The sequence below is a fragment of the Helianthus annuus genome, chromosome 16 (genome assembly GCF_002127325.2).
Source record: "Helianthus annuus cultivar XRQ/B chromosome 16, HanXRQr2.0-SUNRISE, whole genome shotgun sequence".
NCBI classification, from domain to species: domain Eukaryota; kingdom Viridiplantae; phylum Streptophyta; class Magnoliopsida; order Asterales; family Asteraceae; genus Helianthus; species Helianthus annuus.
In genome coordinates, this window is record NC_035448.2 from 46,812,792 (window position 1) to 46,884,880 (window position 72,089).

Consider the following 72,089-nt stretch of genomic DNA (forward strand, 5'->3'; position numbering starts at 1 on the left):
TAGTGGTAGGTTGATTTTGAGAATGTTGCATCATCTGCCTCATCATATCATTCATTTCAGCCATGGATGATTCCATTGAAGTCATTCTCTCTGCCAATTCTTTGTATCTTAATTATCACCTAACTTAATAGGATCATCTGAATTCCTACCAGAGGTAGTTATATTTGGTTCCTTAACTGGAGAATTCTCCAAACTAGTCGAACCAAATTCCCCTCTGTCTTGGTACTGGGGACTTTCAACTGGAACAGAGGTTACAATTGTACCATTAACAGTTGTTGCTTTCAAGGAAGACTTATAGATGTAACTACTGTCCAACTGATAAACAATATTATTATATATTTTTTTAAATTTAAAAATTGACATGTTACATGATTAATAATGTCTATGAGTGAACAGTAACTTAATCGTTAACCGAAACCGAACAAAAAACAGACGAAAACAAACCGAAATCAACAAAAACTAAATTAACTAGAAACCTATTAACCGGAACCTATATTAACCAAAACCAGTTATCGGTTTTACCTGTAGCCTCGTTTAATCAACATTAACTGGGCCTAACCAAACTAAACTATTCATATCTTTCATATATTTCTAGCTTTTATACCTTTAGTTCATGTATTTCATATTGTATACCTCCATTTTATGTATTTATACTTCATTTCATATATTTATACATCCATTTCATGGATTTATATCTCAATTTCGTGTATTTCTAAGCAAAACTTTTAGCCCAAGTTTGGTTTCGGGTATTAACCGGAACTAAACGAATCAAACAAAAAACCGTCAATCTAACCGAATAAACCAAACTGCTTGACTGAAAACCGATTGGTTAATAAAATAGAATAATCGATGACTTTGATTTCAGTTGAGGATAATAACCGAACTAACCACACACTACACACTTTGGTAGTATCTATGTTTCTGGCCGCATCGCATCGTGCGGCCACCTAACTAGTATCACATAGTGTCTAAAGAGTTAAGGTTTCACATTACACCATTCCGTAATGAAGGGGTGGCACCCTTTTAGTATAAAATAAAAGAGAGGGTGTCTAGTGAGTTGATGGTTCCACATTACACCATTCCATAGTGAAGGGGAAGAAGTGAAAATTGGATGAGTATATTTTAGTTGGTTCTAAAAGACAGACAGCAAGTAGGTTTATCCAAAAACAAATTGGGGGGCAATGATTCCATGATTGCGGGGACACGCAGCCGCCCTACCCCCAACACCTTTGGAAGAATCACCACCCTTCTAGACCTAACCATGGTCAGCACTTAACACATCACACATTTTTGTAACAGTAACTTTTATAAATAAAATGGAAAGAAACGGGGCCAGAAAAAAAAAACTGGGGGAGCGGGTGGGGTGGTTTAAAGCCTCTAGAGGCTTTATAATGCTACTTCAGAGCCACATCAACGTCATCTTATATAGGGGCTTTAAAGATCTCACATTAACCTGCATGCAATGGTTTAAAGCCCCTTTAAAGCATCCCTATTAAATAAAATACAAAAAACAAAAATATAGAAAAAAATTGATTGGCTGAAAACAACGGGTCCCACCAGCCCCTCCCTTTAGCGCTCGTTACTGGGCTGGCGGAGGATCCATTTGGCGAGCAGGGAATGGGTGGGGGGCGCTAAAGGGCGCTAACGACGCTAAGGTGGCCAGGGACGGTATATCACAACCCCTAGCCTCAGAGTTACATCAAAACATCATGAATATTGAAATCACACCATCTTTTAGGTTCAATACATTACAAGTAAATCTATTTTTAAACCAAACGGACAATCCTCCTCAATCAGAGACACCACTTTATCAGTAAGAATATCCTTGTTGTTAAACTCCATGTTGTTCTCACTTTCCCTATCCACCACCTTAATAGCTTTTTTCCATTCCTTTGATCCTTAACATATAACACATTCCTTTACCTCTACACGAGATCATCAAAAAATTTACCTGTATGTATACAAATTGACCACAATTTACATTTATTGTAAAAAAAAAAAAAAAGGTTGGAAACAGAATAAAAAACAATGAAACACCTAAACTAGCAAAAATCAAAACAAGTGTTTTTTTTTTTTTTTTTCTTCAGGAAATCTAAAATTTTTAGAATCGTTATAACTTTTTAAGAAATCAGCAAAAATAAATGTGAAATAAAAAAGTAGTAAATGTACGTTAGATTCAATCAATTAAAGGGGTAGAATAAAAGTCTTGAGTACATGTTTTGTATATTTTTAAGTAGACATATGGTTTTGTGTATTTTTGAGTAAAGATATAATAATAATTACTTAAAGTATTAATATATTATTTATAGTTTCAAATGTTGACATACGTCACTTTTCTCCTGTTTAATTAAAATATTAAAGATTTAAGAGCATCTATTAGAGGTGTGGTTAAGAATAGTTTAATACTAAAATGATGATAATCATCTTCCACCAAATTACGGAATGTGTTAAGGAGGAATATATTCTCATATTTTATACTCAATTAATATTAAATACATGTGATTCTCTAATCAATTAAAATTAAACTTGTAATGAAGTCATCTTTGTGAACAGAAGAATGAAGGTTTCAAGACTAATGAAGGGCACCGAGACCACCGGCTTCCTTTGGGTCAATAACCGAGCAAAGTTACAGCATCGAGTGGTCCAATTGATGTAATTTTGATTTCATAATTTCCTTGTTTGTTTGTATCTAGCACCTTGCTAGTTTTTCTTTCTAATAAAATCCGTCATTCAAAAGAATATATATACATAAACTAGTAATATAGCTATACACTTTTACAAATGGCAACCATCGTATCTTTAAAAGTATAATATACAATAGTATACTTTTAGTTTTTACAAATCATATCAATTTTTTTTGTATAGATTCTGAAAACCTTAATTCATTTTTTATATAACGCTAGATTCAGTGATTTGGAATGGTGACATTTCCTTTAATCTTGGTGATGATCATTCTATAGTTTGGTCTTCTTATTAATAAATTTTCTTTGCATTTGAAAAAAAAAAGAATGTAATCAATCGCTTATATTGTTTAAAGTAACCTAGATGCAATCATAGTATCATAGATTAAAAAACATATATAAAAGAATATTGTTTTTGACTTTATTCTTACCAAAAAGTAGCCTAAATAATATGTATTTATAATGAAATGAGAAAAATGCTTGGATAGTTATTGTGGTTTTGTCCATTTTTCATCTTTAGTCTATAACTTTTTAAAATTATAGTTATAGTTTTCAACTTTTGCAATTTCATTTTCGGATAGTCCCTGGCACGGATGGGGGTTAACATTTGGTGTTAAGTGAGTGTGAAATGATCAAAATGCCCTTACTAATAAATAAAACATAAAAAAAAGACAAACCCACCCCCACCCCCACCCCCTTCTCTCTTTCTTTCTCTCAGCTTCTTGCCCACTGGAACACCATGAACGGCCACCAGTAAATCGCCATAACCACCACCTGCAAACCTCGAAACACACACACGCAAGAAATAAGGGGTCACCGGAAAATCACCATTACAAGAACCTGTGTTTATAATATTTTGTTTGATTCTGGGTTTGATAGCCAACAGAAACAACAGCAAATCAGGAAATTCTTTTACCTACATCACATTGGAGAAACCCAATCAAAGAGGTAACCATTAATTTATTTTTATGTTTTATTTATTAGTAAGGATGTTTTAGTCATTTCATACCCACTTAACACCAAAAGTTAACCCCCATCCGTGTCAAGGATTATCCGAGAACGAAATTGTAAAAGTTAGGGAGTATAGCTATAATTTTAGAAAGTTATGAACTAAAGGTGAAAAATTAGCAAACTACAGGGACTATCCGAACATTTTTCTCTGATGAAATGCTCTAGTAACTCTATATATACCCCTCCAAAAACATCACACAACATTTCAATTTCCCCAAATCCCATCCTCATCTCCCAACAACTACCACACAAACCAGTTGTTACTTGAACTATATAGATCAAACTCAAACTAAGAAATAAATACATCATGAGTTGTAACGGGTGTCGCGTTCTTCGAAAGGGCTGCAGCGAGAACTGCATTCTCCGGCAAAGCCTCACTTCCTTCGAAACTGCTCAAGCTCAAGCCAACGCCACCGTCTTCGTCGCCAAATTCTTCGGCCGAGCCGGCCTTCTGTCCTTCCTCTCTGCCGTCCCAGAGTACCAAAGGCCTGGTAATACTAATAGTAATCATTTTGACCATAATTAAGATTCAAATATAATTTTACGTTACTATTAATTAATAAAATTTGAATTTGTGGCGCAGCTTGTTTTGGCTAATAAATCTTACACTATTTTTTTTAAATGGTTGTTTTGGCTAATAAATAAATTACTTTGTGTTGTTTCAGCTTTATTTCAATCTCTATTGCTGGAAGCCTGTGGGCGGACAGTGAATCCAGTGAACGGAGCAGTGGGACTGCTGTGGACCGGAAACTGGCACTTGTGCCAGTCAGCGGTTGCGACGGTTCTCCGAGGCGGAACCATAAAAGCCATGCCTGAACTCTTATCAGCTGTCCCTCCTACAACGGACAGTGACGATGCATCAGAAGCTGTGAACTGCAGTTTTGATGACAAAGCCATACGGATTCAAGAGAGTGATCTACAACTCGGACTTACTAGATCCGGTTTGAAAGAAGAGGTTAGAAGAAGCTCATGTGGCGATGGAAGATGGACAAAGAAGCTGAGAACGACGCCGTCTTTGGAAGTGTCGGAAACCACGACGATGGAAAGCGGTACCGATTCGGCTTCTAGTCAAACGAAGCTTCTGCAGCTTTTTTTGTGAAGAAGCAGATGAGAACAGTTAGTTATATATGGCCTGTAATTTTTAGGTTTTTCATGTAGAAGAAGAGTTTTATAACTAAACAGTTTAATTAATTGATCACAAATAATATGTGAAAAATATGTTTTTAACGTCTTTTTAGTTACCATGCTAACCACCAGAACATCAACTCTTTTTGTTTGGATTACGAGTAGGTCGAAGTATTGTAAAATCAATTGGCCTATGGTTGCATTTTAATATTTATGATATTATCTTGTAATCTTTCGGGTTTCAGTTTCTTGGTATCCTGGTTTCTATAGTAATATATAGAAGTTTGGCTGTTAAAAAAAATTGTCACAAAATGTAATAGTTTTGTGTGGGAGGGAATATTTACCATTCGAATTCTCAAGGGGCAAAAAGGAGATTTCCCCCTCAGCCAATGAAAAGAAGCCTTATCCATGCAGTTTTTGTGTTGGCTCATGAAATCTAAATGACCTTTGCATCCTTCCAGGGGGCAATGGGTCAATTTGACCAACTTGGTGGGCCCTTCTTAAAATCCGGATAGTGGACCAACACTTTTGGGCCAAGAAAACCGTACCACATGAATTTTAGTGTGACTCTAAAGCCCAGACATTACCCTACACTACACACAAGTCTACATCCGATACTTTATTAAAATGGGTTGTACCTAGTGGTGCACAAAAAATCCGAACCCGGACCCGGAAAAAAAACCCGTAACCGGGTATTATAAAAACCGGGTTTTCTATACCCGAACCCGCCCCTATCCGTAGGGTAGGGACCGGGTATTCATATTTGATCTAAAACCCGAACCCGGAACCGGGTTTTTTTATACCCGGTTTATACCCGAAACCCCGTTTTTATAAATACCCCGAACCGGTTTTTATAAATACCCGAAACCGGGTTTTATAAATACCCGGAACCGGGTTTTTTATACCCGATTATATAGCTACCTCTAGTTCTTATGATTTAACAAAATTATGTATGCACTTTGATGTAATCTTGTTTAATTATTAGGTTTCTAATGATATTTGAAGTACCCATCTGCCACCGCTACTTAGAAGTTAGAACTCATGATCGCTTTAAGATTCGATTTGAAGTACCCTTATGACGTTCCAGAAATACTACCAGATTGGGAGATCGAATTCCAAGTTGAGGTGTTGTTTGGAGCCCAGCCCATCCCCAAAAAACTATAAAGAAAAAAAAAGTACAGACACCTTTCGAAAATAGGACAAAAATGTATGACATATAGTTGATAAAAATATAACTACAGAAAAAAGTAAGTATAAATTAGGAGTCCACTAAACCCCATATAATACATACAAATCTATAAACGCTTTCATGTACTAATCTAGAGACAACTAAACTCCTTAAAATTATACAAATATATAAATGCTTCCAAGTTTTTTTAATACCCGGTGCGGGTTTTTTCCCAACCCGATGCATACCCGAACCCTACCCGATGAATACCCGAACCGGACCCGAACCCGAACCCGGAAATAGGGTATTATAATACCCGGGTTTTATAAAACCTGACTCGAACCCTACCCGAACCTGGGTATATAGAGTATACATTTTTGGTAGAAAACCCGGACCCGACCCGGTTTTTAAAAAAAAACCCGATTTTGTAAAACCCGATCCTACCCGAACCCGGTTCCATACCCGGAACCAGTTTTTAAAAAAACCTCGATTTGTGCACCACTAGTTGTACCTAGAGATGGGCATAATAATCGATTCCAAACCCGATCCGGTAAACCCGACCTGGAACCGATTCTATTTCCTTCCCGCTTTATTGAAGAACCAGTTTTGGGTTCAAAAAACCCGTAGGTTCTTACCCGATTCCACTTTTTATTAAAAAAAAAAAAAAAAAAAATCGGTCCGTTGCAACCAAGCATTTAATGATTTTGTTACCGTTGGAATCTATTATTATTCTTTGTTTTTATTTAATAAATTATTTGTTATTGAAAAAGTGGTCTGTTAAAATCTTAAAGAGATTCAAATGTTTTATCACTTCATCACCCCTTGAAAGTTTGTTTATTCCTCCTATTCATGCTTGGATAATCACAAAAGGATCTTTTTCGATTAATTTATATTGCCCATTACTTGAAACATTCCACTTGTTTATGTCACAAAACAAAGTGCAAGACAGTTAGTTACAAGATGATCTAAAAAATATTAATATGCTTATTATATACATTACATTCACATCACTACAAAACACAATAAACAACTCCTCCTATATATCTTCCCCCGGCTGCCAAAACCCACAAAAGGGAAAAAAAACTGGAAAAATCAGCTACTTACTTACTCCATATATTATTATCAGTTGATGATGATGATGATGTAAGGTTAGTGACTTCTACACACAGAGAGCGCGTAATTAACATCAGTTCACACGTCTCGTTTGTATCATATGAGTTCTCAGACTACAATCCTTCACCTGAAAAGGGTATGATTCAAAATATCCAGGTCAAGAAAGAATGTTCATAGTTTCGGCTTAAGATCCCAAAAGAACCTAATGCATGAATTAGACTGTATATGTATATGTATAATTGTACCTTGAGGGCTGATAAAACGGATAAGAAATCTTTGCAAATCCTAAGCAAAGCTCTCTCTTTTGCAGACACTTTGGCGATTTCGGTCACCATTAAATTCACTTCTTCAACCTGAAAATCCACATCATGGGTCGCTGATAATTTGTTTTTATATGAACCTCCTCAAATAACAGTTTACTTTTTATTTGTCTAAATCTCAAACAACAGTATAAAAAATTACAAGTACCTGTAAGCAAAGTGTGTTCATTGATGAAACCATTGCCTGCATCACATCGAGTGCAGAATTTATGGCATCTTTCATGCTTTGGAGGTCAGCCTAAATGAATCAATCATAAAGTATTGATCTTGTGAGTTCTTGAAAGACACTGATGTTATTAGTTCTTGATAAACACATAATGATAAAGTAGAATAATACAAAAGGCACGTACAGTTGCTCCTGCACCAACAGGAAGACGGAGAGTGCTCGCCTTCAAAGCTTCAATGGCTCCAAGCAATGATATTGAATGGTCCTTATCTAAATAAGCCCAGTCTTCAAGAAAAACCATCTAAACACATTCAAGAAAACGGGAATTAGGTTTTGCAAAGAGTGTTGTAAGTATTTACTAGAAGAGGCCGAGGATAATCCAGCTCAGTTAAGAAAGTTCACCCTCAACGACAATTTTTTATATTATTGAACTAGAGACAAGGCGAAAAACAGCAATGCAACTAAACACTAAAGGTTAGATAAAACTATTAGTATTACAAGTCACACAGTATGTATCTAAGGCGTGAAAAACACTAAAGGTTTGGTTACCTATGACTTGTCTAATTTACAAAAATTAAAAGAAAAGAAAACGGTCAAACAAGTCGAAAGTCACACAATATGTATGATAGGACTCTCTACCTTGCCAGCGGGTTGACCCATCTGGGTCCAATGGGTCCCGGTTCAATTACCTTGACCCAGTCAATGAAGAGCAAATATTTAGGGCTGAATTAATGGGGGGTGACTGCTATTGGAGTGAAAGTCAAGAACAGAGTCAAAGGGCTGAATTTAGGGGCTAAACTTTAGGATCAGTAACCTCTATTTCTTATTTAAGTATTTCATTTCTACCCTAGTTTTCTATGTCTTGTTTAGTTTGATTATCTAAGTGTTTTTGTATTGGAGATTAGCCATCTCGAATCAAGCCAACTATCTTATTATTTCAATAAATCAGCCCTTTATTTTCTGGTGTCTATCAGTGTATCTAACTAGTGGGTTGCCACTCACGCTCCGCGGCGGGTTCAGAACGCAGATAAAAATAAACAAATCCCAAACGTGCCGATATATAGGAAAGTCACAGAAAACTTACGATGTTGTATAAGAAAGCCAAGTTATTTGAACAAAATTTACACCAAAACATATATGAAGATAAACACAACGACTGGGCACTACTGCGGGTTGGTTTAAACGTAGATAATAACCACATCACAGTGGTGTATTTAGAGATGAGCGTTGGACAGTTTAAAAACCAAACGGTTTAAAAAAAGTTAAACAACATTATGAAAATTTATGTCGAAATGTAGATAAAAATTACTAGCGTGGAGCACTGGCATATAAACGAAAGCCATAAAAAATCACGTAACGAAAAATTCGTTAAAAACTTATTAAACCGGTTAAAGAAAAAGGTAAAAATATCAACTAACTAAATTGCAGGGGGTTTAAACAAAAATTAAACTAAAGTGTAGAGGAAAAATAAATTTATTAAACTTGAGGCATCGTATGAAATATATATTAAAGATTAGGGTGTATAATAGAAAAAGACACAAAAACTTAAAAGAAAGAAAAGAAAAAAAAATACACAAAATGACAAAAAAGCACTGTAGCTAAGCTTCAAAATTGTTATATTAATAAAATAATAATAATAATGGGTGCAAAACACTAAAGGTTTATTTTCCTATGACTTGTGTAATTTATATAAATTAAAAGAAAAGAAAAGGGTCAAACAAGTCGAAAGTCACACAACATGCATCTAATGTGTGCAAAGCCTCAAATTTGGTTATATGAATTATTGGATATTTAGATTGCTATTATAATAATGAAATTTTGTGATCAAAATTAATGCATTGGTTATCAATAAAGTTCAAAAAATTGGACTAGATATCGGTGGATCAAACCAACCTGACCCATTACTCTCCCCACCCATTATTGCAACCCTAATTAGGATTTGTCACCACAAAACAATAACTTTCGAAAACAAGATACCAAACACAAACATTTATGTGGTCAAGAGTTTCAAGTACTACATAAAAGAATTAGTGGTTCCATTCCATTTAAATGAAAAATGCCAACCAAAAGTGGCTGTGAGAAAGAAGTTGTGATCCTTGTTGTCAACTTGTCATAACTAAAGTCGCACAAAGTGTGACTATTAATACATACAATATTCTAAATAGATTTATTCAAATGTTTTAGATTATTACAGTAATAATTTAGTTTCATAATTGTGTTTGATTCTTTGATATTTCACCTCAAATTATAACCATTCTTTCAAAACCAGTTGGATGAGCAAAGTCTAAAGAACAACATTTTTGGGATGTCGAGATTTCCAATTATAGAAAAACTTTTGTATAAAATTACATGAAATTTGTCCAAAACATTTTCTTTAATTCGAAAGCACAAGGTTATTTACTATTTAGATATTTGGTTAATACTCGGCATGATTAACGTGCGTTTAGGATTTAATATTTAAACTTAAAAAGCTTCATTTCAACGCATAAAAGACATTAATAAACTTACTTGTGTCTTAAGAATCGATGCTAACTTCAGCTTTTGCCTCAACAATTGCAACCTGTGTCTCTTTTTGGTCACAGAATCACGCAGATCTGACATTGTAATCCATGCGTTCCACAGATTTTCCTAAACACAGTTAAAAAAAAAAAAACTCAAAATGATTTTTAAATACAACAAAGTAAGTCGATTTTCCAGACTTTTAACTCTTTAGGTTCAAAATACTCCATATGGGAAATGCAGACAACGAGTAGCTACAAGAACATTGATTATCGAGGTGATTATTTAATTCTGACTCAGGAAGTCACAATAATCACTTTGAATATGCACATACAAACACCCTTGAATTAATAACGGTAGATTTCAAGGTATTTTTATATGCTTGAAACATCTTTAAAAAAAAGGTTACATAAATATTTTCTAGTATCCCTCATCTTATGTAATTCAATTACCAGAAGTTTCATGTTTTTCGGACACCTCAGGCATAGTTGTCAATAGCGATCGCTATAGCGCGCTACGTAGCGTATAGGTCCAGTGTCGCTATTTGGGTTGTAGCGATGGATAGAGAGAATAGCGACACTTTATTTTTTTATTTATTTATTTTTTAAATATAAATAGCAATTAAATATAGCTGGATTTTAGGTTTTTGGTAAATATACATATAAAATAGCATATATACCAGGGTATTTTGATATAAAATTTTTTAATTTTTTTTTCTAGTGTATCGCTATTAATAAAATAGACGCCCGCTATTTATCGCTATTCGCTATGTAGCATATAGGTACCTTATCGCTATTTGTCGCTATTCGCCATTAACAACTATGACCTCAGGGTGTTTGGTGTCAGCTTGTTTGATTATTTGTCAGTAAAAATGCTGATTTGAACAGGCAGTTTGAGTTGATTATTACAAAAGGCAATAAACAGATCCACATGTTTCATAAAGAAACATCCAAACACCTCTTAGCATTATTAAAAACAACATATCGAAATATATAGTTTTAACCTAATAAATCATACCTCAACACTATGATTCTGCTTCAATACTATATCTTCAGTTCTAGCATTTACAAACCGCCACTGCAATTGCCTATTATATAAAAGCCTCAAAACATGTGCATCAAAAAACCGATTTTCACCAACTTTTCCTCTTCTAACGTCAACAGCAAAACTAAGTACCGATGGTGTGTCACTAACATTATTACTAATTCCACAAACCGAATTCCTCCGCGGACTAATCATTCCCCTCGATTGTGATGATAGTGGTGATGTCATCATAACCTTACTCGGTGATGATGGTCTCATTCTATTAGGGGAAGCCATCGTTTTCGGAGATGATGAAGAAAAATTATCACTCGAGAATCGCTTTGAATTAAAATTCTTTTGTGGGGTATACGATTTTGACCCCGGGCTAGTTGAAAGTGGTGAGCTTGGATCTTGCAGCCTCCTCATTCTACTATTAGTTTCTTGCCAAAATTTTGGAGACACAATAATCCCACTACGCCCGATTCGTGAACGGTTCAACCCATGTTCTTGAATCCCCGACGTGCTACCAGAAGAGACGCTATCCGTATCCGAATACGAATCTTTAGCCAAATTCCTATCTGGGTTATGCTGATCAAGGTTTATAAGGTCAATCGAACCACTCGAGTTACCCAAATCAAGATTTGACCTACAGCCATCAAATGAAGCCCTTCTGCTATCCAAAGATTGGAGTAACTTAAAATCCCTAACTACACCCTTCTCAACCTGACAGTCCAAACCGGAACCTTTCGATAAAACGGTAGCGTTCGGTTGTCGGATCCTACCGGGCCACCGGTGGTGATCCATGGGTTTAGTGTTCTCAATATGATCTCCTACTTGACTACCAATTTTCAAGGTGGGGATTCTTTTTCTTTCAGGGGTACCCTTCCTAATTAAGTTAGGTGATTGTTGGGTTATTTTGGTCTTACTAATTGGTAGAGAAAAGGCTTCACCTTGAAAAGAAACAGACAAACTTCTTGTAGATGTAACCAGCAGTTTATCAGCCGCCGACAACTCTTCACCACCACCACCACCGGCATTGTTAGGTTTTAAGGTAAGATCCGGTCTTGTGGGTCGCCTCCGGTCAACAGAAAGCGACCGTTTTGCTACCGGAGTTGTCGAATTTCTTGAAATTAGAGGAGAAGGGGCTCTTCTAGAAGGTGTCACTGTGCGTAATGAATTCGAATTCGAATTCGAATTTGAAGTTGAAGGAGATAGGTATCTTGAAGAAACTTGTCTTGATTTGGGTCTAACTGGAGTGATGACGTCATCATCTTTTTCAGTCGGCAACAATGAAGGTCGAATTGTATGGTTTCTGGTGGTTGTTTCAGAAACGGCTGCAACCATCATCAAAGAAAATACCTATAAATGATACCCAGATGAAAATTTCAAGAACCCACCTCACATTGTCGATCTAAGCCATTTAAAGATCAAGAAAAACCTATCTTTCTCCGAAAAGAACGTAATTTCCTGCAAGAAAAAGATCATGAACTACCATAATTATCTAAATCCGTAAATGGGTAGGCGAAATTTCCTATCTTTCTTCAGAAATATAGGTAAATTTAAGTGCACAGCCAGTCTTAGTGACGACCGTACAGCGTTAAGAGGTTGAAGATTTAAGAGAAAGTATGATCTTTTAATTTAGAGAGAGAGAATGAGAGTGTGGGGTTTTGTGAATCTTTGGAGAAGCGTTACGCTAAACAATTCATAATTTCTTGTTTTTAAGGATCATACGATTCCAAAAGCATGTTTTTTCGTATTTTAAAGATTATTTAGACAAAGAATCAACTTAAATCCTACCAAAATATACTTGCGGAATATTGGTGTTGATAGCGAAATTTAACTATTAAATATGAGGCCTTGTAATATAAGGTTATATTATTTATTTATGTGTATAAAGAATAAGTGAGTGGATTAAAAAATAAATTAAGCAGATGGTTTAAAGAACAAAGACGTGTTGCTTTTTACCTTTCGGTTGCATGTGACATGTCCAAAAAAGGGTTTAGTATATAGATTTTAGATGATACTTTCATATATCTGCTCCGTTAATTGTTGAGCAAGTTTTATCGAATTCATTTTTAGCTACAAAGGGGAAGGAGTGTTTAATCAGAGTACTTTGCTCCCCTTCAATCCTCTGGTGTCATTTCACTCGCTTCATTCACTAACGTAAAACACACCTTATTAGATGATAACACTACCTTAAATTATAGGTCTAACTGTTTTACATCACTAGCTCTCTCTCTTTCTCTTTCTCTCTCTCTCTCTCTCTCTCTCTCTCTCTCTCTCATCATTAACACATTACCTAAATCAGTAGCAACCACCCGAGAAGCATACCCGAAGCCCCCAACCCGAACCGCCGGTTGTGGCGTTCCCGATGGATAGGCGGTACCTGATCCAACTACCTGATAACCCCCCTAGGGGCCTAAAGTTTTACTTAAAACTACAACTAGTATTTTGAGTTTTTACAATTTGTCTTAAAAAGTATCATATTTTGGTTAAAAAACCCCATTTTAATGGTATATATTATAATGTTCGTAAAACTAGAGAAGCAATAGAGCTTTAGCCAATGGTTCATCGGTTCAACTGGTTGGTTAGGTCTTATGAATCAGTTAGCTAGTTGGTAAAGGAGATGGAAAAGATTGTCATTTTCTCATCGGTTTTGTTAACTAGCCGTGATTATCTTATTAAGTGAACCAATCTAAAAAAAATAGACCTTCTTATTACTGACTATTTTGTTTATTATTTTTTTATATAAAGAATGATTTGACAAAATAACTAACTCTTCTACTTCTAAAGACTTTTATTATATACTTTCACATTTACAAGACTTAAACTCTTCTAAGGGGGGACGGGGTGCCCCGTGATGGCACCCCCGTCACGCATGGAATGCAAGGGTACGCCGCTGCCACCCATATTGATCATGCGTGGATCCTAAAACGCGTTGTAGCCATGACGCGTGAAGAAGTTGATTGAATTCAGTTTTTTTTTTTTTTTCTGAATGATTTTGATAGTGTGTGATGAGTGATGGACATTCCACTAAAATCCATCACTACACTACTGATGGAATAATGCTCGATATAAAATACGCGTCGATCTTTTTTGGGCATATCACGAAATAATTTTATTGCTTTTTTTCTTTGGGTTGCTATACTAGGTGACCGTCCCGTAACAATGGAAGTGATACCAAATTCCGACAACCTTATGCAAGGGAATCGTATTATTATGTGCTACAAATTAAGACGAGGTTGCCTAGCTTTCAATGGTTTAGTTTCAATGTCTTTTCGTTGTAATTCGAGTTGGTTTCGTTTGACTTCTAGCTTCTTGATAGAGTCGTTCTTCTTTTATTATATATTTCGCTATCGGGCAAAAAAGAAAAAAAGAAGGTTGAGTTGGGTCTATATCTAGCGTGAGAAAAGTGGAAAGAGGTTGAGACTTGAAAGCTTTATAGATTCCTTTTTAGCCATGGGATCTTTTCTTTTCTTAATCATGATTTAATCATAAATATTAGATAATTAATCACTTTTTTTTTAATTTCAGTACTTTATTAGAAAAGTAACATCCTCATGTTTAAAGGAAATAAACAAATATGAAATGCAGTTTGCACAGCAATCGTCAAGAATTTGGTGTGAAGCAAACCACTTTATCAAAGCATCACAACCTCACCTTTTTATTATTTTAATATATATAAACAAAGCCAAAATTTACGACAAAACTAGATAATGGGGTGTGTACGACTAACGACATATAGAAGCCGGCATACAAACAAATAATATATTTTATAATATTTTTTCTATTTATTTTTAACAGCCATCGGGTAACTCGGTATTAGGTTGGGACCATTGGGTGGTGTGGTATAAAGCCCCTAGGAGCTTTATCATGCTACAGCAATGTCATGTAAGCGCCATGTAAGCGAGTAACTTTATCGTTAATTTACACGGTGTGGGATAATACCCTCTTTAAAACCCCTTTATGTATTAAAAAAAATAGAAATAAAAATTTTTTTACAAAGAAAATGGATCTGATTGGTTAAATAAATGTGGGCCCCCATCACCTTCTTAGCGCTCGCCACGAAGTTAACGAAATTGCCCATACCCCCCACCCGCTAGCGCCCAAGAAATGGGAAAGGGGCGCCAAAGATGGTGAGGTGGCAGGGGGTACTGAGCCACACTGTCTGGTTTTATTATTTTACACGAGATTTTTTAGAATGGTTAACTCACACAGCTTCTGAATTTAATCCTATACTAAATCTACAATTTTCTTTGCACCACAGACCCTCACCACTTGAGGATGGACACATAATGGTAGCACTGACAGAGGTTATATAATGAACAACATCCAATTCACTATTTTTTGCATAATATTACTACTGTAGGGTACGTGTCTATAAATAGAAATAAAATGTGTAATACGCATGTAAAAGAAAGAAAGAAGATTAAAGAAGGAAAATTAGCTGAGTTGAGTGGGACATGGGAGCTTACAAAGTTAAATAATTCCCAAAGTGTTATGTATTTCAATATACTTGTAAAGGTCACATTTTATGGGATGGCCCGTCGTTGTTTGTTGGGTCATTCAATTGTTTGTTGGGTCATTCAATACCTTGCTTCTAACGTCTTCTTTTTTTCTTTCTTTGTTGCTCCCGCCATCTTCTCCAAAATCATTGACAAATCCGCCTCCTAGCCAAGTCGTGTTAACTGTTACCAAGTCCATGTTGATAGCGATTGCTCATCGACTGTTCTGTGCTGCGGGTGATAATCACAATTCAATACCCGCATCAAACACAATTGCTTGCTTTGCAGGTCCGTCAAATCATCGCTAGGGGGTTCGAAGAGTGAAGATATGTCAAGGGTGTTGCTTCTTAATAATTAGAGTTAATTATTGTTTTCGTCCCTGTGGTTTGTCAAAAATCACTATTTCAGTCTATTAGTTTAAAAATTGCGACTTCAGTCCCTATGGCCTGAAATGGTTACGAAAGTGCAACCACAGTGACTAAAATGGTTACGAAAGTGAAACCACAGGGACTGAAATCACAATTTTTAAACTAATAGACTGAAATGGTAATTTTTAACAAACCACAGGGACGAAAACAGTAATTAACTCTTTTAATTATATGTTGATAATGAAGACCAGCAAGCAGATACTAAATGGCGTTTTGAGTGTTTGACCATTGCGTAGCATAGAGAAACCTTTAACCTGGGTTTTAAAAAAGGCACAGTAAGGCGCGGGGCCTCAACACCCCAAGCTAAATTTTTGGAAAACAAAACCCCTCTGAGTCTGAGGTGCCCTGGGGTGTGCTACTCACATATAAACGTTGTTTATGGGATATATATAAATATAAACCTTATTTTGGATAAAAAATGCTAAAATCTATGGGATAGATCAAAAATTATAAAATCATCTTGTGCCTCGAGTACGAAAAGCCCACTGCTTAGGTGCTTCATGCCTCATTTCTAGACTTCGTCGCTTTTGTGTGTGTCTCGCTTTTTGAAACCAAGCCTTTAACATCACAATTGGTCTTTGATTTTCTTAAAAAGATTAAACTTAACACCAAAGATGCAACAAGAAACCAAGTTCACTCAATTCATTGTTATCCCAAGAAAAATAAACTAAAGGTACAATTAGATACTATAATTAAAAAAACACCAAAACAAGCTTTCCATTGGCCATTGGTACACACCCTTCCAAACTCCTTAGCGGTACTGTAAACAAGAAAAAAAAAACATAAAATTAATTTCAGAAGTTAAAAACTAACACTGCAGCCTAGACCTATTAATGCGCTGCGTGAAATAAGCGGTTTTGGAATAAACAGATAAGCGTTGAAAAATCCTCATGTCAAAAATATAAGCAGCAGTTTGAAAAAAAATCCCAAGAACATTCAAAACAGTGCCTTGTTATCAAAATGGACAAGTAGACATATGGTTTTAAGCGGAGTTGGTTGGAACTTAAATGCGACTATTAAGATTTTGGATAACATGATAGGATGTCAAATTTAAACAGAACAATCTAGGTGTGTGTAGCAGGCTCATTTAATCAAACCCATACCCTTATAAAAACTCATACCCACAAATCCAAACCCTTAAGTCAAAACGCTCGCTTAAACTGTTCACATACCTTAATGAAACCGATTTCTTTGGCATTGCTGTGGAAGCACTGTCTGCAGCACATAAGACCGTATTTCCTGATCAAGCCATGGGAATTCCCGCACACACGACTGCCAACAAAAAAGTGAAAAAACTCAGTAAGACGTACTACAATAAGGTCTTGTGTAATGGGGCGGCATATCAGGGAGATTCCAGCATAGCGCCCCATAGCGCCGCCCACGGCGCTATGGGGGTGAAAAAGGGTGGAGCCACGATGACAATAGCGGCGTGACCATTCTTCCCAACTCACACACACACATTTATATACATACATATGTATGTATAATTGACGGGGTTATATAACCCCCTTACCACTACACCCTCTTGTGATATAAAGCCCATAAAGCCCCTCTCTTACGCGTTTCGCCACTTGTTGCATAACGCCCCACAAGGGGCTTTTTGAAGGATAGTTTGCAACAAAAATTCTAAAAACATAAACACAGCTTCTGAAGAATGGATTACCTTTTAAAAAAACTTCAAATTTGCAACAAAAATTCTAATTTAAGAAAATGAGCTTTTGAAGGATAGTTAAATACTGATTCAGCAAAAGAAACAATGCATAATGCCAAATGTTACAAAGAACATAAATCAAAGTATAAATGTTGTAGTTTGACAAATAGATAACTATGCAACATGCTATCTACTTGCTGGTTATACGATTTTTTAAAAGATAACTAAGCAATAAACAGTTTGGGAACACAACACACAAAATGATTAAAATTCTACTTTTTAAAAACGCAAATATATAATATGCAACATCAAATATGTTAACTACTGCTGCAAATTATTTGATGTAATGACCATCAAGGTGGGAATAAATCAAAGATCTAAAAAACATTTATACATTTTTATCTTAGAAGTACACTAAAATCCCCTGTTATTTTGTTTTTTCTAAAACCTTATGAAACAAAAAATAAACCATTACACATTCAATGTCTAAATAAAGTTTTATCTTCAAATCGAATGTCACGTGAATCATATCCTATGTTTCAAGGTTGCTAATCCGATAGCTAACCAGTTTCATAAATTAAAACGCTTACTGAACCAAACCGTAATAATCGAATCTAACAATCCATCACGAGTATAAATCAATAGACATCGATAAAGGGTTTACCAGGTGCGGGATCCAGGGCCGTAGGTCTTAGGATGAGAGTTCCACACATTTGAATGCCCCATTTCCTATCAACGCCGCAGCCAATGTGTTGAACGTTTGTTAGGGTTTGTAAAATGCAACAAAATTTTGTATTTATATAGCTATGTCACGGTCCAAACCCTAATTCATTCCCTTAATTTAATATTTAAATATTACCACTAATTAAATAAAATCACTTTATATTATTTTAACTAAATTTTGGGAAAATGTCACGGAAACATAACAAGTTTGTCTTTTGTTTCAATTAAGTTATCCGAACTTTTTTGTTGTTTCTTTAAAGTAACCAAACTTCAATTTAGGGTTTTAATAGTGTATAATTATCAGGCTATCAGGTTAATGCGTTTTTCTTCTATTTTCATTTTTTAATGCTTATGTGGGGTTAGGATATAATAGAAAGTTTATTTTGCTAAGAAGGCTAGTAAAAGGGTGGTTGGGGTTGAGTTTTGAATGAGATTTTTAGATTATTGAGTTTTGAAATCGTAAATAATCAGTTTTGAGTGTTTGGGTAAAAAAAATTAAAAAATTGATTATTTGCGTTTAGAAAGTTACAAAACGCAATTTTCCAAAAGCAGCTCCCCTCCTACTGCAATAAAACGCAGTTTTCCAAAGCTTGATTATTTGCGTTTAGAAAAGGATTTTCACTTGTTTATTTTTTTAAATATATATTTGCCAAACACTCAAATAGTTGATTATCTGATTATTGTGATATCAAGCAACATAATCAAATCCAAACACTATCTTTCAACATCACGTTTTGTTACAGTTAATTATCTGATTATGATTATTTAAAACGCATAATCTATTTTCAAAACTCAACCCCAAACACCCTCTAAGTAATCTTGACCATCTTCTATTTTTATTTTTTTAATGCTTATGTGGGGTTAGGATATAATAGGAAGTTTATTTTGCTAAGAAGGCTAGTAAGTAATCTTGACCATCCATTTAGTTAATTAAGGGCTAAGATTAAATGAGGGAAATTGAAGGGAAAAAAAGAGGCGCGTGACTTTGTTTAAGGGGTATTCTAGTCAATCCAAGACAATAGTTTCTCTCTCCTCCAATTCCCTCCCCCCCCCCCATTTTTAAACGTTAATAACTCTTTCATACGACATTATTTTTTTATAAAAATTACACCAAAAAACGAGCGTTTTTATCTTTAAAACGAGTATACTATTGCTATATTTTCGGAAAAAAAAATAAAACCCAGTTGCGTAAAACGCAATGGAAAAAACCCAGTTGCGTAAAACGCAATGAAAAAAAAACCTAAAAAATGACATTTTTCTAAAACGCAATGCACCAAAAACACAAAGAAATGTCTTATTTGTAAAACGCAATGGCCAGAAAACACAAAGAAATGTCTTGTTTGTAAAACGCAATAGCCTAAAAACACAAAAGATAGTGTACTTTCTAACAATGGACTGAAAACACATAAAAATGTGTTTTACCTAAAACGCAATGCACCAAAAACACAAAGAAATGTCTTATTTCTAAAACGCAATGGCCAGAAAACACTTAAAATGTCTGTTTTCTAAAACGCAATGGACTGAAAAAGCATAAAATGTGTTTTACCTAAAACGCAATAACTAAAAACACTTCAAAAATGTGTTTTTACCTAAAACGCAATAACTAAAAACACTTCAAAAATGTGTTTATCTAAAACGCAATAGCCAAAAAACACATAAAAATGTCTTATTTCTAAAACGCAATGGCCTAAAAACACAAAAGAAAGTGTATTTTCTAAAACGCAATGGACTGAAAACAAATAAAAATGTGTTTACCTAAAACGCAATGAACTAAAAACACTTCAAAAATGTGTTTTTTTCTAAAACGCAATGGCCAGAAAACACATAAAACTCTCTCATTTCTAAAATGCAATGGACACAACCTGACCTGTCTGTGAATTTGTCTGAACCAGAGAGTAGTAAATTGAAGGGGTAAGGTCCCAAAAACCTCATATCAAGTACTTGGGACCATACCACAACCTCGTCCTCCAAACCTCTTTAGGCCTTGCGCGGCCGCGCACTGGTCCTACAAAGAGAAAGGCAGCAGACAACACCTGCGCGCCTAAAGGAAGTAAAGGGTCCTTGCGCCATTTCCCTATAACAAAGGGATAGAAATCCCAGCAAATACTTCCGCTCAAATAATACCCACACTTGGATATTATTTGCTGAGCTGATACCACACGGTAAGGAGTCACACTGGATTATGGCAATAATCTTCTAGAAGACCCAGTCATGCACCATCAGACGGCTATAACCGTCTGGACACGTGTCATCACCCCAGGCCATCCTGGAATCACGATGATGGCATGGAATTGGAGAGAAACTTCCAACTTGCCCACTTTCCACGTGGCAATCTCCCAACCTTCGATTAAGATCGCGATCCGTGTGATAACACAATCTGATCAAGGGAGATAAGGGAAGGAAAATAACCGTTTACGGGGTTAGCATCTTCCGTTAATATTTCAGCAACAATGTGACAACCCGTAACTTCGAGGTAAAAACCCATCTATTTCGTCTTTATAAATCAAATCTCATGCTTATTTTATTTGGGGAATTAACAAAATCCTTACCGTGTTGTACCGACCCGAAGCGTTTGAACCAAAGTACATGCCTCGCTTGTCGATCTAACCCACTCGCGTAACTCGAAACTTTTGAGGCCCGAACCCTTAGCGTGAATATTATACATCCATGTTAGTTGATTTATTATAAATCTTTATTAGTTATTTATATGTAAAAAATAATAATAATAAAAAAAATAAATAACAACAATAGCAATATCATGCACATCGTTGGATAGCTGCCATCTCTTTTTGCAGCCCACAATTCACCTCACGGCCCATAACCTCCACCCCTTATATTCGTTTCTTTGTGTGTTTATCGGCCCGAAAACTCAAACCGCCCAACATGAGATCTAATATAATACGCATTGTTTCAATAACCTACTTCGTACACGACAAATCCAAAACCCTAACCCCCAGCCCACCTTAACACTGGCCCACACAAGCATTCCACCGCCAATATTCAGCCAAAAGTATATATATACATATACATGTACGTACGCCCTCACGCATGTCACCGAACCCTACGGCGATCAACAGTAGCTTCCTTCACCTTCACGAACATCACCTCTCGTCTCTCTATCTCCCTCGGCAACCGGAGATCATCACCACTCCTCCGCCACACTTCTCCGTCACCGATCGCCGGTAAGTCCCACAAATTCCGTTACTTCGTTTTCGAATGCGTTGTCTCGGTTCCGGTCCAACCTTGGCTTTGTTTGATGCCCGTGATTGATCACACGAAATATGTGAGAATATATGTATACTTGCTTGATGATCTGCATATGTATTATTCATTCTTGATGAAAATTATAGGAAAATACATGCTGACATATATATGAACTGTTTATGCTTTCGATGCTATACATATGTATGTATTATGGTTTTGTGATTCATATATGTGTGGTATTTATATACATGTAAACGTGGGGACTAACTGTTACCATGATCTCGAAGGGATCATGGTGGTGGAATCCATAAATTAGAATTGCAAGTACACTATTATATATTTATGAATCGGCTGTGACTGTTACTATCTTGTGTGAGGGATTGTTCGCATATGTGTGGTTAATAGATGACCTTGACCTGCATGCACTCTATTTCTTGGTATTTTTGCATGAAATAAATGGTGTGATAAAGTACACATGAGTTCATCGGTTTGCATGTGATCCATTATTCAACTTAACATTGGTCAACCCACCCACACTAATCGGCCCAATAACCTCTTGAGGTGATAAACAGTTGTCGGCCATGATTGAATATTTGGAATATGGAGTATGTGGGTGATGTATAATTGTTGCGGTTGAGTGTATGATATTTGAGAGGTAGGGTTAGCATGTTTAAATCTGATTCGGTTGTTTAGATAATGATAAGGATAACATAGCTATTAGGTGATTAGGTGGACCGAATATTTTGAAATAAGGGATGGATGGTGTGATGCTATTAATGATGTCTATTTTTTTTATGATAAGGTAAATGGGTAGGATATTTGGGTCTAGACTCAATGTAATGGACCGATCTATAAGGTGCCCATCAAAAGGCTTTGCTTGTGTATTCATGAAACGTGTTGATTAAATATGTGTCACTGATTTGTATGTTGTACAATTTAAGCATCAAAGGATTTACTGATATTTGATTTATATAGATGCATGAATAAGGTGTATTGGCTCATGAACAAATTACATACTAAGAAACTGAGTGTTGATGTCGTCAAGATCTATATGGGTTCTATTTATACAATAAATCATGTAATATGTGATATATATGCGACTCGAATGTTCCTTATGTGACTACATGATAATTGATGCAAATTGTTACATGCATGGTTTGATACGTGAGTTGATGGAATGAGATTCTAACTGTTAGTGGTAACCACAATAGGAACTAATTGACCAACTTGGAATACGTGCTTTAATCTTGCCGAGCAAACCAAAGGTGAGTTCACACTTTCCACAAGGCATGGGATTCCCAAGGGTTGGGAATGGGTAAAGGATTTAAACTGAAACTGCGTGATCTCCTGGTTTGGGACACGTACACACCCTCTTAATTGAAGGGTGACAACACGTGATAAGAATACAAACGGAACCTGCGTAATCTCCTGGTTTGGGGATTGCGTACACACCCTCTTTATTGAAGGGTGACAACACGGATACTAGACCAAAACTTTCTATCATGAAGTCCCTCCTTTTGTATCGACTTAATCGCCGGGCCAATGGCGAGCGGGTCATTAGTTAGATAGCGCTATTTAGGTTTGACAAGCCTCACACCGTGCCGCAGAGGACGGGCGTGAACTAATGGATCTGGGCACTAGTCAATGATGATAGACATTGACGTCAGGGCACCAACTTACTTTAGTCAGTGGTCGATATGGTAAACGGGTCTAGTGGTTAACATGGGGAAGCCCCCACCAACTATGGATATGTTTGGGAAACAGGGTAAACGGATTAACTTACAACTTACAAATGAACTCCTGGTTTTGAAACAACTTAATAATGAACACCAACTGTGAACTCGCTCAACTTTGTTGTTGACTCGTTGTTACATGCCTTGCAGGTCGTTAGGTATTTCAGGAGCTTGCACGAGGAGGCGTGGACGTTGTGGGACATGGACTGTTGAGTTCCATGTTAAACTTATGAACTTTTAACTTATGTTTTGGGTTTTGAACTTTATGCTTCCGCTGATAACTTTAACTTGGTTGAATTGTTTTGACACCAATTATATTGATTGGATTGGACTTTTATTTACTTAATTTATATTGTTCAATATGATTGGTGGCTGGATACTGGTTAGTCACGCCTCCATGCGGTGATACTCCGCCTGTGGATTTTGGGGGAGTGACAAACAGGTTTTCCCGCCCAAAAACTCCCGGCTATAAATAAGAGAATAATTCAGGTATGAACCTCAAGTTACACACACTTCATCAATACTTCTTCTTCTTCATACACACATACTTATTCTCACACCGGAGTCGGGTCACAGAGAAAACCTCCATTTTCCCCGTGACGAGGCTAACGTTGTCTTGTTTTGCAGCGTTCGCCGGAGAAGAAGATCAAACCCTTCGAGTCAAACGAGAGAGAACTACCCCTTTTTATGTAGAAGCTAACCCCTAGATAATTTGATTCCGGTCATTTATCTAGTGTTTCTTCATTGGCGCCCGCCGATTTCTCTGTTTCATCCGTTTTTCTTTCGTTTTTTGACCTATCCTGTTGATTCCATTTGAGCATGGAAGAAACTTCATCTCGTCGGCAAACCGGCCCTCGGCCGAATGTCGGTAACAATTCCAGGTTGAAGGTATTCCAGAGGAAGCCTCGGATGACAATGAGGTGCAATCCAATCGTGTAAACGAACCTATCACTACAGGGATACAGCCAGAGATCCATGTACACTCAATTCTGCCCCCAGGAGAAACCCCAATCTCCTGGTATGTCAGATCTCAGGGGGGCACTAAATGCAGTATACACACAGCTGTGTGCACAAACTGCTCCCTAAACTCAATCACGGAGGCCAAGATCCCGTGCTCATGCTTCCCAACGTGAGGGCCTATCTCACAAAAACACAGAGGTTTACTCTTGATCTACATCGAAATATGAGTATACCCAGTCGGAAAGATATCAAAGAGAGCATCGAGATGAGTCACACCCTCACCGAAGACAATCAGTTCACACCAGGTTAGGTTCTCAGCGAAACACCCACACCAATGAATCTGATCCAACTTACCGTATAGGCGAAAGTGCCAGTGTGTTTAGTCGGTTACAACCGAATTACAACAAGTGTAGACCCCGTGCGGTTTACAATCCCGAAACTGAGCCCAATTATGATTTGATTTACCGTCCTGCGGAGGCGGCGGAGAATTCAAAGTTTATTACTGAAATAGCTCTGGCCTCGCTAGAGAAAGCAAAGTTGTCGTCTAACGTAGGCAAGTTCAATGGATTAACAGACCCTGACGATCATCTGAGAATTTTTACAAGCGCATGGCTAGTAGGAGGCTGGACCCTACCATTATGGTGCCACCTTTTCGTACAAACCCTTACTGGCGCTGCAAGAATCTGGTTTGATAACTTGCCCATTGGAAAAATCACGTCGTGGAAAGATCTGCGCGAAAAATTTCTGACTCATTTCAGCCAGCAACGACGATCTATCCGCGACACAGCGGATGTGATGAACATTTGGCGTCACGATGATGAAAGTCTGGAAGACTTTATCACCCGATATAACAAAGAGGTACTTGAGATTGGGGGTGTCCATGAGCAGCTGATTCGCGCCCAGTTCAAATATGCAGTCAGGTGCGACGATATGATAAAGGTCCTGTCCGGGACAGAAGGACTCCCAAAGAGCTGGGAGAAGGTAATGGCAGCGGCTAAGGTTTACGCCTAAACGGAGAAGAATCTTACCACTAATAGGCCGCCACCACCACATAATCGACCCTCAGATTTAGGCTCAAGTGGCGGGAGGAAATTTAAGAAAGGATGGCGCGATTCTGGCTCATGAAACTATTCATCCGAGGATGCTCGAGCAACAATCAATAAACTTGACGCGCAGAGAGAAGACAAACAAGAGAACAGGGAGAGACAATGGACTCCCTTAACCAAAACTCCTGCGGAAGTTTTAAGCACCGAGGATTATCAGTTTAAGCCTCCAATTCCCATGAAGAACAAACGTGGTCAAGACCCAGCTCAGTATTGTGATTACCACAAGTGGTCATACCACCAACAATTGCATTTCCTTGCGCACCGAGATAGAAAAGGCCCTTAAAAGTGGTGAGCTTACTCACCTACTACAAAACGTGCGCAAGGAAATAAAACAGATAACTCGAGGCGAAGAAGGCCCGAGCAAGAAAGCGAAAAATTAAACTCTATGATCTCCTCGCGGAATGACACAGACTTTACAGTTTATCAAGTTAAGGCGGGAAATAGAGTGTAAGTTAAGTCTCGTATGTTTATATTAATAGACTTTGTAACGGTCTCTGTATCCCGAAATAAACAGCAAAGTTTCTATTATTCTTGTGTTTTTCTTACAAAGTGCATGCAACTTCTTTTGGTAAGCGCAAAAACATTATGGTAAATATAAAACAAAGCCTCATGAACGGTCAGTGATTACATCACGCAAGACCATACGTTCACACATGAGCTTCATACAACCTTCATTCGCCTTTCCTGATCAAAGTAATTGTACACATGCAAAATATTGTAAACTAAAACACACATCATACTATTCCTGGCGCACCAATACGCCTTAAAAAATAATCAAACACGGCAGTGTTTCAGCATACGTTACTTGCGCGGCTGCGCATTAACAGAAAAAAGGGATACACACCCTAAAATACTACAAAAATTGTTCAATACAATTACAAACAACAACCTACACTAAATCTTCGCCTTCATCTGGAAAGATTTCCTTTAGTTGCGCCACGTGATCGTTAGATTGCAATGCAACGTTTATAAGGTCCATGACAGGAAGCTGCAAACTGCTGAATTCTGCCTTCAAAGCTGTAAGCGCAGCACCAGTATTAACGCCATAAGTAGCGGATCTGCTAGTATCCCAATCAACCTTCAAAGCGTTACTCACATGCTGAGAACACTCAGCATAACCTTGGGTATCCCATCATTTCGCGCATCAACCACTAAACACGCAACGGTTTTATCCAACTCCTCAGAATTCAACACTGATTCAGCAACCTACAAGAACAAGAGGGGATAAAATAACAAAAAAAAACGCAAAGCATTCCCGCAAAGAAAACAAACAAGAAGAAACTTACACCGGCAATCCCACACTCCTTCAACCATAACATTATCACTTTTCAAAGGTTCCAGCTCGCTTTCTGCTGTGGCTCGCGCCGTTTCAAAATTTTCTAGTTTCTCCTCAGCTTCAGTTAAGCGGCGGGAGGTTTCAGTTTTCTCAGAAAGCGCAAGCTCCAGGTCTTTCTTAAGTTGTTCCTGGTCAGAAAGCAAAGCGGTAAGTTCTTCTAACTCTTTATCTCTAAGAGCAAGGGTGGCACAAGCTTGTACCTCTCGTTGTTCACTTCGCTCCCTATGAGAACGCGCCTCATCCCGCGCAGCTTCAGCGTCAGCTCTCTCTTTATTTAACCTTTCAATCTCCGCATCCTGTTTTTTCAATTTCTCAACCTCAGCTTTGAGATTATTGATAACATTGCGGAGATGCATCTTTTCAGAATTATCTTTTTCACATATTTTCTTCCAGTTCTTGCGCTCCTCGGAAAGAAGAGCAGCTTTGGCTTCCGCTTTTCTCTTCCAACCCGAAACAGACCATTCTTCAGTTTTACGATCAGCTTCAAACATGGCCTGATCAACTTCCAGCTTAGCCTTTAACTAGGCAATTCGGTTTTCATCATCAATAAATTTCTTCTTAGACACCTTGAAAGCATCCCACTCTTTGTGCATACTATGCCACTCACGCACTATGCGATGAGTGGTTGATGCATAAGAAGCAGCTTCCTCAAGGTAAGCATGATAGGTTTGCTCATGAGGCCGGTTTTCTTGAAACTTAATCTCCCCCGACGGAAATATCCCCTGCAACCAGTCCTGGCACACGCGCCAATCTGAGAAAGTATCACCCTTCTTCAGATTCCAAACAGGGACATGGATGTCAGAAGCATCCTTTTCTGAATAAGTTCTGTAGTAATAATCCCCAGAGTCTCATCTGGGCGGATGGGGGAATTCTTGCCAACATTAGAGAATGATCCTTGGTTTTCAGCAGAAACCTTAACATTTGCAGGTATAAAACCAGAAGCCTTAGAAGGAGACGCTGTAACAGGAGTTTTCTTCAGTAACTTTCTCTTTCTCCAAATCGTGAGAAGCAAGTTCAGAGGCCTGTGGGTTGCCAGCATCATCCACAACCTCTGGGCTCACAACTTTTTCGGCTTCCACAGTAACATCAACAGGCTTGTCAGCCTCAGCAACTTTCTCCACACCACCCTCGGGGACCTCAGCAGTCTTTAACTGATCAGCAATATTGGCACGCGGGGGAGAGGGTGGGAGTTCTTCATTAACCACAGGACGTGGTTCTGTGGGAACAGAAGAAGTTGGGATTTCTGAAAAAACAAAGTCTATAAATACTCAATGCGCATAAGAAGAAGAAAGCAAAGATGACACTTACTAGGAGCGGACTCCAAAATAAAGGCGTCCAAATTGCCTTTCCTGGTAATCTTCTTCCTCTGAATCTTCTTTGAAGGCTGACCTTCAGCCTCGACACCAGCCTGTTTTCTTTTCCCTGCTTTAGTCCGCACCAAGTGCTCAGGGCTTGATTCCAAATCAATAGGATCCTCTGGGTTGGACGGAGGGATATCAGCAGTATCTTTCGGTTCCAGTTTAGGCCTTCTAATGATAACTGCAGGCGCAAGACCCTCCAAAGAGTCAGAATGTTAGTGCACTATGTCTATTGACTTCGTCTTGTATCATGTAATCAGATAGGATAGGATATTTAGTGCCCGAGGTTCGAGAAATAGATTTTCAGGATTTAGGAGGTGATTCCGCTTGAAACTGCACAAGACCATTTCAAGCGAAATCAGAACTATCTGATTCCGCTTGAAATCGCCTTGACCATTTCGAGCGGAATACCAACACTATATATCGGGCACTTGTCATTTTCATTTGGTACGACTTCAGAATTTGTAACGAGGTGCTGCCAAAATTTGTCCAGGTTGTAATTGTTGTTATAATCAATAATAGAGAAAAATTAAAGAGTATTAAGCTGTTTTCACGTCCATTTCACTGATTCCGCCTTTGAATTGGATATAAAGCTCTTCTGAACGACTCGTTCGGGTCCTTACAACGATCCTACAAGTGGTATCAGAGCTCCGGAAGAAGAGTTTAGCTTGATATCATCTTTTTTCTGACTTCTACACCTTCCTTTTCAAACTGGACAAGATTTCATGGTCAAAATGGAATGAATTTTTCACCGAATATGCAAAATAGTATAATAACAAAGCCTTGAGAGTTTGAGACCAAAATACTGATTAAAAGTGACAAAATTGGACAGAAAACCTGATTCCGCTTGAACGAACAGATTATAATTTCGCTTGAAAAGTCAGGTTATTCCGCTCAAAACAGTTATTCCGCTTGAGATTATCTTGTGTTTCCGCTTGAATCTGCTATCCCGCTTGAAAAATTCAATCAGATTCCGCTTCAAAATGTATTCCGCTTGAAAGATAGATCTGATTCCGCTCGAAATATTATTTAAGAGATTCCGCTTGAAAGTTGGATTCTGTTTGAGTTTGTGATTTCATTTGAAGAGTTATCTAGCGATTTCGCTTGAACTGTGAAAGTTGCTATTCCGCTTCAACTTGTGATTTCGCTTGAAATCACTATTTCGCTTGAAAAGAGAATTTTCGTGTCGAGATCATTTCACGTCAATCGAGTGTCAGTCTATTTCAGATTACTTGATATTGTTTGTACTGATTGTGTTTACTTGATTATTTGTCCAGGATCAAACCATGGCTGAAGAATTCTACAACACGTTTTTCAACGCGTTCACATCCGAATCTTCTGAGATTACAACTGTAACCCCAAAAACCATCACAAAAGCGATCAATGAGAACATCAAGCATGATAATTTCTATGGAACACATTCAAAACCACCAACTCTGGAAAGCATTGAGGATTATACGTGGTGGAAAGAACGGTTTCTTAACTGGGCGAAAGCATATGCGCATGAAAGCTGGTTTTGTTTAGAGTTTGGATACGAACGACCAAAAGATGATAAAGGCGATGAACTTCCATTCAAGAAACTAACCAGAGAAGATAAATCTGAATTTGCCGCCGAACAAAGAATGATTGCATTGATCCAGTCAGCAATCAGAAATGGTATTTTTGCATTGCTTAATCATGATGGGTCGTCAAAATCAGTTTGGGAAGCTTTACGTGTTAAAGCTGAGGGGGTAAACAGATTAAAATGAACAAAATTGCGTTGCTTAAAAAAGAATTCGATCTATTTGATAGTTTAAAAGGAGAGACAGTGAGGCAAATGATTGAGAGATTTTGCCATTTAAAAATTGAACTTGAGAGATTTGAGATAGTAAAAACAAGAGAGGAAATTATAGACAAAGTGATTGAAGCGTTACCACGAGCTGATCAGTGGCAAAAGTTTGTTTTTATTTTGAAAAATGATGCTTTGTATGAAACAATCTCTCTTGATAAATTGTTTGAAAAGATTGAAACTCGTGAGCTTGAATTGCAGAAACAAAACAAGATGAGCAGTTCTTCTCATCAACAGAATGTTGGATTGTACTACAAAGGAAGTTTACCTTCAAAGAAAGTAGTCAGTTCACCAAAGACAGCATTCAGTGGTGAGAGAACAAAAGAACCCGAGAAAAGTTCATCAAGTTATGATCCGGGTTATCATTCATCGGCTTCAAAAGCTAGTTCTGAAGAAGCAGAGGAGATACTGTGCAACATTGCTCTCAAGTTGAAGAATTCTCCTGCAATGAGCATCAATGCAGCTAAGCCGCAAATGAGTTTTCTTGCATCTGTTCTGGAATCGTATGAAGGTCTTGTAGCTGGAAAAATTGGAAACTCAGAGTTAACCAAAGAAGACTACGACCAGATTGATCTGGAAGAGATGGAACTCATTGACATCCGTTGGTGTTTAGCTAGTTGCATCCCCAGAGCTCAGAGATATATGGAAATTACGGGAAAACAATCTCTTGGAGGTGCATCAACAAAGCTTGGATTCGACAAGTCCAAAGTGACCTGCTTCAAATGCAAGCAGAAAGGTCATTTCAAGAGAGAATGCACTAATTCTGCAGTAGGTGGAAATGAACATCCGTTCAATGATGATTACCACCGAAAGGCAATCTACCACCGAAGCAGAGAAGATCCGAAAATGATGATAAACCCAAGTCAAGGGCTTGTGCAGTCTTTCATGATGATGAAGGTTTTGATTGGAGCCAGATTTGTCCAGAAGAAGATCGGCTTGATTATCGATTCAAGATTAGAACAATGGAAGATTCAGAAATTTCTTTAAAGAAACATGATCATTATGCCTTTGTTGCTGAAATTAAAGAGGAAAACAAAGACAAAGACACAACTGAAAACAAAGAAGAAAATGTTGTTGCTGAGGTCAAGAAGAAAACTAGAGAAGAGATTTTGAGTGAGAAAACTTATCGCGAAAGAAACATTGTTTTGAACAGAATGGATAACATGCAAGAAGAATATGAGAGTGCTGTCAGCAACAGGAGATGGGATAAAAAGAGAGAGTGTTATTTCAACAGAGAAGGTGAACCAGTTGTTCCGAAGAAAGATATAATCTTTGAAGATGTTCTTCTCGTAATTCCTTCAAGAGCTGAATATTATAGGAATGTGTTGAAAGATGACAGATATGCAAAAAGGCATGAAAAGGAAATTAGATATGCCATGTTATCGTGTCTAAGAAAAAGGGATGAAGAGAGAATGAAGAAGAATGTTGAAGAAATGGTGAACAATCTGAAGAAAGTTGCTGAAGAGGAACGACGCATACCTTTCTTCTCTCCTCCAACATTTTTGACCTTAGAAGATTGAGCTTTCTCAGCATCATTCTTCTTCGGCGCAGAAGTGGAAGTCGCCGCGCGTCTCTTCTTCTCAGGGCCTATGCCCAAATTAGACAAGTCACCTACTAAAGCGCAGAATAAAGCTTGTTCAGACGCGCAAGAGAAAGCAAACAATAAATAATATGCGCAAAGCTTACCAGCACCAGCAGCAGGTTGTGCAAACAGATCAGCATCTCGTGGAAGAACAAAATTCTTCACAATACGGTGATACCACAGCCCCTCATCTGGTTTCTTCACAATAGTAGACATCTTTCCACCTTCTCTTACAAACGCAACAACGTACAACGAGACAACTGCAAAGAAGGAGAAGTACAGATAAATTTCAAAAAAAAAGAAGAGAGAGGAGAAAGAAAGAAACAAGGCAAAATTCTTACTCTTGCCATCCTCCATGTACACCGGTTTCTCTTCTAGTTCCATCCTCCAGTTCAGACTCATACCGGCTCCAACAAGGGCTTTCTCCGGTAAAGCAATGTTTGGAACGTCTTTCAGATCTTGATACCAATTTTCGTCAACAGGGGTCTGAATAGTTTCGGTGGGGACATCCTCTTTTCCCCTAAAAATCATCTTCATTGGGAAGACCCCTTCTTTAATAAAAAAGAATTTCTGTTTCCAGTCGTGGAATGATTTGGGGGGATGAAGCAAAATCTTCTTCGCGATGCCCTTTGAACAAATGAATAGAACCCTTGGGTACAGTGCATTTGATGAAAAACTCAAAAACGAAGAATTGTCGGCTCAATACGCATCATACGACACACAAATTCAAAATGCCGAACCCTAACCATACCAATTAGATGCATCTGGGAGACATGGAATTTGTAGTACTCAAGAATTTCAAGGAAGAATTTTGTTACAGGCAAACGAAAGTTGCCTGCACTAAAAAAATCCCAAAACAAGGTCACATACCCAGCCGGAGCATCCGCCGCCGTCTGACCTTCTTCAGGATAAATAGCACCCCAGTTCTCTAGGAACCTGAGATTCAGAATCAAACCATTGAAGGTCACCCTAGGCCACTTTAACGATGGAAGTTCGACAGACATTTCTTCTGAGTCTTCGTGATGATCACCGGTTGACATAGGAATACAAAATTGCAATTCTTTCTAAAGAACAGAGAAGAAGACGAAAAGACGAGGATTTTTCAACAAAAGTAATGATTATTAGAAATGGGAAATCCAAAAACACTTATATACCCATCGCCATAAATAGCCTCGGTAACTTCTCAACACCTTTTTCGGGATAGCACGGTTACCCAAGCGACAAGGGCGAGTGAGAAACAACACAAACGCGAGTCTACGCACGCGTGTAAAGCACGGCCAGTAATGTGCACCTGACAGTGATAGCCTGTCATACAGTCCTCACTGTACCTTTCTCACCAAAAGTCAAAGATTTTCAAAATCACCATAAAAAAGCAAAGTAAATCTTCTCATAGAAGACTCCCTACTTTCGCGCTGAAAAAAGCCTATAAGCACCACTCCCGCATAGTCCAGTGCTCCACTTATTTGCATAAGAGCAACACTAGACTGGGGAGACTTGAAGGGGTAAGGTCCCAAAAACCTCATATCAAGTACTTGGGACCATACCACAACCTCGTCCTCCAAACCTCTTTAGGCCTTGCGCGGCCGCGCACTGGTCCTACAAAGAGAAAGGCATCAGACAACACCTGCGCGCCTAAAGGAAGAAAAGGGTCCTTGCGCCGTTTCCCTATAACAAAGGGATAGAAATCCCAGGAGTTAAATGCTTGGTTGGTCCCTGTGGTTTTCAAAAATTGCAGACTTGGTCCTAGTGGTTTACTAATTACATGCTTGGTCCCAAAAGTTGTCAAAAATGCACTCGGTTGGTCCCCAGCCCTAACATCAATTAAATTTCTCAGTTAACTATGTGTGAAATGACTATATTACCCTTGAACAATTAAAAACCTAAAATTAAGAATTAAAAAACCCACTGCATCATCTTCACCACCATCATCATCTTCATCGAACATTCATCATAAATCAACATCATGTTTTTGAACAACCAATCTGACTTGAACCTAAACTCAATCGAACAAAACCCATCTGTTTTTGAATAAACCTAACCCGAGATAAACTCCATTGTTGTCGTCGCCGCCGGCGTGGCTCCGACGGCCAGCCGTCACACCGTCATCTTCCGCCATCATCTTCATCGGACATTCATCATAAATCAACATCATCTTCATGATATCGTCATCATTTCAGCTGGAAAACAAACCTGGAAAGAAAGAAGGCGCTGAGGGTGTTTATCGGAGACACCCAAACCACTGCCGATGGTTGACCGGTTGGTCCGCCGGAAGTGAAATCGAGAGGGGGAGGGGCTGCAAGGTTGATTTTTGATGAAGATAGGAAGTTAGGGGGTGTTTGCAGGTGGGCATTCGTCGTGCACAAGACCACCGTCGTGCGTCGGCTAAGCTTGCCGCCGGAAGTGGTGGCCTACACAACACCATCTTGTCTCTCTATCTCTGCATTGCTCAAATCTGTGTATTATGTGGTTAGTTAGGGTTATGGTGAAGAAGAAAGGGGGTAATCAGTTGAGGATGAGCAAGTGTTTAGGGTTTTCTTTAATTTGAGGAAGATGATGAAGTTTTGGGTTTTTGTTTGTGTGTATATGTTGAAGATAATGTTCAAAGAGAATAATATAGGAAGGGATAAAGAGGTGTAAGTGGCTGATGAAAAAGTGAAGGGTATTTTGGTCATTTAATATGGACTTAACTGAGAAATTTAACTGATGTTAGGGCTAGGGACCAACCGATTGCATTTTTGACAACTTTTGGGACCAAACGTGTAATTAATAAACCACTAGGACCAAGTCTGCAATTTTTGAAAACCACAGGGACCAACCAAGCATTTAACTCAAATCCCAGCAAATACTTCTGCTCAAATAATACCCACACTTGGATATTATTTGCTGAGCTGATACCACACGGTAAGGAGTCACACTGGATTATGGCAATAATCTTCTAGAAGACCCAGTCATGCACCATCAGACGGTTATAACCGTCTTGACACGTGTCATCACCCCAGGCCATCCTGGAATCACGATGATGGCATGAAATTGGAGAGAAACTTCCAACTTGCCCACTTTCCACGTGGCAATCTCCCAGCCTTCGATTAAGATCGCGATCCGTGTGATAACACAATCCGATCAAGGGAGATAACGGAAGGAAAATAACCGTTTACAGGGTTAGCATCTTCCGTTAATATTTCAGCAATAGGTTTTCCCGCCCAAAAACTCCTGGCTATAAATAAGAGAATAATTCAGGTATGAACCTTAAGTTACACACACTTCATCAACACTTCTTCTTCTTCATAAAAACATACTTATTCTCACGCCGAAGTCGGGTCACGGAGAAAACCTCCATTTTCTCCGTGACGAGGCTAACGGTGTCTTGTTTTGCAGTGTTCACCGGAGAAGAAGATCAAACCCTTCGAATCAAATGAGAGAGACTACCCCTTTTTATGCAGAACCTAACCCCCTAGATAATTTGATTCCGGTCATTTATCTAGTGTTTCTTCACAAATCAAAAACTGTCTAAGAATTACTGTCTTCGAAATGAGGCAATTTCTGCAAAATTAAATTTTCTGATGCATTTTTATTAAAGCAATTTAACCAAAAAAAAAAATTCGAGCTGACCTGGTAGCTCAACCCCAGCCAGGGGCTCTGCCCCCGGACCCCCGCCAAGATCGTAAAACGCAATGACTAAATCAAAAACCCAGATAATAAAAATGAAATTAAAGAATTTCTTACATGGATCGAAGTCGGTTTCTTCAACGATTGACGAAATTTGAATGATTGAAACACTTATCAGAGACCGAGTCGAACGGATCGAGTGATTATCTTCAAAATCACTGGAAAAAACGAGATTTTGTATCAAATTAAACTTGGTTTTCTTCAAAAATGCTGAAGAACACGTTGACATTGATTGGTGACGAAAATCGCACTATAATGTAGTGATTATTGAGATAGAAAGTGAAGAAATGGTTGAAGATGGTGGGTTTTGAAAATGGTGGGTTTTGATGTTACTGGGAAGAAGAAGGAAGAAGAAAAGGATAAGATTGACTAAAATACCCTTCCTCTTTATTTTAAATTTTGCCACATGTCCTAATCCTATTGCTTCCTATACTTCCTAGCCAAAATAAACTTCCTATTTGATCCTCACCCTGCTTATGTGAACATAATTTATATTGAGTGGGTTTTATAAAATCAAAACATTATTCAACGGGTAAATTACACTTTTCGTCCTTTATGTTTGTAGCGGGTTGCAATGGAAGACCTTTAACTTCAATAATTACAGTCACAATCCTTTATTTGGAAAACGCATTACACCTTTCGTCCTTTAGCACTAACCAAGTTAAAATTTTCAGATATGTCTATCCACTTAAGGGTATTCTAGTCATTTCATGTTTTTATATAAAATGTTCATTAATAAATAAAACCAAAAATATTACATATATACATATATCATCTTCCCCAATTCCCCCAACCCTAACCTTAGAATCTCTCAACCATCTTCTCTCTCTCCAACCAGCCTCTACCACCACCACTCCCCAGTACCACCACTCATTATCGTCGGACGCGACCCACCACTAACAACAAGTGTCACCAGCATCTCTGAAAATATTACATATATCAACCCCGCTGTTAACTTCAACATTGACCAATTGTTCCTTCCTGTTCCAGGTGCTAAAGCAGGGATATCAAGGCGTGTAGTTCATGAACTCAGAGTTTAAAAGCAACGGCTTGTGATGATCATGTAGTTCATAAACTCAAAGTTTACATGGCAAGCTACAGGTTGAATATATTAATATAACTAAAAGCAAAATATATATGAGATGAATCACCCTCTCTCTCCTTTCATTCTCTGCAATTCCCCGTATCTCACTATACCTTTTCTCAACCACCATTTGACCAAATTCACCAACCAAACCACCATAATCACGGCTAACCTAACTTTCCTATTATTCATTGTCCCCAAACTTAATCTTTTTTTCAAAGCCCAGACAATAATACCCTCATGTTGCTACTGTAACCATCTTCCAAACAAAAACAGAGACACCCATATCCTGCATACATAAACCATAACAGTAAACATGAATTTGAAGCAGTAATTCACAACAAGATGTGAACTTTTTCACAAACCCGTATGGAATTCAAGATTTTCTTATGTGGGGCGATTGAATCTTGACTGAAATTGAAGCGAAAATTCACAACAAGATTTGGTGGTGGCTGGATTTAATGGTGGTGGTGGGTAGGCTTGGTGGACCGATTTGGTTATGGTGGTGGTGGTTGTTGGATACGATGGTGGTGGTGGAGGAGGTTAGATGGAGAGAGATGGCCGAGAGAAGTGAAAAGGATTTTAACTTTTATGTGTATTTATTATATATATATATATATATATTTTATAAACAAATGAGTAAAATTACCAATCTAGCCTCATGTGCAGGGCACATGCCTGAGTTAACTAAAAATTTTAACCAGGTTAGGGTCAAAGGACGTAGGGTGTAATGAGTTTTACGAAAAAAAAGGACTATGACTGTAATTATTGAAGTTAAAGGTCATCCATTGCAATCTGATACAAACATAAAGGACGAAAAGTGTAATTTACCCTTATTCAACCCTTAAAACCTTTCATCCTTCTTGTTCAACTTGTTAATGTCTTTCCAACTGACAACTGCAATTTCCGCTGACCTGTAATAACCGCCTAACCGGTGATGACAACATTTTTCGATTTATTCAATTGGGTTATTGCTCACCAATATACACTATTAATAGTGTAACATGTCAATTTTTGTTACGTTAAAAAAAACTATAGGAATACTATAGTCAAGTTAAAGAGAATAAAATGCTCATTTTTATGGTATAATTGACATAAGAAAAAGTTATAGATGTTTAAAAATTGTGGTGGAAATTAGTTTAAAATAAGGGGCAAAAATGTAATTATTGTTTAAATGATCAAAAGTTGTAACATCCCATTTCGGGATTTACATTAGACCGGAAAATGAGAGTTGTAGTTTGGGTTTGGGATGTCAAGGGCCAAACTACAAAGATTAAATTGTGTAATTTGACCCCTTTGGTTATATGCTTACATAAATACAAAGGTAAACTTGTAATACAGTTAGTGGAAACTAACAACACTAATCAAATTGAAAGGAAGTGAAAGTTTTTCTTAAAAGTGGACAATACTACGAGGACTAAAGTTGTAATTATGCCTAATTTAGTTAAATTCTTGCAAGTTTATGTTGAAGTGATTAGCCTTGAAACCAAATTCAAAATGTGAAGGTGTTTGCAAGAGCTATAGATGTATTGTATGTTATGTTGATGACTGAAACTTGGTGGTTGATGTTATGAGCTAGGAAAGTAGGCATGTAGTAGTTGTACATTGTGCTTTAAATGGTGTGCGCACACCAAGTGTTTGATGAAATGCCTAGGTGATGTTTAGAATGCGATTTTGTATGTAAGATGTCATACCTCGATATTGTGACAACCCTCACAATTACAGGTATCCGTACACTTAATTAATATTTAATTGGTGCTTAATGACTGTGCTTGATTACAACTGCTGATTAAACTGCTTTATGATTTTTGCATCATACATACATATGCATCACATTTCATACTGGCACTCCATTTATTTCACACAAACTTTAGTGACAACTTGATGCACAAAGCACAGATAGCACAGTGAGTGGATACCCCAGAAAACATGCTGACAATGCCAGCACCTAGACAGACAATACTTTTGAGGCCAGTATGAGCCAGAGACATGGTACTACACTAGTAGGGAGTGTAGGGAAGTGAGGACCATAAAACTGCATCACTAGGTGATAGTTATAGTGCCGGGAAGTGCCTAAAACACACTCTAAATGCAAAATTCTGCACTAAATAACAAAATTCAGCATTTAATCATGCTAGTAATGTGCAAAAACTTGACAAAATGGTCCTGTATACTTTCTAAAGTGTCGGGAATTAAAAGTGTCACTAAAAGTTATATAAAAGACACATTACGGATTAATTAAGCACTTTAACGGGACAATATCAAACCGAACAACCGGACATTACCTGGGACACCAAAATAATGCTAGAAGCATTGTTTTTATTTTTCTTTTTCTAAGCTAGCTAGGGTCCCCGAACACCCTAACACACAATATATTGCATAACATGCTTAAACCACTAACTATTTCACTTAATCTCCTAACTAGATAAGCTAACCACCCTTGCATCTCAACCAACCCCCCCCCCCATCTTACGGTTACAAGGGGTGGACCCACCCCTTGATTTCTTTGAATTGTTTATGTGATTATGTTGGGTACTATAGAAACATAATAACCATTAGACAAACAAGTGTTGGAGAATTATATATTTAACCACTAGATCATCCTCCATTCTTATCTTCACTAAACTCAAACACACAAAGCTCTCTCCCTCCTCCTCTATCTCGGCCGTGAGCCACCCCATCACCACCACCATCTTTTGCTCATCTCCAACCAATCTCTAGTGATCCAAAGGTGTTAAAGTGCAAACAACGAAGCTTGGTGTTCTCGGAAGCTCAAGGACCACCTCTATTTGCTATTATCCACTCAATTTCTACTCTTGAACTCCCATAGCCTTGAGCTAGTGGTAAGCCTCTTGAATCTTCATCTACTTCATGTTTTCGATGGTTAATAGTTAATGTATGATGAAATCTCAAGAAACACTAAAGGCCATAACTGTGACACCTGTGTCACTTCAACCATCAAACAAACGCCAAACCAATGAAATATTGTATTTCATACTTTGGACTTGTATAAATATGTGTATCATTTGCACATATCAACTCTTGTTCGATTTCAAGCTCTACATCGCTTTCTGGGGAGTTATACGCAAACTGGTGCGTAAACGTACTCAGTTTAATGAGACAAATACTCCGGAACAGCAACATATACTTAACATACCTTAAATAACCTTTACATAACTTAGAAATAAGCTTTGAGGGGTTTGGTATGCTAAAACAAACTTTTGGATCATTCGGGACTAAAAGTGTCAAAAAGTGCATAAGTTTGCACTTTCGCGCATAACTTACGTTCTGAATACATCCGGACATCCAAAAATTTATGTAAGCATTATAATATTATTCCTTAGTGTTTGGCATGAGAAAAATCCATTCGTCGCGTCATTTGGATCGTCTTTCGCGCTTATGCGCATTCCGTCGTAATTAAGCGAACATCGCGATCGTACGGCCAAACGAACCAACATCCGACACATTTTTGAGCATGTTTCATGTCCACAATGTTTAGGCATCATTTTAGGGCCTTAAAGTTGGCTTTACGGGCCTTAGAAGTGTCGGAAATGGCTTAAACACGCAACATGGACCAAAACTGTAATTTCTGAAACTTGGTGCAGATCAGAAGGGGCCAGGCGGCCCGCGTAAAGGTGGCCTGCATATTGAGGCGGGCCGCGTGGGACTGTCAGACAGATTCAATGTATGCATTTAATGCAGTTGGCCTTTCGTTCGATCAAGGGGCAATGCCCTTTCACCCAATCAAGAGCCAAGGGCCATTTTCTGACTTACCACAACATTGTGACACATGTACGCACAAGATCGTGGCACGTTATTCGAGAAACGATCCTAACGGTTCCACTTTTCCTATAAATACCCCCCCCCCTTTGTTCCAAAAACCCACAAGAATCTGATCTAAGCTCTAAGTTGGAACCTTTGTTTCATACCTGAGCTATTTTGATCTAGATTAGCATTCGAGGACCCTCCGTAAGTCTTCTTTCGCTCTTTTATTCGCTTTTCGAGTCCGAAAGTCAACGTTTTGTTGACTTTCTGCATTGACCAGCCTATGGTCAACACGAAGTTCTTGGAACTTCATAACGTGAGCGTGATCACGATGGTTATAGTCCGTAGTGACTATACCTACTGATTACCACGTTATCTAGGCTCAGTGACGAGTCGTAGTTTCGGCCAAAATGTGCATTCTTGCATATTTTGTAACCAAACTACTCGTGGGCATCAAAACCGTTTGTTTTGATGCCAAACCTGTTTTCTAAACTTAGTTAAGCATGTTCTAACATGCTTAGCTCGTCACTTTTAGTATAGTGTTTATATAGGGTCGTAAGGTAAGCGATCTAAACCATCGCTTATACTTTCGAACCCGACCCATTTGGTCGATCATTAGGATCCGACCAAACACATTAGGTGACCATAGCTATAGCCTTCCGAGGTTATACCTTGTGGTCACGATGTTAGGCGTTCCAAACGCGTTCTATGCGAACGACGCGTTAAGGTGGCATAAGCTACCTAAACGGGTCGTAATGGGTCGCAAGCACTTAGGTTAGGTTTCATTTTAGTATGTAGGCTTTGTTAAACCATATTACACGAGTCTCCATACTCGTTTGGTTTACGAACCCGCATACTATCCGATCCTTCCGATTTGGTCCGGTATATTAACATAGCTACCTATTAGGTGTCGTTTGATATCCCGTGATCTTTAGCATTATCTGGTTATGATACAAGAACTCAAAGCAATCTCAGGTGAGTACATAGAACCCCATCTTTTACTGTTTTCCAAACTGTTTTGGGGTGAAACACATGTGCCTATCTGTTACTTTCATGCTTTCCATGTTTTCACATCATATGCCTGCTATGTTGTTAGTACATTATAGTACACGATTTCATTACATTTCATGCTATGTATGCCCTTTGTATGCGTACTTAGCACATTGATTTACATTACATTTCTGTTGCATATGTTTACTCAGCATATGGACACATTGATTTACATTACATTTTTGTTGCATATGTTTACTCAGCATATGGACACATTGATTTACATTACATTTCTGTTGCATATGTTAACTCAGCATATGGATGCATTGATTTTACATGAACATTTCTGCTTCGTATGTTTACTTAGCATACTTAGTACAATTGTTTACATCACATGCCTTCATTTTGTTATGACATTTGGTTTGTTTAACATGGGACAATACATTCATTAACATTAGCTACGCCGTTCGTTAGTAGGTAGCGGTACCATAGGAATTGACAACTCCCGTTTTTGAAATCCTGGGTTTGATAGGATTGGAAGGAATGACCGAATTCGATATACATAACTTAGATAAACCTTTAATTTGTTTGAGGGTTTATCGCCGCAGTCTCAAGGCTTGGATGTATGCATATTTCACAATACCGCATAAATGTTAATATCAATAGAGCATGCATTTTTCCACAGAACATAACGTTGATTTAAACCACGTTTTACTTCAACAACTTGTTTTGTGCATTTTACATATGGTTTAAGCTGATACATTTCGCTTACCGTACATGATACATTTTGGGATACACATTACATGATTTACATTGAACATAGACATTTCGACATGGTTTACACAATAACACTTGACATTTGGTTTATACATGAACAATCTACATGGTGGTTGGTTTGGGTAAATGGTTGGTGTAACGTGGCGTATGTAATATGATACAAACATGGTGGATACGCCGCTGGTACTTCCTATGTATAAATGCTTGTATAGTATTACATATCGTAGCGTTATCCAAGTCATTTAAGTTTAGATACATTAATTTTACACAAATAACATATTCTTCTCAAGACATCGTTTTACAAACAAATTATCTTATACAAACTCATTTTACTTGGTTATTCATTTAACCATACAGTGTTCTCTTATTTATACATATCATCTGATCATATCGTTTTTCAAATGATTTACAAGACAAAGCAAATTACAAGGTTCATGACTAAACATTTTCTCAAACATAAGTCATGAATTCCGTTTTCACAAAACCAATGTATCTCACAGGCATTTTTATGCTGACGTACCTATTTTCACATGTGTTTTCAGGAGATGATGCATAGGACTTATCAAGATATACTTAGGCGGACCTGTGCCTTAGGGACTTAAAACGAGACAAGAACTAGTTAATTTATGTTATGTACTATTTGGTTCTTGTCTAAACAATGTAAACTTTCATGTTTGATCAATAAAATGGAACTTCAATTGCCATGGATTTGAAACAATTAATTCTATTACAACACTCCCCGACGTTTCCGCCACGTTTTGTATGTCGTACGTGGTCGGGGTGTGACAATAAACAAAGTCTTGAACATAAACTAACTTGGTGATGAAGTATTGTTAAAATGATTAAGAAATCATGATATTCATGTGTTGTGATGCTTGTTGGTTATTGTTTACTCATGTAGTTGATATGGATCATCATATGGTCTTGCTAGATCATGATTAAAAACATGATCTAGCAAGATAAGAAAGTAAGAAAGTTGTAGGATGATGGAATCATCCACACATAAACCATGAACTTGTATGAATGAATGTTTTCTTGAAAAATAAGGATCAAAGTAGGTGATAATCATGTAGATCTAAAGATCCATGAGTGGTTTTTTGAAAGAACCGAGTAAAAAATATAAGTTTCATTAAAACTTGGATCTTACATAAACTAATCACATTTTTTGTGGATAAACAAGTGTAGAAACACTTGTATGATAAGAAAATTTCATGAAGAAATATTTTTAGAAAATAAGATTGGAAGTTGTAAACACTTAAACTCTTTAAAAATAAAGTTTTTAAAGAACTAATCACAATTTAAAAGGTAACAAGACTTACTAAGGACACTAGTAAGTTACTACACAATTTTATAAATTTTCAAGTTCATGAGTTTATAGTTTATGCTTGTTTTTGGCAAGATTGGTAAGTAGAGGTTATATATTGTTGATTGAGAATTGTTTGAATGAATTTTTGAAAAAGAAAATGATATGCTAGAAAACATGGACACCTCCATTTACAAAGAAAACTCTGGCGAAATTTTTTTAAAATCCAACACTTAGAAAATATTTTTCTAACAAGTGTTACAAATATGTTTTAACTTAGTTTTCAAAATAAACTTCGCCATAGTTGTTGTTACAAAAATACAAGGTATCGGAGGTTGACTTTCATAAATAAAATTTGATAAATATATATTTAGAATATATACTTCATACTAAAACTCTTGTGTGATTATTTGTTTATTTTGTGAACTAGCTATATTATTTTTAGGATAAAATAATGTAACTTATGAATGCCATGAAATTACGACTCCAAAATAATACCAAAACTCTCACGAAACAAATATTTAAGTTACGCATTTGTTATTGCAATACGAAACGCTAAAACGTAACTTATGTGATATTTCAGAAAATACTCTTACACGTACATTTTTGGTAAAATATTATTTTGGAAAATTTATGAAGTAAAATATAATATTTTTGGGGAAAAATATATATATATTGAATTAAGATGTTTTAGACGAATAATTTAAATATATTTTTTTAAATGGGACTAAAAATATATTTTCGGAATTACAAATGTACATGTACAAATACCCTCATCCTTAGGAAGGAAATACACATATAAAATACTTGAGAAGTGTGGATACAAAATAGTTGCCTAAATATTGTTCCCAAAAACAAAATTTAAGTTAAAATAATTATTATTATTTTAACAAGTAGTCACAAACTTGGGATAATATCAAAGTAACGCAACTCAAAACATTAAACCCTAAACCAAGGCACGACCCGTTCGTCTAATAGACATTAGTACGTTGTAGGTCACCGGGTAACTAATCGAGTTTGAGATTGACGTTACGATATAGGAGACGCACTTCAGTGAGTTCATGTCCCCCGTTTCTCTTAACTGTTTTCAGTTTTATACTTCGGGGGTGAAATACATGCTACAATTATTACAGACAATTATTTACATGGTATGGTTAGCTTAGGGAGGGTTTTTACTACGCGATCATGTGAGTGGTGGGCATGACACTTAAGGCCATTAATCCTCAATGTAGGACCAAGGGACATGAGTGATAGATCTATTTGGGTGTAGCGAGCCCACACCCGTGAGGCCGGGGCGGCCCATAGTGGTGACTATGTCTTCATACCGGAGACAAATTTGCTAGGTTTGAGTCTTCCTGCACCATTTTCACACATACCATTGGCTTTGCAACCCATTGGTGATCAGTTTTTTTCCCTTAATTGCTACATACCATGGATTTTCATACTTACAGACATATTTTCAAAGGTTTTACACACTTACATACACATGAACTCGCTCAACTTTTGTTGACTTTTCAAATTACATGTATTTCAGGAAATTAGTGGATCTCGCGAAGTATGCGTTGTGTCAAGGCTGCGTAGTGAATAAAGATGTCATCCGAGTTGTCGAGTTTAGGAGGTGGATCCCTTTCTGGACGGGATACACAATTCTAAACTTGGGTTTTTATTTACGTGCTTTTGATGAGTCATTGTGAACTCCGTTAATCATGTCATGGTTGTAACTTACTTTATGTGTCATCATTTTCAAACAATGTCATTGTGGTATTTTTAACTTAATGAACGGATGAACATCTTGTGCTTTATCATATAGCATTGTTATGATTGTTGCTATGGTATTAAGAAGTCACACCAAAATAATCCACGCTTCCGCAAAAGCCAGGGTGTGACAACTTGGTATCAGAGACTCGATCATAGCGAACTTGGATTCCTTCTCGAGTCTAGACTATGATCACTAGGGCTCTCACGAAACCATTTTTACATTGCATACACTAAACGTCCAGATCCAGGGTACAAACATTTTTTTTACAAACAAAAAGGCACTAATACGCTTTTCAAAAATTCATGGTTCAGTCTTAGAGACAGAGGGAGTTCAGTCTTAGAGACTGAGGGAGTTTAGCCTTAGAGGCTAGGGAGGTTCAGTCTTAGAGACTGAGGGAGGTTCAGTCTTAGAGGCTGAGGGGTTTAATCTTAGAGATTGGGGAGGTTTAGTCTTAGAGACTGGGAGGTTGGTCTTAGAGACCAGGGAGTTAGTCTGAGAGGCTAGGGTGTTCAGTCTGAGAGGCTGGGAGGGGTAGTCTGGGGAGACTAGGAGGATTACTTGCTTGCATTAGTGTGACTTACATGTTTATTTGATTTCATGTTGATATATGTGCATGTGTGTGGTTGTGTTACAGACACAATGGTTTCTTCTTCCGATACGGGAGTATCAGACACGTTGGACCCCATGCTAGTCGTATCAGACGATGAGATACCATCCGAGGGAGAGGTTTACACGTCAGACACTACTAGCACGGATGAGGATGATTTTCAGCCGTTTGCTCTTCCTGATTTTGGGGATGATATCCCTCTTGCTGATGGCCCTTTCGGCGGGGACCTACCTCTTATTCAGGTCCCTGCTCCCCTCCCACTTGCTGCAGTTCCTCTCGAGGATCTGCCACATGATGAGTTCGCTGTTGATGACATCGATTTGTTCCTAGAGGGTCCCCCGGAGGGTGACCAGGATGGTGTGGCCCTCATGGATGCCGATGTCCCTCTTGCTGATGATCCCGTTGTCGACCCTGTTGTTCCCCTGGCTGAGATTCCTGCTGATGTGCATATTGCTGATCCTGTTGTTCCAGTCGAGGCTCTCGTTGAGGAGGCTCCTTTTGATCTATTTGGTCCTTACTCTTTCGAGTCTGTAGCGTCTGCTTCACTGCACGCCCAGGGCGTACAGCTCTATTCCTCTGACTCCGACTCAGATATGGCGATGTCTGTTGCGCCCCTTGTTCCCCACGACGTTGACCCAGATCCAGAGGTCGAGTTTTTACCTGATGAGCCTGCTCCAGTTGGTCCGGAGCCGGTCGTTGCTCATGACCCCATTGATGCCCCAGCTGTTGCATATTTGCCAGACCCTTTACTTGAGCCTGATCATGTCGATATACCAGACGTAGTACCACCTGTCATTGTTGCGCCCGTCGTTTTACCACCGGTTTCTGATGTTCCTGCTATTGATGCACCCATTATTGCACCTATAGTACCTGTTTCGGCCCCTGTGCATCCTGACCATGCACCGTTTGCCGCTCACATTGATCCTCGTTATGCTGACACCCGTAACGGGTGGATTGAGGACGATGATGACTACCCACCGTTTGTGCTGCCTGTCACTCCTCCTGTAGCACCTGTTTCCGCACCTATTGAGATTCCATTGTTCCACCCACACATCTCTGATATCTATTGCACCGACCTTCCCATCACATTCCTCCAAGACATTCCGCCACCTCGTCCTGGGGAGGGTTCATCGAGGCAGCCGCCTGTTTTTGTTCCACCTGTATCGCCATCTTTTCCGTTCATGTCCCAGACCTTCTATACCTTCGGGCGAGCCGTTTCTGTGGGCTTTGCCCAATGTTATGCCGTTATCGGACCCGTATCACCCTTTTCATGTGGGGTACACGACAGAGGACATACTCATCTCCCTTCAGCTACAGCAGGACGCACTGAGTCGTCGCATTCAGGAGTTAGAGAGGACACCACGTCCTCCATGTCACTGTCAGACTCCTTTTTCCGCACCACACACTCCTCTTCCGCTTCCCCCTGATTCGGATGTTCGTTTCCTTACATCTGAGCAGCAGATTGCCTATTTGCTGCGCGTCATTCATGCCCTAGAGGAGGATTGGGTGCACATGCGTCGGTTGCTTTTCTCTCATCTTCCTCCTCCTCCTCCTCCGCCATCAGCATAGATATTTTTGGTTTGATGCAGGTAGATCATTTTGGTGAGGAAGTCGCAATTGGGCTAGCATACGAAGACTTTTGGAAGACCACACTTTTGTATATGATATGTGTAGATTGACTTGTATTTTGAGGGTGATGTAACCCTATGATCTTGTTTTGAATGTACGATGTACTGTAAAACAATATTGCGGTCGTGATTAATGAAAGCTCAATGGCAACGTTCTCACTACATGCTTTATTGATTATTTGTTTTATATTATAACATGGGATGTTATGTGGTTGATGGATATTACTATATATGCATATTTATTATACTTACTATGACCTGACCAATATGATCATCTTTTAGAAGATGCCTCCATGACGAGACACACGCATGCCTACTACTGAGGCGGAACTCCAGGGGATAATTGCCGCAGCTATAGCACAGTATGCGGCCTCCCAAGCAGAAACAAGCAGGAATAATTCAAACAACAACAACAATCCACCCAATGGTAATGTCCAATTCGCTTGAGACATATTACGATACATTTGGATATTTCTAGCACATCCGCTAATACCATCTGTAAATTCCAACGTATGTGCAGGGTGCACCTACAAACAATTTCTTGACTGTAAGCCCGTAAATTTCAACGGCACGGGAGGCGCTGTTGCATTCGTCAGGTGGGCAGAAAAGACCGATTCTGTCCTAAGGATGATCAAGTGTGCTCCTGAGCAACAAGTTACATATATCTCAGGGCTGTTTCTTGATGGTGCCCTATTGTGGTGGAATGCAAGTGCAAACCTTGGGAGAAGCGGCGGCATATGCGCTAACATGGAATGAGCTGAAGGAGCTAATGAGGAAGAAGTATTGTTCGCGGGCTGAAATATAGAAGCTAGAAACTGAGTTCTGGCACCTAAAAATGGAGGGTCCTAAGATTGCAGAATATGTTCAGAGGTTTCATGATTTGTCCCATGTGGTGCCGTACATGGTCATGCCCGAATTTAAACGCGTTGAGCGCTTCATCTGGGGAATGGCACCCCAGATCATGAGCATGGTAACCACGTCCAAGCCCTCAACGATTACTGAAGCCATTGATCTCAGCGTGGCACTTACTGAGGAAGCCATTAGATTGAACAAGTTTTCAATTTCTGCACCAAAGAAGAAGGAGACTCATGTGGAGTCGTCTGGTGACAATAAACCGAAATTTTCCAACTTCAAGCAAGGTACCAGTAGTGTGAGTAAGAAGGGTGAGTCGAGCACACCGGCCAGGGCCACAACCGGTGTCGAAAACAAAGGGAAGGGTTACATGGGCACTCTGCCCAAGTGTGATACATGCCAGTGCCATCATCCCGGCCCATGCAGACTCAGGAAATGCGAGTCTTGCGGGAAGACTGGCCATTCAAAGGAAACATGCTGGGTTGGTGCCGGTGTTGGTCGTGGGAATCAGCGAGGTCAAGGAAATGGGAACGGGAACCGCCAACAGGGAGGAAATGGCGGGAATGGAAACCGTGAAAATGTTGGGAATCGAGCTGGTAACCGGGGAGCAAATGCCAATCGAGGTGGAAATGGAAGTGGGAATGGTCGAGGACTAGGATGTTTCAACTGTGGAGACGTCGGACACTTTAAGAGGGAATGCCCAAAACTGAATCAAGCTCGTGGGAGGGTGTTCAACATTGGAGCAAGGGAAGCGCGCCAGGATCCAAACGTTGTCACTGGTACGTTTCCTATAAACCAACGCTTTGCATCTGTACTATTTGACACTGGTGCCGACTATAGCTTTGTATCATTAGAATTTAAGAAAATGCTTGGGTTAACTGCTAGTAAGTTAGACATTCCGTACTCGATTGAACTGGCTAATGGAAAGCTAGTTGAAACAAGTGAAGTTGTCAGAGGTTGCGTAATTGAGCTGGGAGAACACGAGTTTACACTAGATCTACTGCCAGTCAAGTTGGGAAGCTTCGACGTGGTAGTAGGGATGGATTGGCTATCTAGCAACAAAGCCGAGATTGTTTGCCACGAGAAGACCATCCGCATCCCAATGGAAGATGGCGAGACGATTGTGGTTCATGGAGAAAAGCGCGATACGCCTTTGAGGATCATTAGCTGCTTAAAAACTCGAAAGTATTTGAGGAAGGGATGTGTTGCCTTCTTGGCACATATCGTAGATAAAGAAGCCGCTGAACCAAAGATAGAAGACATTCCAATCGTAAAGGAATATCCTGAAGTCTTTCCAGAAGACTTACCAGGATTGCTGCCGCGAAGACAAGTCGAGTTCCACATTGACTTAGTTCCAGGCGCCGCGCCTGTGGCTAAGGCACCCTACCGACTTGCGCCTTCGGAGATGCAGGAGTTGTCAACACAACTCCAGGAGCTGTTAGACAAAGGATTTATCAGGCCAAGCTTCTCGCCTTGGGGAGCTCCAGTTTTGTTTGTTAAGAAGAAATATGGTAGTTTCCGCATGTGTATCGACTACCGGGAACTGAACAAGTTGACTATCAAGAATAGATATCCTTTGCCAAGAATTGATGACCTATTTGATCAGTTGCAAGGTTCAAGTTTCTATTCAAAGATCGATCTACGATCAGGTTACCACCAGTTAAGGATACAAGAGGAAAGTATTCCCAACACTGCTTTTAGAACTCGATATGGACATTACGAGTTTCTGGTGATGCCGTTTGGATTGACAAACACGCCAGCTGTTTTTATGGATTTGATGAACATAGTTTGTAAGCCATACCTCGACAAGTTTGTGATTGTGTTCATCGATGACATTTTGATCTGCTCGAAGACGAAGGATGAGCATGAACAACATTTAAGAGCCATTTTAGAACTACTCAAAAAGGAGAAGCTGTACGCAAAATTCTCGAAGTGCGAGTTCTGGTTACGCGAAGTCCAGTTTCTTGGTCATGTAGTTAATGGAAATGGAATCCATGTGGATCCCACAAAGATCGAAGCAATAAAGAACTAGTAGACTCCAAAGACGCCAACCGAGATTCGACAGTTCTTAGGATTGGCTGGTTATTATCAAAGGTTCATTGAGGATTTCTCAAAAATCGCTCAACCTTTGACCTCCCTCACGCAGAAAGACAAGAAGTTTGATTGGGGAGACAAACAAGAAGAAGCGTTTCAGTTGTTGAAAAACAAACTTTGTGACGCACCGATTTTATCGCTACCCAAAGGCACAGACGACTTCGTGGTATATTGCGATGCTTCACGTCAGGGTTTGGGCTGCGTGTTGATGCAGCGACAGAAAGTTATAGCATATGCTTCTCGCCAGTTGAAGGTCCACGAGAGAAATTATACCACGCACGACTTGGAGTTAGGCGCGGTGGTATTTGCATTAAAGATCTGGCGACATTACTTATATGGCATGCGATGCACCATCTACACTGATCACAAGAGCTTACATCACATATTCAATCAAAAAGAGCTTAACATGAGGCAAAGACGTTGGGTTGAACTATTGAACGACTACCATTGTGAGATCAAGTATCATCCAGGGAAGGCGAATGTGGTCGCCGATGCCCTAAATCGAAAGGAAAGGATCAAGCCCATAATTAGGGCTTTGGAAATGATCATACAAACGGACCTCTCATTGCGCATTTGTGCCGCGCAGAGAGAAGCACTGAAAGAAAGGAATATTGAGGATGAGTATCTCTGTGGGATGGAGAAGAAGTTGGTACCAAACGGGGAAGGAACTTTGTGCTTCATGGAACGAATTTGGGTACCTTTGTTTGGTGGATTGAGAAAGGTTATTTTCGATGAGGCTCACAAGTCACGGTACTCGATTCATCCAGGAGCGGATAAGATGTACCAAGATCTTAAGGATCTCTATTGGTGGCCGAGAATGAAAGGCGATGTTGTGATATATGTGGGCAAATGTTTAACTTACGCCAAAGTGAAAGCCGAATACCAGAAGCCTTCAGGTCTTCTGCAGCAACCTGAAATACCCAAATGGAAATGGGAACATATTTCAATGGATTTCATAACGAAACTGCCAAGGACGCCCAAAGGTCACGATACAATTTGGGTAATAGTAGACCGTTTAACAAAATCTGCTCACTTTTTACCAATTAGGGAGAAAGACAACACGAGTAAACTTGTCGAGATATACCTGAGAGAGATTGTTGCACGTCATGGAGTGCCTCTCTCAATCATCTCTGATAGAGACGGAAGATTCGTGTCAAGGATTTGGCAATCCTTTCAAGAAGCATTTGGTTCTCAGTTAAATTTGAGTACTGCCTTTCACACGAAAACAGATGGACAGAGCGAACGAACAATTCAAACATTAGAAGACATGTTGCGAGCTTGCGTAATGGATTTAGGTGGAAGTTGGGACACTCACCTACCGCTGGTTGAATTTTCATACAATAACAGCTATCATGCAAGTATACAAGCCGCACCGTTCGAAGCTCTCTATGGACGCAAATGTCGATCACCGGTTTGTTGGGCTGACGCGGGAGATAGACAGTTAGTTGGTCCGGATGTGGTTCAAGAAACAACAGACAAGATTTTCCAGATCCGGGAACGCATCAAAGTGGCTCGTGATCGTTGAAATATATTAATATAACTAAAAGCAAAATATATATGAGATGAATCACCCTCTCTCTCCTTTCATTCTCTGCAATTCCCCGTATCTCACTATACCTTTTCTCAACCACCATTTGACCAAATTCACCAACCAAACCACCGTAATCACAGCTAACCTAACTTTCCTATTATTCATTGTCCCCAAATTTAATCTTTTTTTCAAAACCCAGACAATAATACCCTCATGTTGCTACTGTAACCGTCTTCCAAACAAAAACAGAGACACCCATATCCTGCATACATAAACCATAACAGTAAACATGAAATTGAAGCAGTAATTCACAACAAGATGTGAACTTTTTCACAAACCCGTATGGAATTCAAGATTTTCTTATGTGGGTCAATTGAATCTTGACTGAAATTGAAGCGAAAATTCACAACAAGATTTGGTGGTGGCTGGATTCAATGGTGGTGGTGGGTAGGCTTGGTGGACCGATTTGGTTGTGGTGGTGGTGGTTATTGGATACGATGGTGGTGGTGGAGGAGGTTAGATGGAGAGAGATGGCCGAGAGAAGTGAATAGGATTTTAACTTTTATGTGTATTTATTATATATATATATATATATATATATTTTATAAACAAATGAGTAAAATTACCAATCTACCCTCATGTGCAGGGCACATGCCTGAGTTAACTAAAAATTTTAACCAGGTTAGGGTCAAAGGACGTAGGGTGTAATGAGTTTTATAAAAAAAAGGACTATGACTGTAATTATTGAAGTTAAAGGTCATCCATTGCAATCTGATACAAACATAAAGGACGAAAAGTGTAATTTACCCTTATTCAACCCTTAAAACCTTTCATCCTTCTTGTTCAACTCGTTAATGTCTTTCCAACTGACAACTGCAATTTCCGCTGACCTGTAATAACCACCTAACCGGTGATGGCAACATTTTTCGATTTACTCAGTTGGGTTATTGCTCACCAATATACACTATTAATAGTGTAACATGTCAATTTTTGTTACGTTAAAAAAATCTATAGGAATACTATAGTCAAGTTAAAGAGAATAAAATGCTCATTTTTACGGTATAATTGACATAAGAAAAAGTTATAGATGTTTAAAAATTGTGGTGGAAATTAGTTTAAAATAAGGGGCAAAAATGTAATTATTGTTTAAATGATCAAAAGTTGTAACATCCCATTTCGGGATTTACATTAGACCGGAAAATGAGAGTTGTAGTTTGGGTTTGGGATGTCAAGGGCCAAACTACAAAGATTAATTGTGTAATTTGACCCCTTTGGTTATATGCTTACATAAATACAAAGGTAAACTTGTAATACGGTTAGTGGAAACTAACAACACTAATCAAATTGAAAGGAAGTGAAAGTTTTTCTTAAAAGTGGACAATACTACGAGGACTAAAGTTGTAATTATGCCTAATTTAGTTAAATTCTTGCAAGTTTATGTTGAAGGGAGTTAGATTGTCATATGGTGAGATTTTATGGGTTAAATATGGGCGAAAAATGGAAGTATGGTTGCAATTAACCAAAAGGCCAAACTAGAGGGACCAAAGGTGATAACTGGAGAAACTTGATAAAAAAGTTGCATTTGTAGAATTTGGGGCTTGACATTTTGAGAGATTCAACCTTAGGAAAACTTTTTGGTCAAAATTCAACGCACACACAAACCTAAGTCAAGAGGAATGCTTGAATTTATGAAGTGCATATATAGATTGAAACCAAAACTGAATGATTTATGAAGGTCGCAACCTAAGGTATGAATTATTCAAGTCTAGATGATGGATGTAAACCATGGAGGTTTCTTAGTGATTAGCCTTGAAACCAAATTCAAAATGTGAAGGTGTTTGCATGAGCTATAGATGTATTGTATGTTATGTTGATGACTGAAACTTGGTGGTTGATGTTATGAGCTAGGAAAGTAGGCATGTAGTGTCACACCCCGAAATATCAGAGCTGGCGTGACTGGACCGGTATCTTCATTGCACAGCGGAAGCAAAAGGCTAAGACTTCAAAACAGTGAACGCCTGCTAGGTACTCGAATTTCCATGGGTTCTCCTATTCCAACCGTTCCTTAGTTTTAAAAATGCAACCTGAGAAAGAACATGCGAAAAAGTCAACATAAAGTTGAGCGAGTTCATAGTTTGTTTTGAAAAGATTTAAAATAAATCTTTTTGATAACCGGTTTTAAAGTTGTTGGGAAAATGTAGTAAAATCATTGTCTTGGCATGATATATGAAAACTGTGAGTCTAGCCCACGAGAGTCTTTGTGCATTGCACGAGAGAGAATGGGCCGAGCCCAAACGCACCTTTGTAAGCAGGATTAGCGCGTCCTCTTACTTAGGTATAATTTGAAAAACGTTACCAAAGTTTGTAAATCCATGTATTTGTGAGTTTCCATCAAATGAATCTTACGAATATATGAAAGTTTTAGTGTTGTAAATGGGTATGTAAAGCGTCGATGAACAGGTTGATCGTTAATGTTTCGCGAGGACATTAACATATACGGCGACATAGGAAGTACTCAACCTGTGTAGACGGTTTTTAGTGTCGAATCACCTCGACTGTGTCGAATCACCTCGACTGTGTGAATTACCTCGACTGTGTCGAATAACCTCGACTGTGTCGAATCACCTCGACTGTGTGAATCACCTCGACTGTGTCGAATAACCTCGACTGTGTCGAATCCCCTCGACTGTGTCGAATCACCTCGACTGTGTCGAATCACCTCGACTGTGTCGCCCGTACCCATTAGAAAATCATGCACGTTTCGTAAATATGCGCGCGTTTTGTAAAACCGGTATGTTTGATCGAAATCATTCGTAAACCATTTAAGTTCCTTGAAATTCATTCGCAGCACGGTTTAGAAATATGAGTTTTCGTTCATCGAAAAGTTGTTTATTTTTGCAAAACTTGCATGTCTTTCCACCCCCGAAAACATTTATAAAAATGTAAAACAGTAAAAGTGGGGGTTATGAACTCACCTTGACATTCCTGTGCATAGCTAGCTTAACGTGATTCCGTGATGTCATTCCAAGATTGTGAACTCGCTAGCGTGCAACTAAGGCCTTCCTACGAGGGAACACTTATGAGTTTTCTAATAAAACAACGTAGTTAAACTACGTGTCCGAGCTCTACCGAATCGTTAACTAAACGACTCTAAGGTGGTGTTATCTTGATTTAGAATAGCCATTCTGTGGTTATTTGATCCCGTTTATAATCGGGATAAAACTAAGTCTTAGAATTACTTAGCGTTCGAGAGGTTAAGGATATATATTTATATAAAAATATAAATATATAAATATATTTATGAATCGCATTAGTCATCTCGAAAGGTAGTACGGCTCTTCGTAGCTTTCGTGAGTCGAAATCAATAAGTAAACATGTATATACTCGAATCTCGACAATTGAAAATGAATATAAACTACTATATTCAAATTATAAAAATACACGGATTTTAGACGATCGAAATAAACATAGATAATATATTTATTTTATGTGATTCTTTTGAATACTAAACGTTTGAAATAAGAATTCTGAATCGTTGACATTTGGAATAAATATAAAAATTACATTTATTTTATAAAAGTATACGAGTTAACGATGTTCGAAATAAATATAACATTATATTTATTGTATAAAAGCGTTCGGAAATATCAATGTTTGAAATAAATAGAAATATTATATTTATTTGAAGAAGCGTTTGGAATATCGATGTTTGAATAATTATAAATCTTATGTTTATGTTAAACAAGCGTGGGGTTTCATTAACTTATACCTCGTTTTGTAAATCGTAGATCGTCGTCAAATAAATATATATTTATATTTATTTTATAAAAAAATAAACTTGAATTCCATTAAGTGTCGTTTTTGAAACTATAAGTACGTGTCGTGTTTCGAATTTTTATGGAAATCGGACAGAGTTTCCTCTGTTTTAGGAGTAACCCGACAATAAAAAGTTGTCGTATTTTGTCAAATCTCAACAAGAAGTCAATCAATTCACACGATATATACTAAATATTTATCAAATACGACAAAAATAAAACGTGATTAATCACTAACGGTATCGGTCGAGCTCGATTTCGCGTTTAACTATATAAAATCTAACGTAACTAATTCGCTACGCTTAAAACTTTACCGGGTCCTTCGTGTTGACCGAGTTGATTGCTGTTGACCCGAGTTGACTCGGGTTTGACCGAGTCAACTGGGTTAGACTGAGTTGACCGAGAGTACTAAGGCTGACCCGAGCCGTCCTGTTGACTGCCTTTGACCACGTTTGACTGGCTTTAACTGTCAAAACGAAACCCAAATCTGACCGGAGTGAAACTGAAACCGAACCGCTAGACTATTGACCGCGATTGACCTGATGTTGATGTTGTTTTGACTTGTTGAACCAAACTCAAGACTAATTTGAACCGAGAGTGATGGTTGTCCAGCATTGACCCGCACCCAAAGCCCGAACCTTTGTCGCTGGAGTCGGCCACCATCGCCTTCATCGTTTGCTGTGGCCGATGTGGCTCCGGCCATTGTCAATATTATCATCATCGGAAAGAAAAACAAACATAAAACATGGATTTTAAGTGCACAAGATCTAACGGATCTGAGTAAGAAACAAAAATAACATACTCGATTCACTAACCGGAGCTCGTCGGAGACACTCCACCACCGTCGGTTCTCCACTACCGTCGCCGTGAGCGGCTCCATCGCCCGTTCTCTCTCTCTCTCTCTCTCTCTCTGGATCTCGTTTTCGGCTGTGGGGGTGTGTGTAGCCAGAGAACGGCAGTCGCCGTTCACAAGTCACGGTGACCTTTTTCTTGTCGGAATCGCGTAGATCGAAGGGGGGGCTGCGAGTGTGGTTGTCGGTTGCTGGAAACAACCTCCGCTGCACCGCCGGTGGTCCTACGAGATCGGCTGCCGGCCTCCATCGCACAGAGAGGAGGGTCGTGTGAGTGGGGGTGGGATGAAGAGGGTTCTACAGGTGTATACGAGGTTTGTTTGGAGATGATGAAGTTCATCTCTTTGTGAATGTATAGAAGTGCAGACAAAAAAAGAAAAGAAAGAAGTGAGAGGGATAAGGGTGAGCGGCTGTAACAAATGAGGGGGGACTAGGGTTTCAACTCTTATATAACTAGGTTAGACTTGTTGTAAGTGGGCTTGGGCCCAAGGCCCGTTAGCGTGTTTTGAGCGGCCCGATAATTCTCCGAAGCCCGTTTTCGCATCTCGAACTTTGTAAATCTTCGTAAAATAAAGTTTTTGGAACCGAAGCGCTAAAAATTGTGTAGTATATCGTATTTAGACGCGTATGATAGTCGTCGCGTTAAAACGCGTAAAATGTTCTATCTGTCGTTTCTAACTCGTTTTTTTTTTCGATCCGTATTCAACTACGGGTAATAAAATTTAAAAACGAAGCTAAATATATCATAATATATTAATATCAAGACGGAAATTCGAGTCTGGTGCTTCCGTTTCGTCGTTGATGGTCGGCGCGTTACTGTTTCCGCATTTTTCGTTCACGTTTGCGCTTTGTGTCGTTCGAAAGGATAATATTTTGCAAAACCACATTCATAATTATAAGTTATACGTATAAACTTCGTATTTGTCGGCGTTGTCAGTAGTTTGTACGGTGTCAGTTCGTTATCGTTTATCGTTACGCAGATTCTCCGTGGATTATCATTCGCGTACTGTAAAGTCGAATAGGCGTTCCTATGCATTCCACAAGCCTAATTAAGTTAATTCGTTCCTTAAACACTATTTATTATCGCCTTAATCGTTTATTAATCGCGTAATTAGAAGGCCGTTAATTACAGGTTGTCACATTCTCCCCCTGTTGCAGAAATTTCGTCCTCGAAATTTAGACTATGTTATCTCCTTAGAGTTATGACGTTTCTGGGTAAGTCCGAATAATACCAGAGTGAATGACCGCGTAAGCGAATCAAAACTTATTCAAATTATATGAATGTAAAGACATTTTGCATCAATAAGAACCCAATGGTTCAGCTGAGTTTGTTTCAGAAATCGAGGTCAAGTGAACGAAGTGTAGTGATACTATCACCAATGCGACCAAGTTTACGGGGTTCAACAAAAGAGGAATTTCGACCAAGAGAATTCCAAATGAGCGTTCACAATATGCAAATCAATTTTTTTTTTTTTTTTTTTGTGGAAACAATCGAATTTTCTACCAACGGAAACTTGCGTTGGTTGTTGTATGATTGAAACTTGAATCAACAAGCTCAAATAGATAGAATCAAGAAATGATTTGTCAAATGTGGAACCAATAAATGAATAAGACAAAATCAACGTGTTGACATTGTTAAGTTGCAAGGATACACCGAAATTACAACCGAAGTTAGTGTATCATCATCTTAATACATAGTTGCATTAAGACTATTTGAGTGATTGGTAAATCAAAAAGCATACGTAGTTTCGCATGAAGCGATTGATCAAGATTAGCACAAGCTACAAGTTTATACCGACGCCACAAGATGTCGTAGTGAATGAAATAATTCGATAATAACGGTGATCAAGAAAGCATCACCGTGTTTTGCATGAAGCGCTCGATCATGATTAGCCCAAGCTGCGAGTTTATGCCGACACCACAAGGTGTCGTAGTGATTGAAATAATTCAATAATAGCGGTGAGCAAACAAGTTCATCGTGTTTGAAATCAACTGAAGGTTCAACGAAGTAAATCTGAATGTTTGTTTCAAACAAATCTCATAGGATTTTCAATTGAAAATGAAACAAGGAAATAATGTTTTCGATCGAAAATGAAAAAGCAATGAATATCACAAAATGTTCGATCGATGCTGAAAGAACCGTTAAGAGGTACACTGAAATATTTAACACGAACTTGTGTACCATCATCTTAACACACAATTGCATTAAGACTGATATAATACAATAAATCGAACAAACGGATTTAATATTAATAATCAAATAAATAAGCAATTAAATCCGTACATGATGTGTGCAAACGAGATTAGCGCAAGCTTCAAATATGTGAGACGCCACCACAAGGTGATCGTGATCAAAGAAACGACTCAATGAAGTCGAAGACCAAACAAGCATGTTATGGTTCAAAGCAAATGAAGTGCTTGATGGGATTATGTAGAATATGATGACTTCAATCCATCATATTAGACCTTGAATTGAATATATATCATGAGCAAGTTCAAACAATTGAACTTGGTTTAGTCACATTTCAACAATGAATGCACGTATCGATACGAAATTTCGACATGGTTACAACGAAAAACCATGTATGTAGCTTGAAAAGGAAAAGAGATCCAACAAGTTTCATTGACTCGATATCAAGGAGTCAACGCTTTACAACAATGCAATCGTCCAAATCACAATGCAATAATCAACGTAGAGAAACAATATTGAACGTTGATAAAGCAACAATTTCGAGTGAAGTCACATGCGTAACAAACGATGCATGTATAAATATGAATTCATCAAGAATGAAACAAATGAGCATTCACTATTACGAAAGAAAATTTTTGTGGTGCAACGGATCATTAGGGGGAGTAGAAATACCAAAATCTACTCACTATATGCAAATGTCGGAATTTCAACAAAAGAATTTTGAGGACTTTACCTGGAATTTCGTGTGATAACTTTTGTTAAGTGACATTACCATGGAATGTCGAACATTGCGTAATTGCCATAAATGAAATAGGGGGAATGCGGAGACGTGTGACTTCTTTTGCAGCGCCCTTAGTTGTGAGTCTCATTAGACCTAGTATCGATCGTTATGAAACCTTGTTTCAACGTACCTCAGCATGATTTGTGTTGCTTGCAGGATCACTTGGCAAATTGCCGCATTTCGATCCGTAGTTCTCCCGCTGACAGGATTAGCATCGTTGTTGTCGTGACCATTTGTGGTTTTCCCCAAGGCCTTGCCTCGAAAGTCGTGTATGATATACTTCGACGTCTGCTGACGTTTAGTTTAAGTTTCACATATAGTTGCGCAATAGCGTTTCGTTCCACGTAGGTTACCTGCTCGGGTAATTAAAATAGCATAGACAATATAATATAATGGCGTTTGCCCGAGTTGTTAGTCACGGTTTCTAAGCGAGGACCTTTAATGAGTTTCGACATAGGTTCCCAAAGGTCCTAAATGCATGTAATCCAAAACTCTCAAAGTTTTGCTTACTATATGTAATCGTTTCATGTACCGTGTATCCAACACAACACTTGTGTATGTTTAAAACAAAAAGTGTTGACTCATTGTTTTCGGCAACGGTTGGAAACCCATATTCAGTCCTAGGCGTTCTGTATGTGTCCAAGTCTTAATAATCTAAGTTCCCATAGGAAAGTAAGGTTAAAGCCTAGGTATCTCTACAGAAACCTAATTCGCTGAAACCTATAGCTCTGATACCAATCTGTCACACCCCGAAATATCAGAGCTGGCGTGACTGGACCGGTATCTTCATTGCACAGCGGAAGCAAAAGGCTAAGACTTCAAAACAGTGAACGCCTGCTAGGTACTCGAATTTCCATGGGTTCTCCTATTCCAACCGTTCCTTAGTTTTAAAAATGCAACCTGAGAAAGAACATGCGAAAAAGTCAACATAAAGTTGAGCGAGTTCATAGTTTGTTTTGAAAAGATTTAAAATAAATCTTTTTGATAACCGGTTTTAAAGTTGTTGGGAAAATGTAGTAAAATCATTTTCTTGGCATGATATATGAAAACTGTGAGTCTAGCCCACGAGAGTCTTTGTGCATTGCACGAGAGAGAATGGGTCGAGCCCAAACGCACCTTTGTAAGCAGGATCAGCGCGTCCTCTTACTTAGGTATAATTTGAAAAACGTTACCAAAGTTTGTAAATCCATGTATTTGTGAGTTTCCATCAAATGAATCTTATGAATATATGAAAGTTTTAGTGTTGTAAATGGGTATGTAAAGCGTCGATGAACAGGTTGATCGTTAATGTTTCGCGAGGACATTAATGTATACGGCGACATAGGAAGTACTCAACCTGTGTAGACGGTTTTTAGTGTCGAATCACCTCGACTGTGTCGAATCACCTCGACTGTGTGAATTACCTCGACTGTGTCGAATAACCTCACTGTGTCGAATCACCTCGACTGTGTGAATCACCTCGACTGTGTCGAATAACCTCGACTGTGTCGAATCCCCTCGACTGTGTCGAATCACCTCGACTGTGTCGAATCACCTCGACTGTGTCGCCCGTACCCATTAGAAAATCATGCACGTTTCGTAAATATGCGCGCGTTTTGTAAAACCGGTATGTTTGATCGAAATCATTCGTAAACCATTTAAGTTCCTTGAAATTCATTCGCAGCACGGTTTAGAAATATGAGTTTTCGTTCATCGAAAAGTTGTTTATTTTTGCAAAACTTGCATGTCTTTCCACCCCCGAAAACATTTATAAAAATGTAAAACAGTAAAAGTGGGGGTTATGAACTCACCTTGACATTCCTGTGCATAGCTAGCTTAACGTGATTCCGTGATGTCATTCCAAGATTGTGAACTCGCTAGCGTGCAACTAAGGCCTTCCTACGAGGGAACACTTATGAGTTTTCTAATAAAACAACGTAGTTAAACTACGTGTCCGAGCTCTACCGAATCGTTAACTAAACGACTCTAAGGTGGTGTTATCTTGATTTAGAATAGCCATTCTGTGGTTATTTGATCCCGTTTATAATCGGGATAAAACTAAGTCTTAGAATTACTTAGCGTTCGAGAGGTTAAGGATATATATTTATATAAAAATATAAATATATAAATATATTTATGAATCGCATTAGTCATCTCGAAAGGTAGTACGGCTCTTCGTAGCTTTCGTGAGTCGAAATCAATAAGTAAACATGTATATACTCGAATCTCGACAATTGAAAATGAATATAAACTACTATATTCAAATTATAAAAATACACGGATTTTAGACGATCGAAATAAACATAGATAATATATTTATTTTATGTGATTCTTTTGAATACTAAACGTTTGAAATAAGAATTCTGAATCGTTGACATTTGGAATAAATATAAAAATTACATTTATTTTATAAAAGTATACGAGTTAACGATGTTCGAAATAAATATAACATTATATTTATTGTATAAAAGCGTTCGGAAATATCAATGTTTGAAATAAATAGAAATATTATATTTATTTGAAGAAGCGTTTGGAATATCGATGTTTGAATAATTATAAATCTTATGTTTATGTTAAACAAGCGTGGGGTTTCGTTAACTTATACCTCGTTTTGTAAATCGTAGATCGTCGTCAAATAAATATATATTTATATTTATTTTATAAAAAAATAAACTTGAATTCCATTAAGTGTCGTTTTTGAAACTATAAGTACGTGTCGTGTTTCGGATTTTTATGGAAATCGGACAGAGTTTCCTCTGTTTTAGGAGTAACCCGACAATAAAAAGTTGTCGTATTTTGTCAAATCTCAACAAGAAGTCAATCAATTCACACGATATATACTAAATATTTATCAAATACGACAAAAATAAAACGTGATTAATCACTAACGGTATCGGTCGAGCTCGATTTCGCGTTTAACTATATAAAATCTAACGTAACTAATTCGCTACGCTTAAAACTTTACCGGGTCCTTCGTGTTGACCGAGTTGATTGCTGTTGACCCGAGTTGACTCGGGTTTGACCGAGTCAACTGGGTTAGACTGAGTTGACCGAGAGTACTAAGGCTGACCCGAGCCGTCCTGTTGACTGCCTTTGACCACGTTTGACTGGCTTTGACTGTCAAAACGAAACCCAAATCTGACCGGAGTGAAACTGAAACCGAACCGCTAGACTATTGACCGCGATTGACCTGATGTTGATGTTGTTTTGACTTGTTGAACCAAACTCAAGACTAATCTGAACCGAGAGTGATGGTTGTCCAGCATTGACCCGCACCCAAAGCCCGAACCTTTGTCGCTGGAGTCGGCCACCATCGCCTTCATCGTTTGCTGTGGCCGATGTGGCTCCGGCCATTGTCAATATTATCATCATCGGAAAGAAAAACAAACATAAAACGTGGATTTTAAGTGCACAAGATCTAACGGATCTGAGTAAGAAACAAAAATAACATACTCGATTCACTAACCGGAGCTCGTCGGAGACACTCCACCACCGTCGGTTCTCCACTACCGCCGCCGTGAGCGGCTCCATCGCCCGTTCTCTCTCTCTCTCTCTCTCTCTCTGGATCTCGTTTTCGGCTGTGGGGTTGTGTGTAGCCAGATAACGGCAGTCGCCGTTCACAAGTCACGGTGACCTTTTTCTTGTCGGAATCGCGTAGATCGAAGGGGGGGCTGCGAGTGTGGTTGTCGGTTGCTGGAAACAACCTCCGCTGCACCGCCGGTGGTCCTACGAGACCGGCTGCCGGCCTCCATCGCACAGAGAGGAGGGTCGTGTGAGTGGGGGTGGGATGAAGAGGGTTCTACAGGTGTATACGAGGTTTGTTTGGAGATGATGAAGTTCATCTCTTTGTGAATGTATAGAAGTGCAGACAAAAAAAGAAAAGAAAGAAGTGAGAGGGATAAGGGTGAGCGGCTGTAACAAATGAGGCGGGACTAGGGTTTCAACTCTTATATAACTAGGTTAGACTTGTTGTAAGTGGGCTTGGGCCCAAGGCCCGTTAGCGTGTTTTGAGCGGCCCGATAATTCTCCGAAGCCCGTTTTCGCATCTCGAACTTTGTAAATCTTCGTAAAATAAAGTTTTTGGAACCGAAGCGCTAAAAATTGTGTAGTATATCGTATTTAGACGCGTATGATAGTCGTCGCGTTAAAACGCGTAAAATGTTCTATCTGTCGTTTCTAACTCGTTTTTTTTTTCGATCCCTATTCAACTACGGGTAATAAAATTTAAAAACGAAGCTAAATATATCATAATATATTAATATCAAGACGGAAATTCGAGTCTGGTGCTTCCGTTTCGTCGTTGATGGTCGGCGCGTTACTGTTTCCGCATTTTTCGTTCACGTTTGCGCTTTGTGTCGTTCGAAAGGATAATATTTTGCAAAACCACATTCATAATTATAAGTTATACGTATAAACTTCGTATTTGTCGGCGTTGTCAGTAGTTTGTACGGTGTCAGTTCGTTATCATTTATCGTTACGCAGATTCTCCGTGGATTATCATTCGCGTACTGTAAAGTCGAATAGGCGTTCCTATGCATTCCACAAGCCTAATTAAGTTAATTCGTTCCTTAAACACTATTTATTATCGCCTTAATCGTTTATTAATCGCGTAATTAGAAGGCCGTTAATTACAGGTTGTCACATGTAGTAGTTGTACATTGTGCTTTAAATGGTGTGCGCACACCAAGTGTTTGATGAAATGCCTAGGTGATGTTTAGAATGCGATTTTGTATGTAAGATGTCACACCCCGATATTGTGACAACCCTCACAATTACAGGTATTCGTACACTTAATTAATGTTTAATTGGTGCTTAATGACTGTGCTTGATTACAACTGCTGATTAAACTGCTTTATGATTTTTGCATCATACATACATATGCATCACATTTCATATTGGCACTCCATTTATTTCACACAAACTTTAGTGACAACTTGATGCACAAAGCACAGATAGCACAGTGAGTGGATACCCCAGAAAACATGCTGACAATGCCAGCACCTAGACAGACAATACTTTTGAGGCCAGTATGAGCCAGAGACATGGTACTACACTAGTAGGGAGTGTAGGGAAGTGAGGACCATAAAACTGCGTCACTAGGTGATAGTTATAGTGCCGGGAAGTGCCTAAAACACACTCTAAATGCAAAATTCTGCACTTAATAACAAAATTCAGCATTTAATTATGCTAGTAATGTGCAAAAACTTGACAAAATGGTCCTGTATACTTTCCAAAGTGTCGGGAATTAAAAGTGTCACTAAAAGTTATATAAAAGACACATTACGGATTAATTAAGCACTTTAACGGGACAATATCAAACCGAACAACCAGACATTACCCGGGAAACCAAAATAATGCTAGAAGCATTGTTTTTATTTTTCTTTTTCTAAGCTAGCTAGGGTCCCCGAACACCCTAACACACAATATATTGCATAACATGCTTAAACCACTAACTATTTCACTTAATCTCCTAACTAGATAAGCTAACCACCCTTGCATCTCAACCAAACCACCCCCCCCCCCCATCTTACGGTTACAAGGGGTGGACCCACCCCTTGATTTCTTTGAATTGTTTATGTGATTATGTTGGGTACTATAGAAACATAATAACCATTAGACAAACAAGTGTTGGAGAATTATATATTTAACCACTAGATCATCCTCCATTCTTATCTTCACTAAACTCAAACACACAAAGCTCTCTCCCTCCTCCTCTATCTCGGCCGTGAGCCACCCCCATCACCACCACCATCATTTGCTCATCTCCAACCAATCTCTAGTGATCCAAAGGTGTTAAAGTGCAAACAACGAATCTTGGTGTTCTCGGAAGCTCAAGGACCACCTCTATTTGCTATTATCCACTCAATTTCTACTCTTGAACTCCCCTAGCCTTGAGCTAGTGGTAAGCCTCTTGAATCTTCATCTACTTCATGTTTTCGATGGTTAATAGTTAATGTATGATGAAATCTCAAGAAACACTAAAGACCATAAACAAAGTCTTGAACATAAACTAACTTGGTGATGAAGTATTGTTAAAATGATTAAGAAATCATGATATTCATGTGTTGTGATGCTTGTTGGTTATTGTTTACTCATGTAGTTGATATGGATCATCATATGGTCTTGATAGATCATGATTAAAAACATGATCTAGCAAGATGAGAAAGTAAGAAAGTTGTAGGATGATGGAATCATCCACACATAAACCATGAACATGTATGAATGAATGTTTTCTTGAAAAATAAGGATCAAAGTAGGTGATAATCATGTAGATCTAAAGATCCATGAGTGGTTTTTCGAAAGAACCGAGTGAAAAATATAAGTTTCATTAAAACTTGGATCTTACATAAACTAATCACATCTTTGGTGGATAAACAAGTGTAGAAACACTTGTATGATAAGAAAATTTCATGAAGAAATATTTTTAGAAAATAAGACTGGAAGTTGTAAACACTTAAACTCTTTAAAAATAAAGTTTTTAAAGAACTAATCACAATTTAAAAGGTAACAAGACTTACTAAGGACACTAGTAAGTTACTACACAATTTTATAAATTTTCAAGTTCATGAGTTTATAGTTTATGCTTGTTTTTGGCAAGATTGGTAAGTAGAGGTTGTATATTGTTAATTGAGAATTGTTTGAATGAACTTTTGAAAAAGAAAATGATATGCTAGGAAGCATGGACACCTCCATTTACAAAGGAAACTCTGGCAAAATTTTTCTAAAATCCAACAGTTAGAAAATATTTTTCTAACAAGTGTTACAAATATGTTTTAACTTAGTTTTCAAAATAAACTTCGCCATAGTTGTTGTTACAAAAATACGAGGTATCGGAGGTTGACTTTCATAAATAAAATTTGACAAATATATATTTAGAATATATACTTCATACTAAAACTCTTGTGTGATTATTTGTTTATTTTGTGAACTAGCTATATTATTTTTAGGATAAAATAATGTAACTTATGAATGCCATGAAATTACGACTCCAAAATAATACCAAAACTCTCACGAAACAAATATTTAAGTTACGCATTTGTTATTGCAATACGAAACGCTAAAACGTAACTTATATGATATTTCAGAAAATACTCTTACACGTACATTTTTGGTAATATATTATTTTGGAAAATTTATGAAGTAAAATATAATATTTTTGGGGAAAAATATATATATTTTGAATTAAGATGTTTTAGACGAATAATTTAAATATATTTTTCTAAATGGGACTAAAAAATATTTTTCGGAATTACAAATGTACATGTATAAATACGCCCATCCTTGGGAAGGAAATACACATATATAATACTTGAGAAGTGTGGATACAAAATAGTTGCCTAACTATTGTTCCCAAAAACAAAATTTAAGTTAAAATAATTATTATTATTTTAACAAGTAGTCACAAACTTGGGATAATATCAAAGTAACGCAACTCAAAACATTAAACCCTAAACCAAGGCACGGCCCGCTCGTCTAATAGACATCAGTACGTTGTAGGTCGCCGGGTAGCTGATCGAGTTTGAGATTGACGTTACGATACAGGAGACGCACTTCAGTGAGTTCATGTCCCCCTTTTCTCTTAACTGTTTTCAGTTTTATACTTCGGGGGTGAAATACATGCTACAATTATTACAGACATTTATTTACATGGCTTGGTTAGCTTAGGGAGGGTTTTTACTACGCGATCATGTGAGTGGTGGGCATGACACTTAAGGCCATTAATCCTCATTGTAGGACCAAGGGACATGAGTGATAAATCTATTTGGGTGTAGCGAGCCCACACCCGTGAGGCCGGGGCGGCCCATAGTGGTGACTATGTCTTCATACCGGAGACAAATTTGCTAGGTTTGAGTCTTTCTGCACCATTTTCACACACACCATTGGCTTTGCCACCCATTGGTGATCAGTTTTTTTCCTTAATTGCTACATACCAGGGATTTTCATACTTACAGACATATTTTTAAAGGTTTTACACACTTACATACACATGAACTCGCTCAACTTTTGTTGACTTTTCAAATTACATGTATTTCAGGAAATTAGTGGATCTCGCGAAGTATGCGTTGTGTCAAGGCTGCGTAGTGAATAAAGATGTCATCCGAGTCGTCGAGTTTAGGAGGTAGATCCCTTTCCTGGACGGGATACACAATTCTAAACTTGGGTTTTTATTTACGTGCTTTTGATGAGTCAGTGTGAACTCTGTTAATCATGTCATGGTTGTAACTTACTTTATGTGTCATCATTTTCAAACAATGTCATTGTGGTATTTTTAACTTAATGAATGGATGAACATCTTGTGTTTTATCATATAGCATTATTATGATTGTTGCTATGGTATTAAGAAGTCACACCAAAATAATCCACGCTTCCGCAAAAGCCAGGGTGTGACAGATATTTCAACAACATCCCTGTAGGCCCGGGTGGGGAGTATAGTGACGTAGATTGGTATCATCATTACACAAACACACAGATAGCACAACGGAAGTCTTGGAGTTTAAATATTATTACAAACGTAAAGATCCGAAAATTCAAAATAATAATTACAGACCGTTCGTAATAAAGATCTACAGGCGGATCGAAAATGTACAAAATTTGTATAACAGACTACTAGGCTTTATGTAAAGGAGTTGCAAATTCCTCTTCTAACATTACCGAACAACTTCCAGCCTATTTACGTATCCTTGCAACCTGTAACTTAGTCTTTTGAAAATACGTTAGTTTACACTGGCAAATACAATCAACCGTCTCATTTCGAAAACATTTTGAAAATGTTTTAAGTGCACAAGGCACATAATTTTCATAAATAACTTGGGATAATTCAAAATGATCTTGTATACAGTTTACATGCCTCTCAATACATATGAGGCCCAGTACTAAACACCGAGAACATGATTAACCGACACGCCATTTAAACCCACAAAGGGGTATCCCAATATGGGTAAGAAAAACATTTTATAATAGCATTAGCATCTGTCAGGTGTATGCCTACACCCCATGCTCGGTCGTGGCCATTTGCAACTAAATGAGCCGAGGATATCCAGGACACGATCGCGTTAACCCCTAATGTTTAAGTTATAAGACAAAACAGATTAAAACGGGTTATGAAGATTTTGTAGTCACAAGCCGACATATGATCCCATACCCGACCAAGCGGTAATAATTTACCGTATCCCAAGCCCGTATAGGGAAAATAGGTTAAAAGTATTTACCTTGGCTAAAACTCTTCTTAATATGCAAGAATTATAAATAGCTCAGCTGTAATCAATTAACTAAGGTTGGTTGCAATTTACCAGATGGCCCTAGTCTGGAATGAATGGTATAAAGAACCAATTAGAATGTCAACGGGTCCTACTCAAGTCATAGACTTGGACCGGTTGACTTAATTAACGAAAACGGTACGATACGCTTGGTTAAGCGATGACCGGAATAGAATATGGTTTAAACCCAACAAGTACCAAGACTTGTATAATATGGGTAAACAATATACATTCTGGAATTTGAAGTGAAAATTATAAGATTTGGCCCGTTTCAGTAAACTTACGTAAACTAGTTACATAAGCTTAATCATACGCATATAAGCGATATTAGGTAACCGGATGAGTCATAAACAAGCTCTATATGCCAATATACTTTAAATAAGTTGTAACATCAATAGGTTAGCAACTTATATGACCATGATGGTTTTAAAATCAAAATATGCATCGTAAGGGCATTTTAGTCATTAAGCGACATAGTTTAAGAACTTGCATAAAATCTTAGTTATGATCAAGTACCTACTGTGAAAACACTTTAATTATGTTATATTATCAGTAGGTAACAAGTTTTGATAGATAGTTATGGTTTGAAACCACACTATGCGCCAAAAAGGTGTTTTGGTCATTATAGACATAATTTACAATCTTATATCAAAACTCAGGTTATGAACAGAATCATAATACCAAACTATGTTAATTATATTAACATATCATTAGGTAAATCATTTGCAAGTTCATTGTTGATTAAAACCATGTTTTATGCAAAAAGGGCATTTTGGTCAAAGTTAGGCATATTATAGAAACTTGCATATAAACTCAGAATCTGATTATGATCATGTAGTATAACCTCAGATGGTTATCCTACATTATCCTACGATCATAATACAACTTAAATTCAGTAGCTAACATAGCTAAATCGGGTCAGAATCGAAAGTCAAAGCAGAAGTCAAACTGCTCGACTTTCGGTTGCGAACCGACCTTAAAACTGGAAATGACGAGCTGAACATGTCCATACATGTTCTAATATTTATTACCAACTTATTTAAGTGTCAAAACATGGTTTATAACCTTTATATGACCAGTTTATAAAGTTTACGAAAAAACTGACTTTTGACTTTTTAAATAATAAAACTTTGACCCGTCATTTGACCTAGTTAACGTGATTTTCAGGAGGTGCCCTTTTGAGGGATTAACACCTACCTAATTACGATCACATAGCCATGAGCAGCCAAGAAGCTCATGGATTAGTGGGAGATCAGTACAAGTGTCCTAAGACATGGCATGAGCAACCAAGAAGCTCATGGTTTCGAGTTAGTGGTTTCATGCAGGTTTGTTTGGGATCCAATCATTTTTTTGTTGCTGGCAACCTTCTACGAACCGTAGGGGGTTTGGTCCGTAAAGAGCTTCTGTGCACCACATTTCCAACTTCTCTACTGACCGTAGGCATAAGCCTTTGCGGTCCGTATACGATCCTCATCAACAGAGAAATTAAATGCTTGCGGTCTGTAGGCCTTAGGCCATACGGTCCGCAAAGGAGTCTCAAAGACAAAAGTTTTGCCATGTTGTGTCACACCCCAACCGACGGCGGAAACATCGGAGTGAGACGAAATAGATTGCTCATTACTCATAACATTAAATTGTGACAAGTATTTAATAATAACTTTCATTTCATTGCTAAAAGAATCAATTACATTGTTTGAAATTGAATACAACAAGTTGAAACAAATGAATTACAATACAACAAGTATTGAAAGTATAAAATGCGTTTCTAGGCATCCTACTAAGTTCCGCACATCATCATCATCATCATCAAAATCCTGCAACATGTTTTATAGTATAGTTCAATACAAAAGTATTGGCGAGTATACAAGTTTTGGAATACTAGCATATAAGTATAAAAAATGAACAATCCACATGGCAAACCTAGTTATCAAGATTAACGTATAAACAGGCATGTGAACAAATAAGTCAAACCAAGGTTTAACGTAAGTATGAATGAATGCCTTAACATAACCTCACGTTCACGGGCAGTGCGTTACTCCTATAGCGCTATACATGTTAAGGGTATGCTCGTACGAAGTTAATGACAAGTTTATCACAAAACGAACAAACCTAGAAAATAAGAATCAAGCATAACATATTAGTAAGCATGTATTGGATTGTTTGTATGTATGATTGCACAAAGTATGAATGTTGAGTGTGTTTTGTATAAGTAAACATGTTGCACCCAAAAAAAGTGTAAAAACGGTAAAAGGGCGTCGAGTATACTCACAATATTGCAAAAGCTTTCTGATTATCCGTGTATTGACGAGTTAATGAGAACAGGAGAATGAATGTGTTCGGTTTTGGGAGTTTACGGAATGTTTGGATTCAAAATTAAGTATAAAAGTATATGTATGCAAAAGTATATCTCGTCAAGACACTCGTTTGGACACTAAGTTTTTAAAGTGTTTTCATGGGTCCTAACGTGACCAAGTAAATCCTAACCCGGGTGAACCAACACGACAAGAAAAGGTAATCCTAAGTGTCGGAGGCTAGGCGGGGCTATTTTACTTTGATACTAGGAAGTCACTTGAGTGTTTATACACAAGTTCACAAGTGAAGGAGTGGAACTAGATTAGAAAGCCCAAGCTCCAATGGTTCACACTTCATAAGTCACAAGTTCATTATATGAAAGATGATGAATCATGCTTGCTTTCAACACTTGGATTACGATATGTATAAACTGAAAATTAAGAGTTTTTGAACTCATAACTTGATGGAAATCATCTCAACACGAACCCACAACTATAGACTAAGTTGTGAGCTTGGTGGGTATAAGATTCCACCAAGTTTTAGCAAAGAAACAAAAAGCACATGAACATTGAACAAAAACATAAAGTTTAGAGGTGTTTGCACCTTTTAAACTCATAAGAATCTATTCCTAACAAGTCTCATAAGCTTAGATAGGTTCAAGAACAAGTAGGCACAAGATAACATCAAGAAAACATAGTTTTATGAAAGCATAACAAGTATTCTAACAAAACAGAAAATTTGGACCTCAAATTAGTGTGTAGTGCACAGATTAGCGAAGTGCACAAATTAGTGTGTTGTGCACATATTAGCAAAGTGCACATATCAATGCATGATGCACAGATTAGCGAAATGCATAGATAGCAAAGTGCACATATCAACGCGTAGTGTACAAATTAGTGAAGTGCACAGATTAGCGAATTGCACAAATTAGTGATGTGCACATATCAGTGCATAGTGCATAGATTAGCGAAGTGCACATATTGGCACAATGCATAGATAAACGCAATGCTCAAAATTTGTATAGGAAGTGATCGTAGGGTAAACAATCAGGGCTGTAGACCCGATCTGGAACTGTGGGCCAAGCTGGCTCGTGCGTAGCCTACGATCCTAGTGATATGTAAAGGTCGGGTGTTATGTATAGAATAGGTATAGAATCCTAAACTTCATGGTGGGCCTAGTGACTACATGAAGGAAGATAGGATGGCGGGTTATGGTGATACAAATATATAATTTGAATGTACGTATGTATTTTAATGTTGCTAACCATATCGTTATGAGAATGGTATCAAAATGCAGGTATGTGAGGATGAACACATGAGAGTCAAAGGTTAGGATCCGGGGATCAAA

The 72,089-nt window shown here is 38.2% G+C and overlaps 3 protein-coding genes across 3 annotated transcripts; 1 reads left to right on the forward strand and 2 right to left on the reverse strand.

The window, feature by feature from the left end:
- The first annotated feature begins 3,881 nt into the window (after nucleotides 1–3,881).
- LOC110916865 (LOB domain-containing protein 37) lies at nucleotides 3,882–4,923 on the forward strand. Its single transcript, XM_022161522.2, has 2 exons — nucleotides 3,882–4,183; nucleotides 4,358–4,923. Exons 1-2 carry the CDS (start codon nucleotides 4,000–4,002, stop codon nucleotides 4,789–4,791), a joined length of 618 nt encoding a protein of 205 aa, XP_022017214.1. The 5' UTR covers nucleotides 3,882–3,999; the 3' UTR covers nucleotides 4,792–4,923.
- A 2,011-nt stretch (nucleotides 4,924–6,934) lies between these two features.
- LOC110915837 (QWRF motif-containing protein 2) lies at nucleotides 6,935–12,829 on the reverse strand. Its single transcript, XM_022160582.2, has 6 exons — nucleotides 11,101–12,829; nucleotides 10,093–10,212; nucleotides 7,769–7,885; nucleotides 7,567–7,656; nucleotides 7,344–7,451; nucleotides 6,935–7,225 (listed from the first exon to the last, which is right to left on the reverse strand). Exons 1-6 carry the CDS (start codon nucleotides 12,451–12,453, stop codon nucleotides 7,172–7,174), a joined length of 1,842 nt encoding a protein of 613 aa, XP_022016274.1. The 5' UTR covers nucleotides 12,454–12,829; the 3' UTR covers nucleotides 6,935–7,171.
- A 3,768-nt stretch (nucleotides 12,830–16,597) lies between these two features.
- LOC110916663 (40S ribosomal protein S29) lies at nucleotides 16,598–18,510 on the reverse strand. Its single transcript, XM_022161360.2, has 3 exons — nucleotides 18,355–18,510; nucleotides 17,212–17,311; nucleotides 16,598–16,799 (listed from the first exon to the last, which is right to left on the reverse strand). Exons 1-3 carry the CDS (start codon nucleotides 18,414–18,416, stop codon nucleotides 16,791–16,793), a joined length of 171 nt encoding a protein of 56 aa, XP_022017052.1. The 5' UTR covers nucleotides 18,417–18,510; the 3' UTR covers nucleotides 16,598–16,790.
- Nucleotides 18,511–72,089: the final 53,579 nt, after the last annotated feature.

Excerpts from the sequence above, each read along its gene's own strand:
- LOC110916865 (XM_022161522.2), top strand. The coding sequence starts at position 4,000 with ATGAGTTGTAACGGGTGTCGCGTTCTTCGAAAGGGCTGCAGCGAGAAC. Across the intron at positions 4,184-4,357 it reads CCCAGAGTACCAAAGGCCTG|CTTTATTTCAATCTCTATTG; the intron begins GTAATACTAATA and ends GTGTTGTTTCAG.
- LOC110915837 (XM_022160582.2), bottom strand. The coding sequence starts at position 12,453 with ATGATGGTTGCAGCCGTTTCTGAAACAACCACCAGAAACCATACAATT. Across the intron at positions 7,452-7,566 it reads TGAACACACTTTGCTTACAG|GTTGAAGAAGTGAATTTAAT; the intron begins GTACTTGTAATT and ends GTGGATTTTCAG. Across the intron at positions 7,226-7,343 it reads CCGTTTTATCAGCCCTCAAG|GTGAAGGATTGTAGTCTGAG; the intron begins GTACAATTATAC and ends TACCCTTTTCAG.
- LOC110916663 (XM_022161360.2), bottom strand. The coding sequence starts at position 18,416 with ATGGGGCATTCAAATGTGTGGAACTCTCATCCTAAGACCTACGGCCCT. Across the intron at positions 17,312-18,354 it reads GGCCCTGGATCCCGCACCTG|TCGTGTGTGCGGGAATTCCC; the intron begins GTAAACCCTTTA and ends TTTTGTTGGCAG.